This window comes from Enoplosus armatus, chromosome 11, assembly GCF_043641665.1.
Source record: "Enoplosus armatus isolate fEnoArm2 chromosome 11, fEnoArm2.hap1, whole genome shotgun sequence".
NCBI lineage: Eukaryota > Metazoa > Chordata > Actinopteri > Centrarchiformes > Enoplosidae > Enoplosus > Enoplosus armatus.
Window position 1 is genome coordinate 8,653,919 of NC_092190.1, and position 71,867 is coordinate 8,725,785.

A 71,867-nucleotide genomic window follows, 5' to 3' on the forward strand; every position below is an offset into this window, starting at 1 on the left:
AAGAAATGCAGCTCCAAAATTAATTTTCAAAACTGTGACATGGAGCTAAAGTTTTTGGACAGTTCAATCAATTTGTTTGTTTTTTTGTTGTTTTTGCAATGCATTTCATAAAAGGGGGTCTGTACTTCAGAGTTCCTAAAGATGGAAAGCAAAGGATGTCCAATGAGCATAAAGATGTTAGGTGCAGTAAACCATCTGCCCTCGCTATGTGCGTAGATGCTGTGCAGCTAGCGAAACATACCTCCAATAAAGATTAACACAAATTAGCTTTTCTTTCAAGTTTTTACTGAAAATGTGAAACAACAACAAAACATAACAAATTAAATGATCACAAATCAGAAAAAGATAAGATACCACAAACAAGAGTTAGACCTACAAGTAACAATTAGATTCATCTGGTAAACATTTCGACCAAAGAGTAAAATACAAAACATCAACAGTTTGCCCAACCGTTACCTAACATGTTGCATTAGCACTGCACTAGCCTCATACAGCTAGTATAGCTAGCTTGGTTAGCACTAAATGGATCACAGAAAAACTAATTCACTCTCTCAAATTACAAACAACAATCACAAAATAGCTATCACAAATGGAGATCCTACAGATAGTGGTCCAACGGGGGCATTTGGGGAGTAGATAAACGATGCCTGTCAATATTTGTTCGGTCACAGATCTGACAAAATGGTGGATGTAACAATGTCAGTTAAACTGTAACTGCTATAGAACTGTGACAGTAGTGGTTGCTACTAGCAACAGAATGTTTATGTCTCCTTGCCAAACACATCAGGCACTATCAGTGAAGTGCTAGTCAAGTCAGACAGGAGAAGAAATCAGTTTACGCCTTATTTAAATCTTCGTCAGGCGTTGGATATTATAACAAAAGAACACACTGAACATAAGAGGTTTTGGGAAAACCAGACCAAACCCAACTGTGCCGACGTCTATGCCAAAAACCCTTTCTAGTTCTCAGGTTCTGTAAACAGTTGTAACTGTCCTCTTCTCAGTTAGAGTGCAATCTCACCACCAAAACCAAACTATCTCTACGGTCTGACTCTGCTTTTCATGGGGAAGTATCAACAGATGAACCACTACGTTCATACAGAGGTAGTATACAGTTATTACCACAGAAAAGGATCATAGATTAACCTGCACAACATTAGGCCTGATTTATTTTCTATAGACTTTTTAGCTTGAAGAAACAGTCCCCAAAGAAAACTGAAACTGCCAAGCAAGATACAACTAAGAGTAAGTAGTTTTTATCTGTATTGGATTATGTTAGCAATTGCTATTGGAGATGATTTTATTTTATTTGTGACAACACACCAAAAAACACACAAATACTGTCGTTTAACCATATTTCCTTGTTTTAAGCATCTCGTTTAAGCTGTAATAAAATTATTTATTTAAAAATTAAAAGAGAAGATTTAAAATTCCCAGATAAAAAGAAATCAATCAAGAAATAAAGTGAAATTCAATACACGTTGTTATATGTATTTCCTTTAAATTTTGTCATCTCTGTAAATCACTTATGTATTCTTGGACTGCTTGTTGCTACTTGGGAGACCTTACAATAAAACCTACATTGTAAACAATGTGTAGTGGAGCTTCTGTGAAACACATATGCAAACATTAGACCACACACACTCACACATACACATGCAAACATGTTCCATATACAGTACAAGGGAGTGTGGCCAGACGGACCTCCTACAAGTTGACCTTTGAGCCTCAGAAAGGTATAGATATTGCAGTTTATTTACTCTGTCTTGGAAGATGAAACGCCCATAAAATATACCTCTCTACCCCCATTAAAAACTGGTACCACAAGAAATAATAACACAATTTTTCCCATAACTGTTCGTCTTCTGAAGCTGGTTGAATAGGCAGAGTTAAAGGATAGACCAGAATATCTTAAAAAGAACGAAGTCTTGGGCTGGTTGCCAGGGAGATGAAACCTTTTATTGTGTGTTTGAATAATGAATGAATTTGGTCTGGAAAAGTTTATATGGGGTGCTCATGCAGAATGAAAAAGAAAATACACAGCACCTGGACAAGGAATGTGTCCAGAAAGCCAAGATTGGATCCTGGGCAGTCAGACAGAGCTAGTCCAGCTCAGGTCCAAGTATCTCAGCCACGTTAAAAGCTCTAGGCCTTGAACCAAGACTAGATACTGCAGAACACTTGGTAGAATGGTAGAAAAACCGCAGTTTAAAAAAATCCAGTTTTAGAAGTTTCAAATTCAACTCCTGTCCCGGATCCAAACCAGAACCACAGCTTGTAAAACTTATTACGCATTAAAATACCTCCATCACATCTATGCATTACTGTAGACCAAGGAAATACAAACACGTTAGCAATGGCTGTCAGAATTTCCCATCTTCAAACTGCTCACTTTGTTCAATGAACAGTCTAAAAACTATGGCCCATAGATCCAAGTCCAAAAAATATAATACATAATTACCGATGATATAAAACAGAGAAAAGCAGCAAATCATCACATTTGAGAAGCCGGAACAAGAAAATGTTTGGGTTTTTGCTTGATAACTGACTGAAACAATTAATCGATTATCAAAACTGCTTCAAATTACTTACCACTGACTAATTGTTTCAGCTCAAAGCTGCGTATGTATTTATAACAAATGTGAGCATGTATGGGTGTGTGTGTGTGTGTGTGTGTGAGTGTGTGACATGTAAAGAAAAAGAAACATGCACAACAGAAACACATTCCTCTTCAATCGGAGTCAACACCGAGCCAGAGAAGAGGTCAGAGGTCATGTAGGACCTACAACATCCCTAGCACGATGTACAATTTTACTTTCTACAAACTTCTCCTTTAGAAACCTCTAAAAAATAGGGACCAGTGTCACATAGTAGAAAACAGATTGTTAAACATAAGAATTTGGTTTTGGAGGTTGGTTTCATTAAAAGATAGACGAGTGTGTATAACCCTGATGAACAAACACAATTTGTCCGAGCTGACAATAAATGCTGGAGGACAATCAGGGGTCAGAAAAGCAATTAAAGAAGGAGAGGAAGAGGAGGAACAAAGATGGATTGAAGAGAAAAGGGATTCTCTATGGAGTTAGAAATAAAATTCTTCATACTGAATGATTATGTTGATGTGGAGGACTGTTGTTCATGTGTAAACCTACAGTGTGATGAGAGTATCGAGCTTCTAATCTAACTCTCAGCAAGAAAATTATAATTTATTGTTATTTTACATTTCACAAAATGTCAAACTATTCCTTCAATGCAAACAGTGGAGCATATTTTAGTTTTTAACATATTTTATACCAGTTTTTACTCACAACACAATGATGTAATAGATAGATATTACATCATTTATCATGCTATAATGACATACTGTTGAATGAGCTCCTTGTTCAGTTGTTTATTAGTGTGTATTCCCAGTCAAGATGGGATCCCCAGTTGAGGCAAAATGACCCATCATTTACAGTCACCCCTGGTTTGGAGGGTCTGCTGCTGATTATTTAGTCTTCAGATAAAAAAAGCTTGTTCCCAAAGTTCCCATTGAAAACTACAGCAAATTCTCCAAGTTAAAAGACAACCATCTGTGCGCCGGGTCTGATTACTGCTGTTGGAATATCTTCCATAAACGGTCTATTTGTCTGAGGAGGTATGTAGGAAGCTGAGTGTGTGATGTATGTACTTATGTTGACTGTCCCACTGGAGGGTGCTGTGGTGTGAACAGACGCTGTGGTTAATGGTTATACAGCGGTGGACCACCAGCCATGATCTCCCATGAGGCCATGGGACTGACTTGTCAAGTCACACTTGTTTATTTAATGGAACAAAAAATATGGAACAAACCGGTAGCTCGAAAACCACGTTTCCTTCCACATCGCTAAAACCACAGACAACCGCAGACCCATAGATACTTAAACTGTACTGTTCCTCTGCCTAACGTGTGTGATGATGGATGGAGGATGACACATAACTCACATGCACTCGTGTATATACTCAGACACATGCACATAAACAAAGGAAAACACTTGCTGATTCAAACACACACACACACACACACACACACACACACAGAGCTTCTTTTGTCTGAAAGGCCAAAGCTATATTGATTATGTTGAACATAAATCTGAGGAGGAAATCATGTGGATCACACACATTAATCAGAGTTAAAATGCATGTGTGCAATGCTGCTATACAATACAACCGGTCAAGCAGAGGTCTACTTTCACTGCACATGTTGTGATAACTCCTGATTAGATTAACAAGGATCTGGAAGAGCTCACAGAGAATAATGTCTAACTTCAACAAAAAAAAGTCAACCTGCTGAACAAAACCAGGCTGCAACAAGAAACAAATAAGATTCATACGGAGATCTTGAATCTCCCTTTGCAGTATGTTGTGTATGTTCATTTTATAGTTAGCTCTGTTCAGTTAATTTTCACATCCCTACAAGGACACAAACAAGTGTTTGTGTATAAACAGTATGTTGTTGTTAAGGTGGAACATATTTAAACTATTTTATACATTTTTAGTTTAATTCACACATTTGGGGACACATTTCTGGTGAGAAAGCTGTGTGCTATGGTAATTTAATTTGTGGTAATTTTGGTGACTGATTTGCACGTATCTGTGCCCTATACTGACTCCCAGTGGAAATGTTATTTAGTGCACAAATTGTACCACCAGGAACTGAACAGATGATCTGTAAAAAGACAATAATTGATATAGCAACACATTAAATAAAATGCATTCTTAGTCACTGATTTGATTGAATACTGTATGTCCAGATCATGCGATCTAGAGGATAGTAATTTGGATTCATCACGAAGGTCCGGTGCAAACCAGTTAAAGTCACCCGTGGGTTGGCGTCACCATGGAAACTCTTGACCCAGTGGTCACTGTCAGGACCTTGGCTGAATTCTTTTAAGTCCAGTCCCCCTTTTACAACTGAGTGTGTTAGAATATCAATCAGGTTTTTCCCCTGCACGTGTTGACCTTCTCAAGCTGACTGGTCAAGAACAGCTACATGCCGAGACTTCAAACGTTAGCAGGAAATTCCATTAATTTCCCTCAACAACAGTTCAATATCTTTTATAACCTCGTGCCATCTGGTCTATGGTTCATGTCCTTGATGTGTCCATATTTCTATGTACAAGAAGGGACTGAAGACCAGAGGTGTCATTCATTTGCTGCTTTTTTTAATTGAATTTAATTTTGTGAGTAAATGGTCTGGACACAATCAAAGAGAAACATTTATTTACTTCCACAGAGACGTCATCAAAAAGTCAAAAAGTTCACACACAGGTTCTATAGTGCTGATGACAGATGATCTCTCTCTAACATGAGAGAGGAAAGAGGTGAAAGTGTGAACAGTGGGCGAATCAACATCTAAAGTATCGATACTAAGACTTGTTCTGAGTATCGATACCAGTGCAAATTTGATGAATCCAAAAATCCCACATCCGTTAGATCATATTCTGGGCACATGAATACTCATCTTAATGCATGCATGATTTGCTTCTCTGCTGCTGTTGTGACGTCCAAGTAGCACCTTCTTGGTTCAGAGAATTTATACAATAAACATTTTTTCTTGTGTTTTAAGATGCTGCATAGGATTTAGTTGTGCAACACAGAGGCCGTCCACAGGAAAGAAAAGAGAGCAGACTCTATTTCTTGATCCTTAGATCCTTTAATGTGTGCAGCAAGACGTTGCAAAGCTTTTAAGGTCTGTTGTGGCAAGTGCAATATCCTTCTGCTGCCAGTGACACAAACAAACTTGACAAACTGGTCGGGGAGGCCGTCTCTGTGACTTCTCTGAGGAGACGAGGACGCTACACAAACTGTTCAACATCACGGATAATGTCTCTAATCCCCTCCACAACTTACTAGTCAAACAGCGGAGCACTTTCAGAACGACACAGGAAATCATCCCTGCCAGCTGCCGTCACCCTGTTCAGCGAGTCTCCTCTGGCAGTGAAGCCTCAGCTCACTTCACCTCACATAACAAGGACAGGCTTGCTCACCTGGACTGATTTACATTCATCACATCTCTTACTGATTCATCAGCTGTTAATCTATCTGACTGTTTTTCTTTTGCACTTCAGACGCTCAAGATAACCATCTGTATATCATATATTAGTATATGTTATGTCATTTATTAGATGAACAGTTCATTTTGTTGAATATTCAAGGACAATTCAGCACCCTACTGTACAGCTTTTAGCAATACTTGACTTGCACTAATGTACATTATATTACAGTATATTACTGTCATTGTACAGTGTATATTCAGTACCAGTAGCTCAGTAGACTTAACGTTGTCCTATCTTTAGTCCCCATTCTCAGTTTATTTTATATTGTATATTTTAAGTTTGAATTTAGTCCATTTTATTTATTGTATATAACTTGGCCTTTTAACTTGTTTCTCACCAGCCAAATTTGTTTCTTTGTGATTCATGTGAAGTAGCTGCTGTCACACTGCAATTTCCTTTTGGCATTAATCAAGTACTCATGGCTCTCCCTTAAACGTGAAATAATAAAATCTATTATTACCAATATTGATGATTCTGGCCGTGATAGCAGCCAGATTTTGCGGTGTCGCCTACCCTTCAGTGCAAGTCAGCGGTGGTACATTTACTCAAGTTTTGTACTTAATTACAATTCTGAGGTAAATGTACTTTATTTGAGCATTTCCATTTTCTGCTACTTTATACTCCACTACAATTCAGAGGCAAATATTATACTTTTTACTCCACTACATTTATTTGATCACTTTAGCTACTAGTTACTTTGCACATTGAGATGAATAATACAAAATATAATCAACAAATAAATGTATTATTATATGTAAAAGTTAGATCAGATAAGACTTTATTGATCCCTGGACGGAAATTCACAAGCTACCCAGCAGTATATAAAGTCATTAAAATTAGCTCCACCTTCACCAGCTGCAACAACAACATGATATACATATCAATGCATCAATAGTTATAATCCTAGTACTTTTACTTGTGGTACTTTAAGTAAATAAACATTAAACATAGTATTTCTACACTGTGTTATTGCTATACGTCCATAAGTGCTGCAGGGAAGCTTGATTGCGCATATTGTTTCCTGTATTGTTGTCCAGACCTGGATCAGCAGGTACAGACACGATCCAGGCATGTGATGACTAAGCTCTCACTAACTGTCTTTTTTCCCCCAAAAGGCCGCGCCAAGCCCTTATCAAATCATCTGACATGGGAAATGAAAGAAAAGACCTGTTGATACTCAACTAACCGTCATTTAATTGTGCAAGTGTCAAGTGACGCTTTGGCTTGCTTTAAAACAGGTACAATATGGCCTGTATTTGCTGAAGGTGACATGAATTAAAGGTATGTAAAGAAGGTAGTGTGAGACAATGAGGGAATTATAGTTTAATATCTGAATAAAAACATAAAAACGGACAGCTGTTGCCAACTTGTTTTAACACTTTGTGACCACAGAGTGGCACAATCTAGTTGCAGCAGTACTTCAGCAGTAGACTGGACTACCTTTCTCACAACATGTGCAGCTCTCCAGCAGAGGTCCTCACTGTGACAGTCTATCACAGTCTTTATAATGAAAACCAGTTAAAATGTAATGTTTACATGTTCTTTAGCATGTATCGTAAAATCAACTAGTTCACAAATCCCTTGTGTAGCTCTAGAACACAAGAAAACATGCATCAATAATAATGTGTATCTGGATGTTGTTAGTTAAGATATAGATCTTTGACATGGGACTTCCAGAGAAATAAATCACCAAGCAATCTCAAGGCAACATCTGATCAATACAAAGACCAGTCTTTGTTCAGCATTATACATTTAACAACATTAAATACAATGGATTTCATTCGGGGGCCTGGTGTCTGTAGTCTTTTAGGATCTCTGAGTTTGTGAACAGTTTGTTCACAAGAGGTTTAACAAGGATTCTCTGGGGTCTGACCCCAAACATAAGTCATGTATCTATGTAGTATTACATACTGTGCATGTCTTTGTCTGTGAATGACTTCTTGGCAAACAAAAGGAATACATACACTCAGTGGCCGCTTTATTGGGCACACCTACAATCTACGATCGAATGCAATCCAATACTTTTATGATTCCTATAATGTTCAGTTTTTTTTGACACAGAGGCGTTTATTCAGTTATATGTTTTAGCACTGAGGTCATAGTTAGAGGTGGTATTTTACTGTACTGCTTTATATTCAGATATATACATACATATGTTGATGTATGTAAAGAAGAAGTATTTTGAAGAAACACCTCTCAAAATACTGTGCATTTAACAATGCATATAACATATAAAATGTGAAATATTACCCTATTTGGTGTAATAACAATGCTTTATGGTTTACTTCTGTATTTTGTCACCAGTTTGTGGCAAAGGGAGGGGTCACCACTTCTATATACTGGGTTTTAATAAGGTAAGAGGCAAAGAACATTTAAAGGAAAATAAATGGTTGCTTTTGTCGTTTACACATACAACATGTGGGTCTATGTGACCCCCAAACAATGAGGACATAAAGCCAACGTCAGCAAGTATACTATTTGCTGCAGGGCACTGGATTGCATTAGATTCAACATACATTTATATTATTATTTCCAAACCTGAATAATAGCATGTAATCTATATTGAACTTTTAAGGGAATTTCTAAGAATGTCCCTCAGGGGTGGGCATCTTTAAAAGCCTGCCACTGTGATTATATTGGAGTTCCCCTTGCAAATGTGTCATAGAAACACAGATAGGGAAAGTCAGAAAGAAACTCTGAGGCGGAGGGTGGAGAGAATGTAGAAATGGACAATTTCAGCATGAGTGATTATCTGGCTGCGTCTCTGAACATTACACTTTCTTACACCCTCATGGACATCTGCGCACAGAGATGTAGAAACACACACACACACACACACACACACACACACACACACACACACACACACACTGGCCCATCCATCCAGAATAAAAAGCTCTGAATCATCCGACATATTACTCACAGGCTACAGGCTAAAAACTGTGTTTGTTGCTACATGTTACTATTGGTTACTGTGACAATTGCATCACATCTAAAGGCTTTGCCAAGTGAGGGTGTATTGTAGAAGAATAATAAGTGAAGATATTTCTTCCCATTAATGCACTGCTTCACTATTCTGAAATGTCCAGCTACAGCCTGGGCGTGTGATGTGTGCCACCCAGTCATTAATCAGCCATACTTCAACTTCTCTCTGTACAGTCTCGCTTAAATAACTCTATATGGCCTGTACTGTGCCAGATTTGGGGTGTTCAGACAGAGGCTCACAGCTGAAAGGACAACATATATAGTTGTCCAATAATACAAAAGAGGGTGCAACGTATTAATGGTTTCTATTTTTCAATTTACAAGCAATTAAAAAATATGCATATGTGCATTTGTATCGAATACTTTACACTTTTGGTATCCATAAACCTCGCACCACTTAGACCACTTACAACATTAAAATACTACTTAATAATCCAACACTCTGAAATTGAATCAGGACAATAGCTGCTTTTTCACAGCAGCCATGTCATAGTAGGAAAATCACAGGTGTTACTGGTAACATTAACTATGGCTCATTACAATTTAAGTGTCCCAGTAAGTCATAACAGTGAGCAAAACCAGGACCCTGAAACTGAAGCAGCTAAATGGAATTCAGCCACCGTTAAGAACAAAGTCTGAAATTTTGAGCATAACGTCAAAAATTGGCACTGTGGATGAGCTGAAGTTATATTGACTTTATTTGATGTTTTTTTTCCTTTAATATTACAACTGTATTTTATAAAAATGTTGAGATTGTTGAAATTTTAGATTTATCTCCCCAACACACTATACTCTGTTCTACTTATCTACAGGAGAGGCAGTCAGTGGTGGAAAGTAACTAAGTACATTTACTCAAGTACTTAAGTAAAATTTTGAGGTATTTCATCTTCCACCACATTTATAGTTACAGATTTTACTTAGAAAACACAGTGACTTGTTGGACCAGTTTATAAGATATGATGCATTAGTGCAGATTAAACTACAAAACAGTATATGAAGCAGAGAAACTTAGCTCCGCCTATTTACACATCATTCATAATGACCCAATAATATAATATTCTGCCTAATGAGTACTTTTACTTTTGATACTTTAAGTATACTTAGTTGCTAATACTTTGATACTTTTAATTTCTGAATTCTGAATTTTTGTGGAGTATTTTAATAGTGTGGTATTGCTACTGAAGTAAACAAAAATATCCTCAGATGAGGACAAACCCTTCATTATGGAGTCTTCTGGCTGTTGTCTAAACTTTTTATATGTGTGCAGTTGTTGACATTTTTGTACTTGATTGCAACAAGTGGACTTTGAAGGGGGTGTTGGTAAATCTGGGATCATTCAGACCACTTGGGGGACTCGGGTATCCCAGATCCTGATCAGGAGGAGGAGCCTCAGTGGAGGAAGTAGCTCCACAGCTTGATTGTGTGTGTGTGTGTGTGGAGCAGTTACCTCCATAGTGAGAGTGTCGCTAACCACTGGATTGTTTAACGACAAGCAAAAAAAAAGACACTCTCGGTAGGGAACCACGCTCGGACTCGCCCTCGAGGAGTTGAAGATTTTGTTTTTGTGAGCCCTCCTCGGTACAGGTTGAAGCGGTGCAGCCGGTCCAGAAGCGAGCATTATGCATTCAGACTGCAGGCTGCTATGGGCAGAGCGGTAATGGTGGGCAGGGGACCGACAGGGGCCGGGGTTCTCCTGTCGATTCTCATCATTCTCACCACGGAAGGCTGTCGAGCGCAGAAAGGTTGGTGCCACACAGCTGCGGTGACAACTGGGGGAGCCGAGCGGAACCGCGGCGACATGCGGCCATGCTGGTTTAAAGTGTGAACACAGACGTTTAGAGTTGAGCTTAAAAGCACTGTACACTGTTATTGTCCGACTAACTTAAACCTACCTTACATGGCCGTGTGTACGTGGAGTTCCGCTTGGTTTACACCGCTTGCCGCCGCCCGTCATGGTGTGTTTGGTGAAAGACGGGTGTAGTAAAACCAGGCAAACCGGTTCTAAAAAAAAAAGTAAGATTGTAAAAAGTAACTGCTGCTTGGTGGATCAGTTGCTTGCCGAATTAACATTTGGCTTTGAAATTTTGAAGTCACAGTCTTAGGATTTAGTTGCGTTTCACGGTATGCTAGCTTTCTTTAAATTGCCAGATTTTTTAATGGAGCCTGGGTTTAAGTCAACAACACATTTGGGAGCTTGTGGCCTTGTTTCTCGTTCCAGGTAGCCCGATTTCGAAATTATCGTGAACTCATTACTTCAGTCACGGCAAGCACAATATGTTTAGATTGATGTCGGTTTACTTTACACCATATTGTACCTATTACGAATATTTTGTAGGTTTTTAGAGCCCATAGCCAACATCAGGTGGTCAGAGATTGGGGGTTGGGGTAGCAGTGGGGGTATGACTGTAAACACGTGGACACAGTTTGTCACAATTCTGCATTATAATTTAGTTTTTGTTCTTAGTAGGTCTGATTATAAAGCAGTAGGATGGATTTCTGATTGAGTTAAGTTGTATTCTGGTTTGTTTTTGAGCACAACTTCAGGAAGGTGATCTGGACCATGCAGTATTTGTGAGTCAGAGTGAGGGAAGCAGCTTTGTTTTTGTCCTGTTCATCTGGATAGTGTCCACGGAGAGGCTCTTACATAACTCCAGAACATCCACTTAGCACCATGAAGCGTGACTGTTGAGTGTTATCTCAGAGTCCACAGCATCAACAGACTCAATGTCTTTGCGCTCTGACAGCTCAGAAGACAGAAAGGCAAACATATCCTTTTAAAAAAAGTCTCAGGTCATAATATTGGTGAAATTGATTTCAAGATTTGTTAAATTGCCATACAATTTTAAGTATGTAGTTTTGAACTGCCAAAAACCCAATGAAATCAGATCTTAAATTTAATGTTTTGGTCAGAATTAGTTTATTTTCTCTGCAGCACAGCCAAAAGTTTGGTGTGGCTATAAAACCCAAAGCCAACTTCTCTGCTGAACCTAATTACAAAACATTCATTTGGCAGACGCTTTTATTCAAAGTAGGGCTGCGGCTAACAATTATTTTATTATCGATTCATTGTTTGGTCTGTAAAACGTCCTGATGTCTTGTTTTGTTTGACCAACACTCCGATTACCTATAAAGATGTTCAGTTTACTATCACGAGACAAAGTAAAGCTGATGTTCCTTACATTTGAGAAGCTGGGACTAGAGAACATTTGTTTCATAAATGACTTAAATAATTAATTAGTTATCAAAGTAGTTGCCAATTAATTTTCAGTTGACCAACTAATTGAATCCAAAGCAACAGTGACACTCAATTTTTGGGTTCAGTGTCTTCCTCAACACTGCAAAAGTGGACAGGAGTTGAATCATCAATCCTCGTTATTTATTTATTTATGGCTGAATCGTTCTTCTCAGCTCAGTTACTGTGGCTCCAGATATCATTTACATGCTACATTTAACAGATGCAAAGGTGTATTTTAGTTTTACAACTACATTTATACTGTTCTTGCGTGTTGTACTAACCTGCAGAAAGAAAAGTAAACAAATTCCCAAACATGGAAAGCTGGATGAGATAAAAAAGTAATGTTTAGATTTATTACACCGTCTAATGCCTTGCTGCGTGTGCTAAAGGAACATAGCGCCACTTATTTAACATTCATAGATACTACAACAGATGGTAGTCTCGACAGAGCCCCCCGATTTTAGAAATACAAGAAACATTTAAAATACATGTGTGGTGTTATTCTAGTCTATTCAAGTCCCATGAAAACAGTATAACGAGCATTGCATCTGTCTCTTAATTTCTGACTTCCTTATCCTGTAGAATACATACATCTTTTAAAATGTGTTACAAATGTATAGTTTCTCTTTTAAGAAAAGGCTAAGTAACTTCTTAAAACAGCTGGGCACTGTAGTTTTTAGCAAAAGTGGCAAACCGAAGGAAATAGTGCATTTGTTGGGGGCTACTTTCAGCTGCGGATTAATACACATTTCACGTACTAGTGAGTATTTATGGCAGCAGGGCGGAGTATGTGGGATTAATGAAGAAACATGTCACCCAATGCAGCAGTGTGGCTCTACGGCACAGAGGAATCCGATATATCAGACTTTGGCCTGTACTTGTCTGTAGGATCAAGTCATTGTTTTTGGTCTTTTGGGATTTGTTGGCATTAAGAAAAATAAAGAATAGCACTAGCCTTATACTTGAACCCTCTGATATCTGTTGACACGCTGCATTTGAATGAAATGCTAATAAACAGTGTATTTACATAGTTTTGGTGAGGATGTATCTCATAAATCTTGAGTTAAACTTAAACTCCAGCTTTGGGCTTCTCTTTCCTGCTTCCACCCCGTCTGTGCTTTATTACTGGCATCCTTTTTTTGTTGTTGTTGTTGCCTAAACTGTGTTTGTGTTGTCCTGCAGGTGATGGCTGTGGGCCCAGTGTGCTTGGCCCCAGCAGTGGGACACTGTCCTCCCTGGGTTACCCGGGGACGTACCCGAACAACACGGTGTGTGAGTGGGAGATCAGTGTGCCCCGCGGGAACAGGATCCACTTTCGCTTTGCAGAGCTGGACATAGAAGACAGCGACTGCCAGGTCAACTACCTCCGCCTCTACAACGGCATCGGACCCGAGAGGAGTGAGATTGGTGAGAGTGACAACCAGATACTATATTGGAGAGAAATTAAGTTCTTACCAAAGTGAAAAGGTTGTCGTAGCGCAACACAACGAATGCCTTCCAGGAGAGTCAAAATGTGCAACGCTATTCAGATACTTAAACAATATCACGTCTAACCCCTCTCTCTGATGAATGGGTTTTCACTCTGTCTTCGAGTATGGCCGCTCAGAACAACTATAAACACATTTGCACGTGTTGTATGAAGTAGCATAACGTGGCCCATAGACCTCTCCCAGTCGGCATGTCACTTCCTCACCGTCTGTGTTTGCATGCACAGAAGAAATCAGGTTATGTCATATCAACATGCTCTGCAACAACCTCTTCACTGTGAAACCTGCATTGCATACAGCTGGTCAGTATGCAGACTTCTCAACGATTATGTTTTTGAACCAAGGTTGGAATATTTTAAACTCTATTAAAGATACATGACTGTGCAGCCTGAAGAGATACTTACCAGATCTTTAAAAACAGCTGGCTGTTAAGCCGTGGAAGCGGACTTATTTAGAGTTATTATTTCATTTTCAGTATTAGTCGGTGCATTTTTGAGTTTACCTAATTGATTTTGAGGTTCACAAGCCCATCGCTTGTGGACTTTTCTCATGGCATGGAGGAGGATGTGTTAAAATATTTTGGATACAAGGGCAAAAAGAATCTTTGCTTTTGCTTTCTCTTTCTCTGCCTTCACTGCGATACTTTCTCTGTCTGAAGTATTTGTTTACATGATGTTCAAGAAATCAACTTGCTGCAGAAAGCCGACAATACAGAGTTACTCAAGTGCTTGTAAACACAGTGACTGACAATGCATTGGCCACATTATAAGCATACAGTCACTGCTGGTCTCATGCCAGAGTGCTGCTGGACACACTAAATATTAGACCTGTAGACACACAGTTTAATACAAAACAAGCTGTGGATGAGGAATTAAATTGGTAATTTCTTGAAAAACACGTATCACTTCTTGGGGGGGGGGCTTCTTTTTTTATGGCGCTATAAATAGTTTAGGCCATATCGTTCCTACTGGTTTTCTAGTATACTCTATCATACTTTGGCCGGTATGATCATGAAACGGGTATTAAATAGCTTTTTATGTTTTATTAAAAAAAGTCTTGAATTGAACCTGGTGAACACTGCAGAAACAACTGAGAAATGTTGGAATGTTGTTAAATTCATTGCCACAATTATATTATTTATCAAGGAGTGTAGTCATTCATATGTCAGGTGTGTCATCCTGTACCAGAGTATATGAGAGGTGTAAATCCCAGTCACTTCCACCAACCACTAAACAAGGATTCTGTCTGCACTAATATCTCATACAACACGTGTTTTATGGTAGATTTGTTGTTGTACATGTTAAACTAACCAGAACCTGTCTGTCCTGTCTCCTGTGTTGTCTCCTGTTGCTGCCCGTCCTGTTTAACAGTGAAGTACTGCGGTTTGGGTCTGAAGATCAAAGAGCTGATCGAGTCCACTGGTAACCAGGTCACTGTCCAGTTCATGAGTGGGACCCACCACACTGGACGTGGATTCTACTTGTCCTACTGCGCCACTGAACACACAGGTAACGTGCTCTCAGCTCTCTCGCCTGTCTGTGTGTCATCTGTTGATCATCCGTAGGCCCCAGTCTGCAGGGGGAGGGGGGGCGGTCATGTGATGAAGGTGTAGCAGACTGGAATGATGTTTCGTTGATGTCATCGCAATGTCGAGCTTGGTTACATTTCTGTTTTGGCCCTTGGCGTTAGAGTTGCTTTGGAGACTGTGTGTTTGTGTCTCATTACAGTTGTTTCATTGTGCACCACCTTTATAGATTCAACTGTTCTAATTACTAATTAGATTGTCCTGGAAAGACATGTACACAAGTCAGGCAGTGTGTTGTCTTATCACTGTGGTGTGAAAACTTTATATCTCCATATGTCATCTTTGTGTTCAGTCAAAAACAGTCTTGTCTGTAGCTCAACCACTGAGCAGTTTGAGGATACGCTTAGGATTTATAGAAATTCCTGAAGCCATGTTTCATTCTGTGGTAGGATGTTTTATTTCTTGTTAAAACATGAAGTTGAAACATGTAATTATGAAAATTTGAGATTGCAAATGTTGTCTCAGTGACACTTGTCACTTGTACTGTAGGTACAAAGAGGTGCAAAGCAGAAGAAAACCCCAGCAACATTTCATAAAACGAATCAGGTAGAGCAGCATTTCACAAAACACAACAATACCGGGTACTTATAGGCATTAGTCGTCTTCACGGGTCCACTTGGGATCTAGTAACTGAGACCTGACCGCTCCAATCAGATGCTGTTGTAATTGCTTTGTGTCAAAATGTCTAATACACAAGTGAATCCTAGTGGACTCTGATCCTAATGTCAGCATGCTCACAGTGACAAAGCTAACATGCGGATGTTTAGCAGGTATAATGTTTACCGTCTTAATTTACCTTGTTAACATTTTCTAATTAGCACAAAGTACAGCTGGGGCTGATGGGAAAGTTATTAGTTTTGCAGGTATTTGGTCATAAAGTCAAGTCTTGTCAAAGTCAAATTTGGATCCTGCTGGTGGCACTAGAGGAAAAGTTAAACCTCATCAAAGTCAGTAGGATTAATCATCTGGTCAAAAGTGGTGCACTGACCGACTGACTGTCCAACATTGACATCCCTAGAGCCACGTTGCTGCTAGCTGTGGCCAACAACTCTCTCTGTTCGGGTTGACTGCATTATGGATTGGGTCTAATTATTCTTGAGTAAATTTGGATCAGGTCTGGCTTGTTCTTTGGCTGTTGGATTTGGTATCTTTTTGAAAATGACTTGTCTGTTTTGGCTGGAGTCCATGAATTTGGACCCCTGAGGATCTCCAAGTCACATTTCAGGAAACACGACATGATGCGTTTTATAAAATGCTAAAGTTAGAATGAGTGAAGAGCAGATGATGTACATTTCTTATTGTCCTGCAAACAAACAGTGTCCGCAGTTCATAAAAAGAGTAGCAGTTAAAGATGACTGACCCATGTCAGCATTTTTTCAGTAACAATGCTTGAGGCCAAATGAGAGGAGCATTTCTGATGTGGCGTTTGCTCACAGTTGAGTGTGTTTTTAAGGAGCTGCTCTGCTGTGACTGGTATATTCTGATCAGCCACATATCTGGAATTCCAGCTGCAGAGTCGTCAAGGTTGTGGGCTTCGTCTCAAATAATAGTTTTTTCCCCTTTTAATGTGAGAACATAACAGACGGATGGCACCAGCAGATGTGTGTGTTTGTGTGTGTGTATAGCTGTAGAAAAAGATTTCACCACCGCTAATCAACAGTCAATGTGTCTGAGTCTGTCACATTACAGCCGTCCATATCTGAGTGCTAAAGGATTGAGATTTAATTGTGACTGTATTTGTGTTTTTTAGTTTCTTCTTTTTTCAATGGAGTCTGGCCTGTAAAAGATAGCAGAGGAGCATGAAGCAATTTGAGAAGAACAGGAACAAGAGGAAGTGAGAGTAATAGAGAGAAATGGAAAGTAATATTTATTGATTTTATTGACAGGGAAGAAGCTGCTGACCTTTCTCTAATGTAATATCATATCAGTGAAGAAGTGTGTTAATAAGCTCTTTTCAGACATTAACCTTTAAATTAATCCGATGGAACATGTTTGTCTCATGGATGAATCGGCGCCCAGTCACTTTTACTTTTATGTAGTGACGTCGCCAATCTCACTGGGTCGGCTCGAGTAACATTTTTGTACACGGCAGCACACATCTGAATGAAGTCTAATCAGTCTATTAAAAACAAACCATTATTACAACCACAGTAATAATCTGATCAGCACTCCCTCTCTATATTATTTTCACTTTTAAATTAATATCCAGCAGAACTCTTTACATAGCATGAGAGTTAACAGGAATTAGATGATAACATTCTTACTTACAGTCAACATTGTGTTTATAAAACCAGTTTTTCTAACACAAACAATATTGGACAAGTAAACAGCATTTTCCTACTTACAGTCAGTCAGTTGATTGTGTTCTGAACCGTTGATGCGATGATGCGTCCCAACTACATCTTCCAAACCAGCAGTGGGGCGTTTACTTCCACCCGTCAACAAGGAAACGGAGCACATGATGTTATTATGACTGTTTTCGGTGTGATTAAATGTTTAGGGATGGATTCGTTTTTTATAAAATCATTGACAAAATAAAAGAAAGCGGAGTGATATATAGTTTAGTAAATAACATATAAAGAGTTTGAACATTCTGTGTTGCTCAACAGACTATAAAGGTAAATAAATGCTTCTTTGCTGTGTTTACAAACATTACTGATGGAGAGAGAGAGAGAGAACAGGCCTGAAACAAAACATGATGATGATGATGAAGCAGCATGTTTATTCACAAACTGCGTCGTGTCTTAGCTCATCTTTAAGTGTGTCCGCTGCTCCAGGATCAAGAACACTGATGAAACATCTTGCTTGCAGCAATTGATGTCAATGAATCTGTTGATCATTTTGTAGAATCATCGATTTATTGTTTAGTTAAAATAATATTTAAAAGTCCAAGGTGACGTCTTCAAATTCCTTGTTCTGTGTGACCGGACTTATAGTCCAGAGAAGAGCATCATTTGCATACTTACAGATCCCTCCGCAGCCGCAGTACGCTGAATAAAAGTCAATAAAAAAGTGTCTATATGTCATCTGAAGTTTGGTACAGATGACAAAAACAAAATAACTTCTGTGATGCATCAGTGTTCTTGTCTTTACATAAAAGACCTCAGAGGACCTTTGCATGAATAAAACACAGTGGAGAAAAATGGTTTCTGTCAAAAGTCAAAAAGACTCTTCTGACTCTTACCACCAAACCTTTATAAATGACAGCTCAATAATTGAAGGTATTGACATAATCAGCTGATACAGGAATACTGTAGCGATTGTAAATCATAGTCCACAAGACGCTGAATTATATTCTGATGTCTAAAATTGGTGCATTTTCTCTGTAATAAGAGTGTTGTTGGTGAGTGCTGTGTGAAGGCTGTGCTTTGTCATGTGGAACATTTTCAGATAAACAGATAATTGAAGCCACAAGAAGAGGAAGGCGTGTGTGTGTGTGTGTGTGTGTGTGTGTGTGTGTGTGTGTGTGTGTGTGTGTGTGTGTGTGTGTGTGTGTGTGTGTGTGTGTGTGTGTGTGTGTGTGTGTGTGTGTGTGTGTGTGTGTGTGTGTGTGTGTGTGTGTGTGTGTGTGTCACAGCGGAAGGCAAACAAGGTGGTCAATGAACAAAACTAGCCCCCCCCCCCCAAGAAGTGATACGTGTTTTTCTTGTCATGTAACCGATCGTGCAGATGAGCGTGGGAGGGCAGTTTGCATGGCTAAGTAAATCGGTCACCATGGCGACTTGTGTTAGATGGGGGTATTTGTCAGTTTGACTCACTGCTTGGTTTACCAGATAAATGGGTTTTTTGACAATGTGGTCAAGACTCAGCGAGACTGACCTCCACCGCAGGGTTTACGTAGGATTTCCAGCAGCATCCTGTTGGACAGAGGTGGCGTGTTCATCACCGAAACACTCATGTCTTTAGGAACCCCCCCGACACACATTTTTGTGCTGTACGACTTTGATGTGTTCGGAGTTGAGCTGAAACATTGACAACATTAATCAGCAACAATTTTGACGGGATCCACTGGATCCGGCTTTCGAAGTTTGCTGCCTTTTGATACTAAGTTTGAATACAGTTTGAAAATGTCAACTTGGGCTCTTTGAGATTGTGATGTGAACAAAACAATGAATCGTATTAATCAGTAATAAAAATGATAGGGCTGCAAGTAACAATTATTTTTATTATCGGTTAATCTGTGGATGATCTTCTTGATTAATTTAATAATAGTTTAGTCTGTCACATGTCAAAAATGGTGAAAAATCCACCACAAGTTCTAAAAGCTCCTCTTCAAATGTCTTGTTTTGTCCAACTAAGAGTCCAAAACTTAAAGACATTCAATTTAAAATGAATAAAACGACAAACGCAGGAAATCCTCACATCTGAGAACAAATCTTTGTCATTTTGATTAAATGATTGAAACATTAAGGGATTATTAAAATTGTAGCCAATAAAGTTTTGTTTATGCTGAGTATTTCTTTACTACTTTTTCAATGGAGCCAATTGTAAAATCCTTCTGTGGGACAATCTGGCCAATTTTGATGACTACTCTTTGTTGCTTTGAATACTTAAAATACCAAATTATGAAATGTACCTAGAGAAGGCTGGTGGTTGTTGTCTGGCCAGAGAGAGAGAGAGACAGAGAGAGAGAGGGGAAGAGAAAGGGGTGACGAGAAAGGGGTGACAGTTAACAGGAGTGTGCAGAGAAACCAGTTCTGACACTGTTGGTTTGCCTTTTGCAGATCTAATCACCTGCCTGGACAAAGGAACTGACTTCCCCGAGGCAGAGTTCAGGTAAATAACGTTGGCTTTGTGTGGATATTTGTGCAGTGATCAAGCTGTCTGATGTTTACTGTGTGTGTGTGTGTGTCTTTCTCTTCTTAGTAAATACTGTCCAGCAGGCTGCCTGACATGTACCGAGGAGATTTCTGGAACTGTACCTAATGGATACAGAGAGGTGAGTACATACAGTTTACATGTGAATTCATGCGTTTACTCTCTGTGGTGGTCGCTGTCCTCAGCCTCACATTTCCAGGTGAGTCATGGTGCCCAGTGGTCTGCCTGTTGTTGGGTCACTGCCCCCACTGTTACCCCATATTATTCTCCAGACCGTCAGCATTTTACTCATGTCTTGGTGGCCTGTCTCCATTATTTTTGTCTTTTGGCCACCCGTTAGTCTGCACATCTCTCTGTTTGATTTAGTAAGATCCTCTTTCTCTTCCTTGTGTAATCGTTCCATTGGTATGCGAGTCCTGGACTGATGACCTCACAGCACCCCCGCTGCGCGTGAGGTCATGGGCGCCGAGTCTCTGGCTGATGACCTCATGCTCGGAGCTCGGGGTTTGTTGAAGGAGAGGAGGGGAGGGGAGGGAGGGAGGGAGGGAGGGGTGTTGCTGGCTGACGGGAGGACAGGGAGGAGCGTCGGGCTGTGCTTCAGGGAGTGAGGTGCCCCACAGGAACAGAGGAGGGGCAGGGTCAGCGGGTGAAGGGGAGGTGAGATAATAGTTTGGCCGAAAATAATAAGCCTCTAATTCAGTCCAGCTGCAAGAGGGTGCTGAGCAGAGCTGTGTGTCTTCTGGAGAGACAAAAAGCTGGAGAGTGAAGTCAGTGTGAGTGAGAAGTTGGAGAAAGCCTGTGTGTGTGTTTGTGTGCATGCCTGGGTTTTTTGTTGTTGTATATGTGCAAGTGATTCATTCATGCTTGTGTGTGTGTGTGTGTGTGTGTGTGTGTGTGTGTGTGTGTGTGTGTGTGTGTGTGTGTGTGTGTGTGTGTGTGTCAATAGGCTGTAATATGGTGATTTTGGAGGCATACTTCAGTATCTCACAGGGATCAGCTGTCACACCCAGACCAGACCCTGCAGCTCAATTTCTATTTTTCAGATCTGAGTTTATTACCGTTACCCATGAACTGGTTTATATATTTCTACATCCTACCCGTCATATGTCTCTCTCTCTGTGTGTGTGTGTGTGTGTGTGTGTGTGTGTGTGTGTGTGTGTGTGTGTGTGTGTGTGTGTGTGTGTGTGTGTGTGTGTGTGTGTGTGTGTGTGTGTGGTTTCCTCTGTTGGTCGGTGTATGTGTGGCGGTTTGGAGCAATGCTCTGTGTTTGTGTTAGCGGTTTGGTATGGCGCTCTTAAGGATGTGGTGTGTGTTTTTGGGAAGTTTAAGAGTCACAGGGAAAGTGTTGATTGCCAGTGGCAGCATTGGACTGCTATATGTGTGTGTGTGAATACATGTGCTTGTCACTCTGTGGGTCACCAGAGCTTTCCCACAACCTTGTCAGCTGTGAATTCCAGTGTGGGTCTTTTCCAGTAATAAAATCCCACCTCGCTCGACCAGCTGTTCATAGGAAGCCGCTTGTGACCAGAGTGTAATCGGGTTTTGTCCGTTTCTCAGTGATGTGGCAGCAGGTTTGGACAGGAATGCCACCAGCGGTGAATCATTACCGTCAGTGCCCCTCAGTATCCTCTCCACAGAGGAGTGACATCATGCTGACTCATCAGCCTTTATCTGCCTCAGTCTGAAGGTTAAGAGCTTGAAAGAAAACACAAAACAGCAAGAGGAGCACTGACAGAGTCAGAGGTCGTCACAACCATGAAGCAGTCCTGATCATTGATTTACAGCATTGCCCACAGTGGTCTAACAGCCACTCTTGTGCCTTCAGACTGCTACAACATGTGTTCAGCATTCACTCTAAACTCTACTAAAAGCAAGCACTTGTATCAATATTAGGCCTTTGGATGGGGATTTCTTATTATGTTGTTGATTTTGAAGCAAAGTTATGCGGCCAACTTCCGAAATTGTCTGAAAAAAGAGTGAGATAAGAGAAAGTGGGTGGACTAACACAAAAGAAACTTCAGTAAACTTGATCTGCTAATTGTTTCAAAGCGGTTACAGTACATACTGAAGTAAACAAATAACCTGAAAACACACACACACACACAATCTTTTATATGCCTAATCTTCCCAGTCCATCAGATGTTTCTTTCTTCTCATCCTGCAGTCCTCACCTCTGTGTGTGGCAGCCGTCCACGCAGGTGTGCTGTCCAACGCTGTGGGAGGGAGGGTCACCGTGGTGAGCAGCAAAGGCATCCCTCACTATGAGGCCACACTGGCTAACAATGTCACTTCCACTGGGTAAGTGGAAGTATGCACTACTAACAAACCTACTGGTGTATGGCTGTCACTCCTTCTCAGTCATAATGATATAGTCCTCAGATGTACTGATCTTACTTGATCCTCTAATCCTTCACTTCTCTCCTCAGAGGAACTTTGTCGAACAGCCTCTTCACCTTCAGGACCAACGGTGAGTTGTGTTTTTATTTCCCAAAGCACCATTAGGAGCTGTAAGAGGTTTTCAGGGGGAAATCCTGTAAATGTAATTATTAACGTCGGCATCTTTAATTTTAATAGAGTGGAAATCTTGCTGTGTCCGTAATTTTTATTAGTCTGCAGCACAAAATCTGGAGTGAATTACCTGCAGTTTTTACTTGCAGTTCAAACTTGATTGCTGTTATCATCTGACTTAAAATCTCTGATGCAGTTAAAGGAATTATTGAATATATATATTAAGGCCTCCTAAATCTCATCTAAGTCTCCCAAACATTTTATATAGTTTAATTAATGATAATATAATGATAAAATAATAATGGCTCTGTGCTTACAGGCTGCTATGGAACGCTGGGTTTAGAGTCTGGCAGTGTTGCGGACACTCAGCTGTCTGCTTCCTCTGTGTGGGAGTGGAACAACATCATTGGTCAACACAGCGTTTGGGCGCCATCAGGGGCACGGCTTAAAAAGGCAGGGCTGCCCTGGGCACCTTCACAGAGTGACCAACAGCAGTGGCTGCAGGTCGATCTCAAGAGGGAGAAGAGGATCACAGGTACACAACTACATACATCCATGTACAAACACACAGTTACTATAGACTAAAACCAGTATCTTTAATTTAGCTGCTTGCCTGGAATAAGGCTCTCCAGCAAAATGTTCCATCAGGGTTTTACCTGGGATCATGTTTAGCCACGCTAGCAGCACATAAGGCTATAAGGTGATTAGGTCGGTCCACCACTTTGGTCTGGACTGAAATATCTCAACAACAGTCAGATGGATTGCCAAGACATTTTGTACAGATATTCCTTGAGCCCAGAGGAAGAATCTCTATGACTTTGGTGATCCCCTGACTTTTCATCACCACCATCAGGTCAAAATTTAAATTAGTCAAATACTTTAATTTATGACCAAAAACCTGCAAAACTATGACCATCAGCTGTGCTATGTGTTTAATGCTATGTATGAAATGTTAGCATGCTAACATGCTAAACTATGATGGTGAACATGGTAAACACCTGCATCCGCATGTTAGCATTGTCATTATGAGTATGTTTGGCACATTGCTAAATGTTAATGCAAGCTTGCTACAGAGCCGCTAGCATGACTGTAGACTCTTAGTTGTGTTTTAAGCCAACTCTTCTGCTGTCCGTTCATCTAGGTATCACCACCACTGGCTCGACCCTAAGAGAATACCAGTTCTATGTTTCAGCATACCGGGTCCTGCACAGTAATGATGGCCAGCAGTGGAACATCTACAGGGAAGCGAATTCTTCACAAGACAAGGTAATACAAGCACCAAATCAATATGCCCTACAGTTACGTCATTGGCCTTTGTTATTTCTTCTTCTTCAAATTAGTGCAAATGGACAAAAATGTCACTTTAGAAGGCTGCAAAGACACATACTTGGAGTGTTTCCATAGCAACTGGTATTGACTAAGAGATGTTTATGGCAGGAAATGAGTGCAGTCAGTGGTTTGAGTTAAGTGCTGTGGTAGACAAGTCAGGACACTTGGGCATTAATAATGAATGGATATGGATTTAGTTGTTGGTTGTTAGGCTGGAGCTGCTGTCCACAGGCTGCTCTCTGCTGGGATTCCCACAGGCTCGTATTGTGTGGAGGAAAGTAGTTATTAGCTTGCCAAGTTGGAAAATAATCAGCTCATAGTGCATTTGTTCACAGTCTGAAACAAGAATTGCTCTGCTGAACTTTTCTTTTTCTTCTAAACTGCTACTTCTGGGCTGGGTTTGTTCTCTCTTTTGTGGTAGATTTTCCAAGGCAACATTAACTACCTGCATGAGGTGAGGAATAACTTCATTCCTCCAATTGAGGCCCGGTTTGTGAGGATAAATCCAACACTATGGCACCAGAAAATCGCGCTCAAGTTGGAGTTGCTTGGCTGTCAAATTCCTGCAGGTAGGTAGAGGTGGTTGGTTTGTAGATAAACAAATATCCTGTAAAAAGAGAACTATTAGTTCTAACTAAATGCTAAATTTTCCCTCTTTTTTTTCTTTTGACAGCGAGGCGGACGACAGAGCCGAGGCTTGGTCCAAGATCTCGTCATACTCCACCTCCTGCGGGTACAAAACGCCCACCTCACCTTGGCCAAACCACACACACCCCAGACATCAGAAACACCACTATGCCTCCTCACACCGGCAAAGGTACAACAGATACAAAAGCTTGTTTGATCCCTAATAGAGATATTTGTCATTTGGTGTTTATTGTAGTATTTCTGCTCTCAGATGTGGCCCTGGCAGCAGTTCTGGTTCCCGTGTTGGTCATGGTTCTGACTGCTCTCATCTTGATTGTGGTTTGTGCTTGGCACTGGAGGAACAGGTGTGTATTTATATTACCGTGTGAAGGAAATTTTGTTTTTGCTCTCCATGACCTTATTTTTCTCTCGTCATAGGAAAAAGAGCTCTGAAGGAACATATGATCTCCCTCACTGGGATCGCACAGGTATGTAATCTATCTGCAGCACAGGCTGATAGGTCGGGTTTGTGTATCGTGCTGGTGCAACTCACTGTGCATCTCATTGTGCTGCAGACTGGTGGAAAAGCATGAAGCAGCTGTTGCCCTCAAAGATGGTGGAGACGGAAGACTCAGTTCGGTACAGCAGCAGTGAGGTGGGCCGGCTAACAGGGAGAGGTGCTGTACCCAGACTGCATGCTGAACCCGCAGGTAAATACTGTTCAACATGGTGACTGTTGAAGTAACCAAATGTTCTTAGTGCAAGCAACTTGTTTGATGGTTTGTTGTTTTCAGACAAGTTGTGTTTCTTGAGAGATGTTTCCACTGTGTCTGTAGAGGTTTCAGCTGCTATTAAAGGCACCATGTGGACTTTTAATTGTCCCAAAACAGTTAGATTTACATTCAGTGTTTGTCACCGAAATGCAATGTGAGTATTCTTATGACAACAAAAAAGTTTAGTGAATTTCCTACTTTGCAAAAGCTTTATTTTGAATGTTGTGAAATCTGTTGGGTTTTTTTTTTTACACCAGCTTATGGTCCTCTTCTTCTTCTCCTCTATTACTTTTTTATTACACTGCACTTGGAAGCCTTTTCGTATTTACGTTGCTCAGCTTCTGGAGAATTGTCTGGCACGTTGCTGACAGTGTGGACATAGGTAACATATAAACTGTAAGATGTCTTGGTTATTAAAACACTATGATATGCTCTCTGTTCAGAATATGCTCAGCCCCTGGTGAGTGGTGTTACAACATTAGGTGCCCGGTCAACCTTTAAACCAGACGAGGGGCCTGACCCAGGATACTCGGATCCTGACCTGTACGACGCTCCCATCTCACCAGACATATACCACGCCTACGCAGAACCCCTGCCAGCTTCGGGATCTGAATATGCTACACCCATTGTGGTTGATATGGGTTGCCACCCATCAGGGGGCTCCTCTTTGAACCAGCCCTCCACAGTGTGTAGTTTCATGGGTTCCGGGCCAGCCTCCCTGCTCACACGGACAGACAGTAGCCATTCAGAGAGGTCGGCTTATGATACACCCAAGAATGCCACTGGACAGGTCACGCCCACTGAGGATCTGACCTATCAGGTACCTCAGAGTAGCACTCAGAAGCCACCAGGACAAAGCTGAGGAATCTGGATGCACATGGTCTTAATCTGCCCCTCACTGCCAACACAACCAAAATGGACAAAGACAGAGGGTTGTTAAAGGAGGAGGAGGAGGAGGTGGCGGTGGCGGTGGTGGTGGTGATGTGAACCTGTGAGCCCTGGAGCCTGGGCCTGAGTCTTGAATGAACACTACCTTAGCTTTAGATTCATCTGGAGATGTCTGTATTGCCTAAATGTTTCTGCATGGCCACAATCTGCTTGTGTAGTGCCATTACAGTCCTATCACTGAAACCACAAAGATGAATGTGTGTGAGAGGTGGAGATGGATGGACGGACGGACAGAGGAAGGGAGGATGAAAAGGAGAAAGCTGACTACTATTTGCTAAAGACTTTGTCCCTGTTCTGTGATTCTTAGTAGTTCTTGCATTCTGTGAAACTGTGATTTCCATTATTCCATAATTATTCTATTACATACTGAACCAGGTTCAACTGAACTGTACCTGATGATTTACATTCATCAAACCTAAAGAGTTCTCTTACTGAATTAATTGCATGTTGCATTAAGTAGTACCCCACGTCCAAGGTCAAAGAATTCCTCCTTTCTAGAGAAACTCTAGTTTACCAAGGTACGTTTTGTCTTACTTTGTTTAAAAGCATGACTTGAAATTGTGTATAGTTTTAGTAATTCCATTACTGCAAACCTGTTAAAACTCTCAGATGATTTACTGATATTTATTTTTATTTCACATCCTGCTGATAAGGAGAAACTCTTCTTAAAAAAAAGAAAATAGCCCACCACTACCCTCCCTGATTACAGATCAATGAATTGTGGTTGCACTGTTGTGGACACCTTACTGACAATAAGTAGTTTTTGATTTAACCTGGTTGGAGACGTTGTATGTCAACCTGAAGAGGCCGATCGGGAGGATCAATCCAATGAACTTCCCAAAGAGAAAATACTTTCTGTGATATTGAAGACCAAATGTTGCCTGTTTCTGTGTTTATGCAATGTTAATTCACAACAGAACCAACTTTCACAATCGTGCCAACAGCGCAAGTCTAACCAAATAAACATTAAAGCAGTCTTAATGTCGGGAAAAAAGTTTTAAAAGGCCTTGTTTGTTGATGATGTCCTAGCAAAAAGGTACAGAGAAAAGAGGTAGATGGGTAAATCTGTTACAGCTGATAATTTCATAGAGTTTCCTGTGTGTTCCTAGATTTTATTTGTGCATCGTGGTGATTGTCTCGTGTTGAAATGGGTGTTCGATATGTCCTAATGCATTTGAGTGTGACTTCCTTCCTTGTATCTTTGTGCATCAACATCTGTATGTGTGGTAAGCTGTTTCGATATTTCAGTCCTGTGTGTTTTTTTTTTTTTGGACTGGTTTGGATACGGTTTATAGTTGTAGTAGGATGTGTTCAGTCATTGTCTGTAGCACCAGTAGACTGCATTCCTCTCCTGTGGTACTAATCTGACCAAACACTCTGTGGCAGGAGTGCAGGTGGAGAAAAATGGAACAAGCTGCTTTATAACATTACAGAATAACAACCTCACCTGGGGGGGGGGGAGGGTTATGCACACAGCTGTGCCACCAATCATGCTTTGATTATGCTCAATAACCGAGGCAATCTACATGCAGAGCTTTGGTGCTCCCTGGTCACAGAGGGATTGTGTTTGTGGCTCTCACTGATTGTATATAGAGAAATAAAGAGTTTTTAAAAGAAAATGTTTTATTACATTCAGCTGTCACCAAAACAACAACATACACATGATTGATGTCTGTTTCTACACAAACATGTAGCTGACTGACATTTACAGACTTCACAATTACACTTCAAGTACTAAATTATAGTTACATAATTCAACAGTTTAGCCGTGGCTGTAGGGATGGCAATGTCCGTCTGTTGGTCAGTCACACAAACTCACCACTTTGGTCCAGACATTAATGTTCCCAAACAATGACACACACATTCATGTACCCCTCTGGATGAATTGTAATCATTTGGGGGATTCTCTGACTTTTTGTCTAGTGCCATCGTCAACATTTCAATTTGTCCAATACCTTTATGACTACATACCGCCCATCAGCCTCAGCTGTGCTTTGTGTTAAGTGCTAATTAGCAAATGTTAGCATGCTAACACGCTAAACTAAGATGATGAACAAGATAAGCATTATACCCGCTAACCCTCAGTATGTTAGCATTAAGTTCAATGCCCTCGCAGAGCTGCTAGTATGGCTGTACACAGTAGTTATAATGTATAATAGCATCATTTTTTAGCATCTATGGTTCCATATTCCAAGAACACCGACATTGAAACAAAACCATCTGCACTAGCTAACCCTAACTGTGCTGCAATTAAAAACCTTGTCCACAAATTACACCTTTATTCAATCTTATGAATTAGCTTTACAGGGTTTGTCTGACATTTGGTGTTCTGTATTCTACTCTTTGTATTTACTGAGACATGAAATACAGCCTGAACATCATAGTGACTGGATTTTAGTCATATTTAATATAACAATTACAATTATCTTAGTAAATATTAACAGCGCATGAACAAAATGGTGTGTTTTGTAAAAAAATGCAAATGTTCATGAAGTAAAATCAACATGTAAAGAAAGCTTGAAGGCCGCGCTAACACACCCAGCTATCTGAGGGCTGTTCAGAGCAACACCATCACAATAAAAGCCGTAACACATGTGGATCATTTAGTTGATATGGAAAGTATATTTCCAGATGTCAAACTTAATTCTTCATTGGTTTTCCAACACATGCCGCCGTGGTATTTTATCAAATGAGCATCTTTTTGAAGCCTCTTCTTCATTTGCTTGCATCAATGTTGTCATCATTTCAGATTTGTTGTCTCTTTAAAACCTCCTAAGCAGCACAACAATTAGCACTTTCAGCTGCTTGTGAGTTTTTCTCAGCATCTCAGATCTTACCCTTCATTCCTCCATGTTCTTCCCATTCTTCCCAAACTTCCACCAGGCCACCGTGAGGATGACGGCTATCAGTAGGATCAGGCTGCTGGTTACTAGGTAAGCAACGGGCAGGAAATGGTTCTGACCTCCAAACCAGGTCAGCGTGGTCAGCACCACTTCCTTTCTGCCTCTGAAGTACTGCACAGGGAAGTCTGGAAAGGCAGAGGTCAAGGCTGAAAATAGGTGATCACAAAGAGACGCTCGATGGAAAATAGTCGGCCTGTCCATATGCTTGTGTTTAACAGTTTAACAGCAGATAAGACAGAGGAAACAACTGCACACAATGGGACACATGTAACCTACTTTAACCCACGCCAAAGTTCCCAAGGAAAACTAATCTCTGACAGAAGTGAAAGGATACTGTAGGATATCTCGATGCTGTAATTTCCTGCTGGCAGACCCTTAGTAAAGGGCTTGTTGGCTCGGTATAAAACCCCATACAGCTTCTTGAAGTTGGGGAAGGCTGCCTCTCTCATCCATACAATCAGGTCATCATTGATGAAGCCGTTGTTGGTCGAGTCGAGGAGATCGAGCTCATACACAGGCTTCTGCCAGTACAGAGGCTGTGCTGTGCCTTCGTAGTGAACACAAATCAGACATGATGAATGATATGTGGAAGACCGGAGAACAGACTAAAAACTGAAATACTGATTCTGTGTTAGATTATTTACCTTCAAACACTTGAGCCAGTGTCAGGTTGTCAATCTTTGGGTTGCGGTACTTGACATTTTTGTCCGTATACCAGGTGATGCCCTTCCGTAACAGAGGGACCTCAGTTCCAGGACCACTGGAGCTGTGATAGGTCAGAGTGAAGGAGTCTGGGAGAAAAGATGTGAGTCAAGAAGTGAGAGGAAAATGGAAGATAGAGGTGATGATTGATGATGTGTGCTGTGAGTGGTGCTTACCATTGAAGATACTGTTGGCCACAGCACCACAGGGGGCAATGGGGAGTCCATTTTGGTCTCTTGCAAACGGCTTGCAGTATGAACTGGGGTTCTAGTCAGGAAACAAGGTTAAGATTATTTCACCATGTAAAATAAGCATCAAAGCAGTGGTGTAATAAGAACATTTAATCAAGCATTGCACTTAAGTACAATTTTATGGTACTTTACTGGTGTATTTTTAAGTAGTTGTTAAAATGAATTTCACCTCCACCAACTACAACATGAAAATGCTGCTTACACTGTCATTAATCAGTAATAATCCAACAATATTATAATATGCAATAATCTAACAATGAGGGGCCTTTCTGCTGCATAAATACTACATATAACTTTAGATACTTTAAGTACACTTTGCTGTTAATACTTAGTACTTTCACTAAGTAAAGTAAGTAGTACTGCATTAAAAGACAAACAAAGCTATCTGTGGACAAAAAGGGGCATTTGTTGCAGTATTTTATGTCACCATCAAGTACTGACAATAAATAAAGTGGCCTAGCAATGTTGCTGTGATAAATTAGTACATTATATTGTGCAGCTACCTTTAAGTTATTCGCCCTGCCAACCATCTGGCCATCATCTCGGGAGTCCATGTATCTGCGGAGGTTCTGATGGAAGTTTTGGAGGCCGTAGTAGAAAAAGACATCTCCCTGGAGCAGCAGCAGGATACATATCATCAGCATAAGTGTGCAAACAGAAATGCTGAGACTCGCTGGACTTAAATCTCGCCTTTACTGACTTTTAGCTTTACAGCATGGACAAGACATGAAAGCACTGGAAATGGGGCATGTTGGATATGCGTGAAAGTTGGGTTTCCAGAAAGTTTCCACAAGTGGACCTGAAGTTGAGATTGTTTTGTCACAATATGTTGTCAAACTTAAGAGATTGTTACCTTGAATGCTTTCTCAATGGAAAACACCACCGTGCAGCTGCAGGCTTGTGCTGCGTTGCTCACATTTTTACGCCTTTCAAAACATTTATTACATGTCCCGGCCTCTGTGTAGTCCAGCTGAGAAGACAGGAGAGGGTTAATTAAAGAGTAGAATAAATTGCAACTAAACTGTTCCTGTTTACCTAACTCAAAGCATAACCTTGGATCTTTCCTCTCTTTGTCACTCCCTTTTTTTATTGCACACAAGGGCATTTGGTCTCTTCCTCTCTCTCTCTCTCTCTCTCACACACACACACACACACACACACACACACACACACACACACAACACACAACACACACACACTTTTGATATATTTACACACATCAAAAAACTAAACAAACAAGTGCAATTTTCGGACATGCACACACTCACCTTTATTTCCTGTGTACTCTGCACCGTAAGAAGCAGCCATACTCCCAGCAGCATACATATCAAAGCCATAAAGTAGAAGAAAGGCAGCACAGTGTTAGCTGTTAGCATGGGAGACCAGGCAGGCAGCCTCTGCTGTTTGAAAGCAGAGTTGTCTGGCCTCCGAGCCAAGGGCCCAGACTTGCCCTTCACTTTGCCCATGAGAGGGACCTTCGGTTAGGGACAGACGAGGAAGATCCAAAAAGTCTGTCAAAGAAGGCGCTGCTCTATCTTCTCTTCCTGGAGCGATATCTCCCTGCACGCACACACACACAACTCTGCTTGCCAAGAAATTCTCCCAGCAGGCCTTGCAGGGTGGGGGAGACCGTTGGCCTGTTACTTATTAACCGCAATCCTTTATTTAACTACCTCTTTCTGTTTTCTGTTACTTCCATTTTTCTTTGCGATTAGGTTTTGTTCTTCTTTGCTGCTTCCTTCCTGTGAGACAAACACAGGTTTCTCTTTATTCACATATTTTATATCTTTATTCTAATTTGATATGGGAGATGATCCATTCTGTCCCCCTTCATGACACTTTAAAATGCTTTATCAAAAGGATGTTATGATAAAAAGGACTTCCTGGTGGGTAAGTAAACTCATGACCTCACATTCTCAGTAGGAGGGTCTTCCCAGGGTCAGACTAAACAAACAGAAGGATGCTGGTTTCATTCTGAGTCCGTTTATTCAATCCATCACACTGGGACATCGTGTTGGACTACAAGAGCGAACAAACAACACCACACATTTGACACAGCCTCTGAAAATAGTAAAAGCACAGCACAGATTTCACACTGACACAAAAAGGGAAAACAAACAGGAAGAGGCCCCGCAGCATGTTGTGAGGAACATCAGTATGTAGCTTTAAGCGTCAAGACGTCGTGTGGTTTATCAGCACACAGTGAAGTTAACAATGTGCAGTTAAAATAGTCCAATTTTGACTTTGTCTTCTTTACAGCCAGTCAGGATACCACCCTCCAGCAGCTTCATAAAGTCCAATTTGACCTGAAATAGACAAACATATGATGTATACCTAAGAAATGTAGAGTCACTAGAAAAAAACAGATCACATTTTATGACATAAAAAAATGTATTCAAAAACATCCTTCTAGTGTCAAGACACATACATCATTATGCACAGTGGAGGTCACACATCCAAGTAAATTAAAAACAAGAAAAACACATTTTTGAGTGGAGGGGGACTCAAAATAATAAATATCCTCAAAATATCAAATACTTAATCAAATCATGAAGTGTGGTGAGTCAAAACAAGGTAATTCTCTTTTCAGCCCAGCAGGGGGCAGTAGATCACCTCAGGAATGTCCACCATCCTTCGGAGCTTCTGGTCCCTCCAGTTCCAGTCCAGAACCACGTATTTCAACGCCCGCAAGTTCAAACCCTCTGGACAAAAATAAGAGTTTCCACATAACAATAAGACCCTTAAGACACTTAGACGTTAAACAGTAGGAGTACTGTGTCGACACCTACCGTTCTCAATCAGAGCACTGAGCCTGCCGGGGGTCCCTACTCCAATGTGGGTGACGCCTTTCTGCAGCAGCTTCACCTGCTCCTCGATCTGCACGGACACAAAGAGGACCATTAATGTTGTCACCGTGCACAAACCTCGTGCATCGCAATGATCAACTGTCATCTCCAGTACCTTGATGTGTTTTGCAAAAAGCTTTATAGCTTTGGCTTCACCCTTGAAGGCTGTCAGCTGCCTGGATAGAACACAAAACAAACACCACTCATGTAAACACAATTAAAAAGTTGTAATGACATTCAACAAACGCGGCTGGTGTGTCACTTACTTGATGAGCTCGATGGTCCGGAGAGCAGAGCTACAGACGATGAGCAGAACCACAGAGCTCTTTTCTGTATGCTGCTTTTTAATCTTCGACCACTTGGGACAAACTAGGAATAACAACAGGAAGAAGAGGAAACATGAGTTGCGTGTTTGAAAGTAAAAAAAGCCTAACAGAAGATTTACGTTCAGCACACCACTCACCTTGTTTCAGGTACGAGGAGACGGTGTGCGTCAAGTCATTACTGGACAGGAAGCAGGAGTCTGGAAGAGGGCAGATGGTGACCTTGGTGAATCAACAGATCAGCAGATATTGACTGAACTTCCAGGTTAAAGGGGACTCGTCCTGACTCACCCAGCAATTTGACCTCCTCCTGCTCGATCACAGAGAGCTTGTCTGAGAAGTACTGCGCAACCAGGTTCTGCAGGTCTGCCGGACAGCCTGGTTTTGGCTCCGAAGAGGATAAAACATCTGTAATGGTCTTCTTCTTCCTCTGGTAAACAAAATATGGTCATGTACAGTAATATTCACAGACAAAGCCCGATGACTGTTGTGCCTCTTTGCAACAGCAGGTGTCACCACACTCACCTTCCTCTTTTTTTTCAGTTTAGTTGACTTTTCATCCTCAGTCTCTTTCTTCTGAGGAATGATGCACTCTTTCTGTGAAAACAATACATGCAGAACACACAATTAAGGCTAAGTACTTACATCTCATAGATATTAACCAGTGTTTTGAATGTATTTTAAATTATGAACTCAAGAAATTAAATCCTGAATAATCCTCATGGGTTAAAAGAGTCCATTATATCTTAAATAAAACGTTCAAATCTGTTTGTGTAATATGTATAGTATTGACCACATCAACAGATCTACAATAAACACACTGCAATTAATGATTATTTCCACTAACAATTAATCTGCTGATTATTTTCTCGATTATTAGCTTGGTCTCTTTCATATTTCCAATTTCCCAAAGCTCAAGGTGACGTCTACAAATTAATTAAGTGTACTGTAAAAATTTATGATTGGCAGCTTTTACACAGGAAGGGCCATAACATTATAATACCTGTTCATTACTTTTCTTCTTCTTGGCCTTAACTGTTTTCTCTGTTACCCTCTTCCTCTTCTCTGGTTTTGTCTTTGTGTTTAATTTCTCTGTTGGCTGCTTCTCTTGTTGTGTCACCCCCTCCTCCTCCGCCTCAGATGCATCTGAAAGAAAAAAAAAAAAAAGGAAGAGGGAGAAATTTCCTCATTACAATTCTGGATCCATGGTCTAACTTGCAACTGGGAGTTGTGCAAGATAAAGAAACTATTAAGATGAGGCAACGCAGAGCTGAGAACACATTTCAGGTCAGCCAAAATCTGATTTTTCTATTAACAGATATACCTAACCACCATGCCATCTTAGAAGTAGACATACTCCCCATGGATACACGCTTATGGAGTTCTTATACCATAGTTTGGCATTTGCACATTATGACAGTTTAGGTTGCTCATCAGGTGTGCGCGCTCTCCAGGCAGCACATTTCAGTCACTACAGAAAAGCAGAAATACACAAAACTTTCCCTGAGATAACAACAATGCAGCAGACCTCAATCCAAGCATCTGGTTATATTTAGCCTCTCTGTTGCTACCACTTCTTTGTGCATACCTCTCATCTCATGCTATGAGGTCATGCTCAGACCCTCTGGCATATATGCACGCTTGTTCAAAATACTTTAGCTTTAAAAACAGATGCCAGAGTCAACTCCGCAATAAATCTGAGGGTTTCATTGCAGTGTCCTTCCTGAATATGCACTTTCAAAATACCGGTACTTTTGCTTTGTAGTTCTCCCTGTAGACCTTCAATATCAAAGAACTGACAGGCCGAAAATCACCTCCATTTCTTAATAAGTGGACATGGATCAAATTCAAAGTATCTTTAAGAGCCAAAGTTTGAGTGTGGTGAAGTCTGACTACTTAATGTCTGAGATTTCGTGGCTATATGGGTTGAAATTTCAAGCTTGTTGTACTGATAGCCAAAAGCCAATCAGTAGCATCCAAACAGGTATTATATCATTAACCACTAATGGAAAACAACTGCGGTGACATCACTCATTGGGGGTTTGGCCAGAGGTACAACAAGATTCAGAACTCAACCCACAGAGAACAATGCAACAACAGTTTTATACCTCAACTGATTTAGTGTCGAATTGTCCTTTTAAGCCTTAACACAAATTCAAGAACCAAGTTGGGAAAAAAATTCAGCCTTGAGTTGTAATTTCGAGTTGGAGATATCAGGAATTCTTGACAGTCACGATATCTATTGAGGAGAAAATGACAGCACACTAAGCTACAATGATAAACATTACACCTTTTGGAGTATGTCCCAAATATGTTCAGATGTCTCAATAACCCAGTTTAAAAGAGGACAATCTAAAAGTAAGGGCTACAAAGAAAAAGACACACGGGCCGGTAAATCCAGCATGATACTGTGATCTAAATGACCACCTCTTCTCGGGAGATAAACTTTTTTAATGCCTATGTAACGTTGAAATGAAACAGGATGATTCTTTCATAAGAAATAGGCAGCTAATTCATATTTCTCCCAAGATGCTCTGCTATACACATTTGGTAAAGCAACAATATCTCCAACTTGATGAAAAGAACCACAGAAGTATCATTGGCAAAATGCTGCCAATTGCTGGCAGTTTATATATATATATATATATATATATATATTACACTAATAGTTATTATTATAACGATTCACTTAATTTAAAAGGAGATATACAGTTTGTTTGTACCTGCTTTTACTTTTTGACAAACTGCTCCAAATACGTGACATAAAGTAGCTAATTTAGGCTGTTCACATGATATGATACAAGGCTAGCAGAGGGGGTAACCATGCATGAACCAAGTAGGAAAATAACACAAGGTTTTCCTTCCCATTCTGCCGACACTGTGTGCATGTAGCATAATTTCCTAGCATGTAAAATACTGAAGCAACAGTTAAAAACAACACTTGAACATGTCTCTGACCACCGATTGACTATAAAACACCCGACACCAGATTTTCTGCCTCGTCCTCTAATTTCCCATCTAACAATCGATTCATCCGATCTTTATTAACACACCCTTCTCCCACTGTTGCTTACCCCCTCTGCAACTCTTCCTTGGGGCCATTATAGTCAAGGACCATATAAAAGAAGAGACAATGCGAAGGATGGATGAGGGATCTTAGTCCACTCTTGCTCTCTCGTGCCATCATTCAATAAACACACCCCCTTTCCACTTCATCCCTCACTCAGACCTTCATCCTTATTTGTTACAGTCATCTGTGCAGGCATACACTCCTTCTGAAAGACCACCCCTCTATTGATGGACCAAAGTAACCATGCCCCACTGTCTCTCTCTCTCTCTGGAGTACTCATCCCTTTCTCACTCTCAGGCTGGACTGTTGGAAAGATACACAGGTGCCAAAAACCAGGAAACTGAGGGGAAGAAGGAAGAGTTATCACAGAGGTGGGGAGGACTTCATGCAAACATATTGGAGATAAATGGATTATAATTAAAGCAAAGTCCAGACCTATATATGACCAGTGAGCGGTCCAGGTCCACCTGTCCTGCAGCAGGTAAGTGTTTTGGTGCTTGTTTTTACCAGTAGGATCTGGCTTTGAGTTACTTGGGTTTACCAAAGGAGGAGGGTGCTTTATAATAGCATGGTACTGATCTATCAGTCCTAAAGACATAAAGAGCATAATGACTGGTGCTTTGGGTGAGTGAGGGATAAATAGATTGTGACCAATTAGCAATATTTTACCACATGTAGCAGCATAGGTTGGCTTCATCAAGTTAAAAGCAGACATAAAATGTCTAGAACAAATCCTGCTGTTAGTTCACCTTTATAATAAGATTTGCACCATCTATGGGCCAATTTATGTGCTTGAGTAGACAACACTAAATGCAATCACCTGACATTGCTGTTTTGGACCCAATGAGCTGTGAAATACTCAATACTACGATAGGCCTGGGGGTTCAGAAGTTAACGAAACCCCCAGACGAGTAGAAGCTGCTGACGGGGCAGCCACACTGATGTTAAGGCTAAAAGACATTTCTAATCTCAGCAATGACACAAAGACGATCCTGACACATACTGGTCAAAGAGCCATTCAGCAACAGTCTATAGGTGATGAGTTGCTGACTCAGCATGTATTTGATTTGGCGTTATGTAGGGAATGGGCTATCTGGATAATTCATCAACTATAGGGTGCTTCTACTAACACACACTGGTACAACACACATAATGCACATATTTTTGTACGGATGGGTCAACAATGTAAGATCACAGAGGTTGTGAGGTGTCCCCTGTGGGCCAGTACTGCGGCCCAGTACTGCAATAACATTTCCTCCTGAAATGATTGTGGAGGGGACTCTAAAATCAGACTAAAACCTGGCCATATTAAATCTGTAAAACTGTTTGCATGTTTTTTTTATTTTTTTTTTATTTGGGTGAACCAACAATTCAAGCAGAATTGCTATGTTAGGCTAGGCAGTATCACTAAGCACAGAGAAATATATATTATATATATTCTGGCCTACCTTTTCCCTCTGAACAGTCCACTTGTGTTACCTGTTACCATATCTGAAAATCCAGGTTGGAGTAACTGTTACATATTTATGTTCTAAACTGCTAAGTTGTTTTATGTTTCCTGTACTATGTGCAAGATAAGAGAACACCACAGATACAACAAGGTCATTCAGAGATTGGGGGTCATAGACGGAAAATTTGTGGTGGTTTCCTCCATCTTTGTAAATGCTGTCAAAACAAACATTTATTAGGGGAGCTCTAAATTACAGGGCCCTGAGGGCCCGATTTATGTAAAGTCCTCCAATCTGTACATGCAATCTGTCTGTAATTAGCACCAGACTGATTAAAGCTGCAAAAAATGCATGGTGAGAGGCGCATATTACGGATTGATCACACAAAAAGTGCACCTTTAATGACAAGCAACCTGAGCTGAGGATGATGCGCTGAACTGATCAATAATGAGAGTTTGAAATGAGACACAAAGTGATAGTAAATATGGCTCTAATGTGGTTCTGTACATCACGGTACAGAGTAAAACAGCTCAACATACCTGACGGGTGAGATGGGTGGCAAAATGGAAGATGGGAAAAACTAAATAAAAATGTCTAATAAGGTAGTCTAAAGTAAAGTGTTGGGCTGCCACAGGCCATCAGAACAGCTTCAGTGCTCCTTTGTATTGATACTCCTCGATTTCATGTAATGATGACAGATGATATTAAGAGTGACATTTCTCTTGTTAACTGCTTAATTGTATAATGCAGTACACATTTAGAAGAGTCTGTATTAATTGTTTCTACACTTATTTAATCAGGTTTTTTCTTTAATTTGTCATTTCTCTTTATATTGAATGATAGCACTGGATTGTGCAGGCATTGTAGCAGTTAAGTGAGAGGGCAAGAAAATCTCTCTTCAGTACTTTGTGCATAATTTTGCATTCACAGACTGATGCATAATGCAATACCTTAGGCAATATAAAAATCAATAGACTCCATTTACGATTGCATATATATATAAATGTATAAATGACGACCAGGAACTCTGGCAATTATTTCACCCAGGAAGTAAAGAAAAGAACCAAAAGATTAATATATCAGCAACGAATAAAACAATGGTGAATGAATGGAGTTTGTGACAAAGATAATAGAGGCTAACTCGATGGAGACCAGATAAATAAAACAGTAGGGAGGAAAACCAAACTAAGTCTAAAGTGCTCCAAGGGGGAAAAAAGGGACTTGAGCACACAGATTGTATTTATGTCTTTGTCCATTTTGACTCCAATAAAAACGCAGTGTCGAAATATCTGTTTGCACTATTAAAGGCTACAAATCGATCAGTGTGCTCCAGTCCCCCTTTTGCTGTCCTCGAGAGTGTGGAGAACCCTGTTTCAATAAGTCAAAAGTGTTGCCTGACGAGAGCAGACGTTGACCTATGAGAAGGTCAATATCTTCAGCGTCCCATAAGCCTTACCCCCAATATCCTCCAGGCCACAGTTGCTCCAGATGGTGGAGTCAATAGGAGGAAAAGAGTATGGTCTCAGACGCATACAGGGCAATGAGCTTATGGCTCAGATAACCACAGATCAATGGCTGTGGAGACCGAGAGGGCTCAGATGCAGGGAAATGGGGCCGCCTGGTCATCTTTAATGGGTGATCAATAGAGGTGACTGGTTTTAATGGATGGTCAATGGCCCTGACTGGATGTAATGAGGATCAATCTAATGGTTCCAGGAAACGGTTGATTGTTTCAGTTCCAGACAAAAAAGCACTCAGATTTGGTTTTCAAGAGAGACGTGCTCTCTCGTGTAAACTGGCACTGTTCCTACACAACAGCTTAAAACTGTCGGCCATGACCTCAGAAAAGCTCTTAATTACCACCACAGTTTACTCTATTAGTCTGATTAAAGATATCACTTTGGCCTGTACGGAGGGATAAGACAATCCAATTATACCTTTTATCCTCCTGCAACCCAAACAGGTCACATTATACAGAGGCATGTCCACCCTCAAAAAGATACTGTGTGGTATTTTAGTTGTGTGCTTCTATAAAAACAATATGATACTTTCCATGAAATCAATTCTGCGCTTGTTTTAAACAATCGATAACTCATCTCGAGACATGTACTATTGCCTGATCTTGGGGATTGGTGTGGGTGGGTGAGTGCGTGTAGCAGTTATTGGTTTTGGAGGCCTGCAGCTTCCTCTCTAAAGCCACAATTTGAGCATGTGTTATTGTTAAATCAATGGGGACTTTAGGCTGCATGCACAAAATTAACAAGCAAGCTACATTGGAATGACTCAGTAGCAGAGAGGGAGAATAGAATAGCAGTCTGGTTACAAATTCATTGGCTTGCAAAACATTGCTTTTCAACCCATTCTGCCCGCAGTCCTAACATTTAGAATTTGTATTCAATTACTTGATGCCCTGTTGGTTGTTGTGACACTAAACAAGGGACTTGTAAATCTTTTACACTGGCTAACTGAAGTTGAAATAGAGAAGATTAAAAAATAAAAAGTCCATGGAGGGTTCACTCTGCCTGATTTACAAGCTCACCATATGAGGGGTAGGGGTAGCTGTTATTTGGCAATCCTTGCTATTGTTAGGACATTTAACATTTTTGTCTCGTAGCTTAGACATGCTGAAGTGCAAGGGTCGAGTATCACCAGCAGGAGGACAGCACGGCCAACAGTGATGACCTATCTAAGATTCTTACACCCACATTTTGGATATACAAAGCAGAACATCCTGTAAATCTCCGTGGTGTAACACACACACACACACACACAAATCAAATGCTTTTCTTGCTCTAAAACAAAACACACCCAAAGCTATCTACTTCATGTAGTATTTTTTAACACGGCCAAGAACAGTTACACACAATCTAATATTTATTACCTTCACAAGAAACAAGTGCTGAATAGTATGTAGGTTTCGATTTGAGCCATGATTATGGATCTGTGTGGGTATGTGTGATGATTGTCATGTCTCAGCTGGCTCTCTTCTCTGTTACAGCTAAACCAAAGGTTTGTTTTATTATATGATCTATGATCTGACCTCTGGTATCTGCCTCTCAGGAATTTAGTCTCAGAAGAGTGGTAAATCACAGAAAAAGTTCAACTAAATGTACTTCTGTCGACGAGAGCCTTCATTTTCCAGTCTGCTCTATTCGTCATTCATTGTATTATGTGGTATAGTCCCCCAACATATACTGGGACACTCTGACATTCATGTGTTTGAGTCAAGCCAATCACGTCTGGCAGAGTGTGATAGGAGCTCCTGGTGATGTCGCACAGGAGATGCTAATCAGAGACATGAGGTTATGTAAATAACCCAAAGCTTTTAAGCTTTCACAAGAACCAAACGAGGAAACCTTTTTCTCACCTTGCCTTTACAGCATATTGCAGCTTATGTAGTGTGGATACTGTTGACGGCCAAAACTAATTTAGGCTGCCAAACTTTAGCTTAAATAACTAGGCTATTTGACCCCACTATTCCTATTAACATTAAAGCTGCCTCCCTCCCTCTTTGCTTTTTACTTACAGACCTAATTCTTATCTTTGCATCTTTCTTTTCTAAATCCCCCAACAGCAGCAATCATATGTATGATATTTATTAATACTGCTCTTGTCTTTCATTCTCCATCAACCACCAACAGAAGACTCTGATGCAATACATGTGGAATCTAGCATCTGATATCGGACGAGAAGAGGGGTTAAATGTGTTTGTGTGAAAAGTGCATGTCTGTCCAAAAAGAGTGCACACAAAATCAGCGGTAAGTGGTAGAATTTCACATCTTCATTATTCAATGAGCGATCTTCTGTCAAGGACGTCTTGCTGAACAAAAATAACTTCTAGAGGACACACCTTACATCATGACAAAACAATGTAGACCATATTTCATTACATCACTGACCGCCAAATGGTTGTTGTTTTGCTTTCCACGACTATGGTTACCGTTTGATTAATAGACCTTCGTTACTATAATGTAGGAAAGACCACCTACAAGAATTAAGCCATACAGAACAAATAACCAAATACAATTGGAAAAGGTGGCTGGGAACGCCTTTTATTCCCTTAAAAAACAGATCACATTAAGACGATCTAATTTCAGCAGTCTAGTTTTTATTAATAAAACTCATATTTCTTAATATTCATAGAGTTGCCAAGTTTTTCATATGTGTCAGCTAAATCCCAGCACAGTACTGCATTACCTCACACTGTTAAAACTGTTTGGCTCCCCCTCACTATTTTATTTAAGTTCATCAACCAACACCTCCATAATCTAGACTCCAAAGATCACTCGAACACTGACAGCTATATGGCAGCATACTGTTAACCGATGACCCTGAAGTGTGCTCTTCCTTCACAGATCTTGTGAGCAGGAAAATATCTGATTTTAAGTGGAGCCAGAGGTTCAGATCACAGATGAAGCTTTCAAAAGGAAAATATATCACAAGAAGACATTTGTACTCTTTCATCAACCCCAAACCCAACATTCAGTCGTCTTGAAAGCCTTGAGCACTTTAAGCAGCACAGACGGCAGGAACACTGCCGCATCTGGCCCTTAAAACTTATCAATGGCAATAAAAGGGGAATGGGAGCCATACTCAAATATTTAACACCTTCTGTCTGGCACGTTAAAAAAAACACACTCAAAATAATGAAAGGGAATGATGTTTAAAGGCAGAAAATGACTGTTTATAAATCTTCCTTGCTATATGTAGGACTTGCACAGTTAAAAACAAAACCTCCAAGAGCTTTCTGTAGTTTCTCTGGTAACATAAACTAATGACAGGTGGATATAAAGTGGATACGAATGAATAGCTAGAGCGGGGGTCTCACACTTAAATTACCTGGGGGCCACGGGCCAGGTTGTTTGCTTATGGGGGGTGCTCTTCCTGAGGTTTTTTTGGGGTGAGATTTTCCTCATCCGAATTGAGGGTCTAAGCCCACTTTGACTGATCCAATCACATCTAAAAGGACTGTATTTAAATCCCTCTTGCAACTAGTCTGTCACATTACAGAGATTTAAGACGCTGTAACTTCAGTTTCACTGTGATTTTAAGATGAATTATTGTAAAACATCAGCTTTCTCCTTACAGATGAGGTTGGAAGCAGCAACATCAATGTCAAACCTGTCTGCCTCCAGGTCAGCCTTTTCTTTTAGGTTTAGAAAGACATATTAGTGTCAGTTGTGCCAAGGTAAATGTGAAACAAAAAGCCAATTTTTATGCTCTGATTTTGGAGCCTTAAGGGACATTTAAATGATTACTCTAAAATAAAAAGCCTGGGGGAAAAAATCAAAAATGCAGATTGGAGTCATGATGAAAATGTAGTGAAAAGATCTTGTGGGCCAGTGGTTTAAGACACCTGAGCTACCGACAACAAAAAGAAAAACATACAGGCAGGCCCACTCAGTGCTTTACTGATAGTTCCATATACAGGTGATGAACCTCAACTTGGGTTTACCAGTTTTAAAATATCAAGGAACTGGTGTGATGATTCAATAGTCCCAGCCCATGATCATACTTTACCTCACTTTACTGTTAAGGTACCACCTGTGTAGACCAGTTTTTGGTTGGGAGGGAGTCCAGTGAGTGAGATTATTTTTTGGAAGTGTTAATGGTTTATTCCAAGGGCAGCCTGTGCCCTTTTAAGTTGACAGGGGCAGGCAGGAGGGATGCAGGCATGCTGCCCTGGGCGTTGTTCAGATAAATAAACAGATGTGACCAGCCACATGTGTGACTGCCAACCTGCCTGCCAGAGGACAGTCCTCAGTGGGGGTAACCCTGGAAACCATTATTAAGGCTGACACTGGCTCTTAGCCAGAACTTAAGTTTAAGTTATTTTCACATGCCTGGCATCGTGTGGGAGTGTGCTTAGACATCAGTATGTATGTGTGCTTGTCTAGACACTGTGGCCACAAAAAAAGAAAAGAAAAAAAGAACACACTCTTGACTAATGTCGTCTGTGTGTGTGCGAGAGAGATTTGTGTGGTGTTCAGACCTCATCACCATTAGTCAACTGAAGGCCAAGGGCACAGACGCACATCTTGGCTTGACTGCTCACCTTAACAGCACCATGAGCTGGGCAGAGAAAAGAAATATGTATATACACACTCATGTCCAAAGAAAACAGGCCCCAGGCCACCACAGAAAATAAGTGCCAAAGATCACCAACTCACATCAGCTCCACTGCATGCAGTCATCTTGATCTGTACCAAACGCTGGGCTAAACCTATTCAAGCTGACTGATGAAGGCTCTCTTTAGTCCAGAACTTCTGCCATTTTCTTCAAAGAATACCAAAATAATAGAAGATATGATCATTTTGAGTTCCTGTAGTAAATTCTGTTGTATTGTATTGTATGCAGGGAGAGGCCCTGTATGTTGTGGGGACTCAGTTTTGTGAATATGATTCCCGAGTACAGCAAGTCTAGATAGTTTAAAAGTGACTTAATGAAAACTCCACAGCAAGAGCTTCCATCATCCCTTCCTGTCACTGAAAACAAGTGGAGTAAAGGAACGCAGGGACAGCTTCATCCGTCTTCCTGATAGATACAGAGAGGGTATCAAGAGGAAGGGAGGGAGGTTGAGATCGTCACTCTTTTTTTCCACACAGAGGCCAAAAGAAAATACTTCTATGCAAACACCATTGATTAAGTAAGCCAACACTCTCACAAGGATTCAATGTCTGAAGGATATTATTGGCTACAGTCTGAACCAGCTAAAGGGCTTGATTTCTGTTGGGTGTGTTTTTCTTGCACAATGTTTGTCCCTTATGTACCAGTGTTCATCTTGTTAAGGGAGACTCAAGGTTGCTCTCAGGCCTGACAACAAGCAGATGCCGCCTGTCTGTATGTATCCTTGTGTAAGACAAAGAATGACAGAGAGGGGAGAGAGAAAGAGTCTCACTGCTTTCCTGTTCAGTAACAGAATTTCTAACAACACCAGTAAAAGGTCTGAGGAGGTCTTAATCACAGTCTTAAAACAACTGCAGTGATACAGACCTCTAGATGTTTTTAAGTATTTCACTAAATTGTTTTTCCCAATTTCCACAAAATGGGAAACACAAGGGCCCTTTAGTTACTTATCTAAAGAAACTTGACCAACAACTAGGGAATAAAAGGCGTTCCCAGCCACTGTGAGAACTTAGACTAGAGAAGCAGAGCTGAAGAGCAGAGGGATTACATCATCTTTCACTAATATGAACCTGCTTGCTTTCTGTCTCTAAATATGGGATCAGAACACCAAGTCAGAGAAAGCTGGCTAGCTAACACTCACACTCACACACACACACACACACACACACACACACACACACACACACACACACACACACACACAGCGAGCTCCCTCTCATGTGGTCAGTAATCAAGGTCCTACTTTCCGGCAACCTTTAATCCTTTTGTCTGCCACGCTGACCGTGATTGCTGTAAATGTGCTAAGAGTAAGACTATGAGATGACATAAGCCTCACACAAAGTAATGCCAGGCGCAGTCCTATCTGTTTCAGTAACACAAACTGTTATGACAAGAGGCCTTCTGATTTTGGATTAGCCTATAAAGGCTTACATATAATCTGCATCAGCCGGTCGCTTATTAAAGCCACAAAATAACCACTTGGTCTGTCAAATGTATGACCTTGTTCAACCTCTTTGATCGGAAGCACGCATTTCTCTTTGTCACCATGTTCAGCTGCCACCTCCAATCATTTCTCATTGTCCAGTTCCTCCTAGGTGGACTTTAAGCCATGCACCCACTTGGTAAAAGTGGCAAAATGGTTTCTTGGAATAAAGATGACCTAAAGAAACACAACCCAGAGCCCCCAAAAGTCACAATTCAGAGGGCCAACATGCGAGACAAGAGAGAGAGGTGGGAGGGCAGACACACAAGAGATGACCTATCCCGTGATGACTTGTTGTTTCTGCTCAGTATTCTGGAGGGAGAACTACAGGTAGGATGATTTGTTCACATCCCGCATACAAATTCATTCTGCAGTTGAATCAAGCTCATGTGAATACTGAAGTTAAAGCCAGCATTCTGCTGCAATGTTTGTCACACTAGGCCAGAGATGAGGTAATCGCTGTGTTGAAATCAGAGAAGACAGATTCGGCTCTGCTGGGGGCCCAATATGGTTTCACCGAAATGGAGAAGGTTCTCTGTGCCCTGCAGAGAGACTCCATCCGGGACCAGCAGTACCACCTGCAGGATGTGTACAAAAAACCGATTGCCGAGGTAACAACAGCCTATTGTAAGAAACTAGACACCATATGGAGCGGACAATCAAATTTAATGAGGTGAATGCATTACTGTCTGACAAAAGAGCATCTATTACTGCTGCATCATTGCACAAATTTGTTATTTTTGCACTACAGGTGTTGCATGTGCTGGATCCATTCTTCTGCAATGATAAATCTGTAAATTGAAGGGTTGTTTTTTCCCCGATTTGTACTGTTTTATTTCTTCACAAGAAAAAGTTTGCGATGAAAACTTTTAGCAGCAAGGTCTGTGGATTATTCTAAGTAACCAGTACATTGTTTCAATAAAATCCCATTACTGCGGAGCAAAAACCTAAATCTTAGAAGCTCATAAAAAAACAATATATCCCAAACTATCTGGATGGCTACATACTCATAAGTAGGAAAATGCATCTAATTATAATTTGGCTGAAATTATCCTTTAAAATTGATGTCCAGCAGCAAAAAAGACTGCACAGATGTGTACAACAACAAGAGCTTCACTTCCCAAATTTACATAATATGTCAGCACTGCTTCCTCACACTGGTCAAACCTTCCACAAGTCATGGTGCACCGACATCTTCTTCACAGCCCCCTGTATTGTTTTTCCTCCCCCCCCCCCATCAGCTAAACCACTTGGTGGAGGCCCAGAAGCGCTCATCCAAGCGGATGCTGGAGCAGCTCGTGGAGGTGTCCAGCTCTCACAGCAGCGCCCTACACAGGCTAGAGGAGCAAGAGAGGAACCACAGGGCTTTTATCCATAAGAGCAACTTCCTTACCACTCTACTGGAGCAGGACAGAGAGAGGTTGGTGCACCAAACCCCAGAGGTTCAGATGAATGCCTAAGCAAAGACAACATGGATATTTTACAGTTCCCACTAAATTGGTAGCCTGCGTTGAAGCTAGACTTACAGAAATACCCATGACTTTCGGTATCCCTCCTGATGTAGAAGAGATGAGGATTTACAGCTAGCGTAGAAGAGACTAAGGGATTAAAGTATTTCAGCACACTGGACAAAGCCAGATCTGAGCTCTGTGATGTACACTTGTGCAGGCTTAGATTCTGTTAGTCTATGTTGGTCTGTAATGCTCTTCACGGCTGAGTGAGACAGCAAAAGGAGCTGTTGGCTGCTGCATTTCTACCACCCTAGTGTATGTGACCTCAAGACTGTACTTAGAGTTACTCCACTCAGACACAGTCCATTACATCCTGGACTTGGTTAGACCTTGCGGTCAGCCTGGCTCTGTTCACTCTCTCTTGTAAACACATAAACATGCACTCACATGCAATTACATGTACAGTCTAAATTGGCACCCTCCTGCCCAATTCAACAATACCGCACAGCACAGGATGAAGCCTTCTTCTAAACTAAGTAAATGGGCTGAGGGTTTGTGGGTAGGTAGAAAGATTCCCTTCCCAAATAGAGAGCACATTCAGATGTGGCCTATGGGTATAGCTGGGTCTAACATGAAGGTGGTCACTGGTTCTCCTATGCAATTTGAGGCCCGAAACGGGGCTGTTGTGTTGAAGTCCCCGGTTGTCTCGGCTCATGTACCATGAGTCCACTCTGTAATCTAGCTGTGTAGAGACTGGACCCGCACTGGGCTTGCAGCCTTGGGAGGAGACTAGTTGTCTGCATCTGTGTGCCAAAGTGAAAACGCTTTACTGGTCCACCACAGGCACACACGCAATTAAAGACCAAAAATAGTCATGCCAGTAGAGTGATTAAGTTTACTAGGATTTCGTCTATTGAAATACAATGTAGAAACCCTAAACATGCACACATAAAGGCTTTGTGGTTCATCTTGGCCTAATGATGATTAATACATGAGTAGGCAGCATGTCTGTGGTGTAGTGTGAACCCTGTGTGGCTCATACATTCCTGACTGCTTGAACATGGAGGGTTTTCATCTCCCTGCCTGCCATCCTTCATGAATTCCCTTTATGAACATGCATCTAAAACATCAAACTTATCACATATACCCAAGTATGGGCTGACAACATGATGAAATTGTGACATTGCAATGTTAGGTTGGACTGTCAGGGATATCAACAGGTTTTGTTTGTCTCAGCCCAAAGTAACTTTATATTACTAAACCTATACCCTATTCCCTTTGGTGGTGCCTTATGCTGAAACGGTTAGCCAATTCATCGATTAGTTGATCGTCAGAACATTAAATCTGAAACGATTTTGGAAAATAAATCTTTTACGACATTACATACTCTTGGATCCTCAATTTGGAAGCTTTGTTGCTTTTCATTGTCTTATGTGGTAGTAATTTTCTGACATTTTATAGACAGATCAGTTAATTGGGAAAATATTTGTCAGATTAATCCATAATGACAATAATTGTTAGTTTCAACTTTCTCTAATCCCTCAAAACCCAATAAATGACTCCTCATTGTACATTCACAATCAATCCACGCAGCAATGCTCTTTAGTGTGTGTATATTTCTTTTTGTTCTAAGGCACACTTGAAAAGGCGTTTATATTCCCTTTCTTTGTGTTCCCAACAGCTTCTTTGAGCTTGGCACAGATAGGTGTATCGCCATGTGCCTTCTGTTGTTTACCCTGTGGATAAATGCAAGCATTGACTCAGCTCAAACCTGTCTCTTTCATCTCCCTCTCCATCCTGTCCTTCTTACATCTTGCTCTGCAGTAGCCTAAATATTTAACTGAAAGAATTTCCACTCCTACTCCAAATCCTCTTCAACTATCTTTCAATCTATGTCCCCGTTTCTTTTCAAAGCGTATGCTCTGAGCCAAGAGAGCCACTCAGCCTGGCTTAAAATCAGCACCCGTCTCTCTTTTCCATTTCCCTGAAAAAGTAGCTCCACAAGGTGCCATGTGCAGAACAGATGACCTGTTTTAGCTGTGAACTATATTGTAAATTCCAGTCACGGCATATAATCACTTTATGCCATAGTATGATCCCAGTTGCGTGTCAAAGGATGATTACATCTGCACATCACAATGCACCAATGTGGTTGTTCCAACCTCAGCTATCAGAACATACTCTAGGTCTGTGTGTGTTTCCTATGGTCTGCCACTGAACTGACAGCATATCAGCATTAACCACACACACATGTTCAACACACAAAAGACATTTATGCTCTCATCTGTTCACTTGAGTTCTGAATCACAAGTTTTCACAAGCTCTTCCCTACACCCGCAAACCACTTTTAAACTTCATCATGTTTTCACTCTCCAACTGATATGGCCTTCTCATCGATACATCATCAAAAAGTGCAACAGATGTAGGAGAGGAATGCAGACAATCTAGAAAACATTATTTAAAAAGACTAAGAGTCTACAGCGATATCAATCTAGCATGGCTAACAAGCTGGCTTCATTAAACATGGGGGAGGACACAGTTTGTAGACTTTGCTCGATGAGAAAGGACCAAGTAAACTTGGCTGTGCTGTAGCGGAAACCCACAGCTGTTCTGTCCATCCCTCACACTCAAACACATCCACCATCTGCCGGCTCAGCCAATAAAATGTCACAAGAAGATGTGCATAAATTACCATAGGAGTCTGGCAGTGCATCATTTCAGAGCAGAACTGTTCTGATCGCAAGCTGTTGGGCCCATTTATTAGCCATACCAAGCATACAAGGTGTCAGTTTAGTCATTCCTTCAATTTTATTAAAGTTGCTGATGAATGGAAAGAAGAAAGCCAGGACAGACTGCCTGTACAGCTGCTTTTCTTTTTGCATCTTCAATATGCCTTTTCTATGACCCTAAACAGCAGTGCTTAGTACAAATGAACGATCTATCAAAGCCAGCAGCTAAAAAAACCCCTCAATATCTCTAAATTACACCCCTGGATGAAAATAGGAGCTATAACAACAGAAGAGAGAGTGCTCCTCTCATATAAGAGGCATATTACATATCGGCAATGTTTGAGGGTTTTCTTGGAAATGCCTTTGAGGGATCGGATCATGCTTGTAATTGAGGACAAGCGGTGCAGTTCCAGCTCCAAGAGGAGGCTCTAAGGGAAACAGGACCTCATGAACTCTGGTTTGGGAGTTGGTCTGTGGATAGGAAATGCAAGGATTCCTCTCTCACATTCCACAACCAGAGAAATATCTCATCTTACTGAGACCTTTTCTTACAAAAGAGTCTTTAAGGTCAAGGCAGAATAATCAGGCGGATTGATTTATTAAAATATCTACCCTCATATGATCTGCCGCTAACTACCGGGGCCCACAGCTGATAATCAATTTGCAAGTGCTTAGGGTGAAGAGTGGCAAGACCAATTTCCTAATATGTAAGGTGTAGCATGGCTAACATGGTCTCTCTCCATTTAACACTGTTACTTACTGTTACTTATATATTCCAATTACCTGTATCACAGATTTTCTTGGATTCTTTCCTATAATAGTTGTGGCAGGGAGATTTGGACAGGTTTTAAATAGCCTCACTTCATTTCCAGCACAAACAAAACAGCCCACTAAAGTTAAAGAGCTTTTTACAACCAACAGCAGAATTGTAGAAATGTGGTTCACCTTCAACATTTAGCTGAAATAAACACAGAAAAGCAATGCAACTCTTACATTTTCACCATCTACTCACTGTGTGTGTTTCTAGTATTTTGAGCCTAAATGGGTTGTTTTTGACAGCTGGCGCACCTTGAGTAACCCAATGGGTTATATATAGCCAATAATGGTCCATCAGAAAATGTGAAAAACCGAATCAGCTTGGGACATTACCAGTGTTGACTAAAAGCTGTGTTATACCAACATGTACATTAGCTAAAACTAATACAGCCTAATACAACAGATCCTACATTAACATCAGTGAGGGTAGACTAACTATCATCTGAGTATCGCATTAAAATTCAACAGGACCACAAACTACAGCCTGAACACCTCTCTAAAACAGTTTCAACAAAACATCATTACCAAAGACAGGCTTACCATAAATAACAGCTAAGTGCATTCAACATCAAATAATCGCCATTACAAACCAAAAACAAGTCAAGATGAAATGTTATCAACCACAGTGATCTTCGACTTTGAGACAGGCACCCACTGTTGTAATCAACCAATTAAGGGATTAAACAGAATGACAACAAGGCGCAGACGACAGGCTTTACATCATTAACTTACGTAACTGGAGTAAGTCTGTAACTCTATATATCAAGGCCGCATGGTCTCTGGAATCCACATGTTAGACTACAACACAGTTAATTTGGGGTAGGCTACATGCTTTAGACCTACTTTCTACTACTTTTGACAACATAGTTGGCGTCACAAACTGATACAAAAAAACAAAGTGGTACCTGATCAAGCGATGTGGTAAGAGATGGCAGAGTATATATATATATATATATATATATATATATATATATATATATATATATGTTTAAAATGCTTAGAAACTATTCTCCTATAAAATGTTAGAACATAGCTGCTGAATCCAGAGCTGACAGAAACTTTCAATAACCATGGCGATGTTGTTTGCACATGTGTGCTTATTCCTCATGTCTGACATATATCTGGATGGTTAAATCACTTTAGCCCTTCTTACAGCATACAGCAATTAATGTGGTCTGTGCTTTCTGTGGCAAAAATCTTCAGTGTGAAAATGCTTGAGAACATAAATGTCTAAAAAGTGAAGTTTAAGTGTGTCTTTTAGGCTGTTTTGTGAATTCTTGTGTGATGACAACATGACACAGGGGAAATAGTTCTCCTTTAATTGGTGACTAGATGGGTTTACTTGACAGAAAGAAATACCACCAGAGGTATATTTCCCCAGTGAAAGCTGGACCTAGGAGCCATAATGCTAGTAAGTGCTCCCGGAGGGGAACATGCGTCATACACATACCTATATGTTTGTTTTCTCCTGCAGCATTGGTAATACTATCATCTAGCAAGCTAAAATATCATTTATTTTTCCATTAGGATTTTTGTCATTCTTATTGTGACAGACGAGACGAGCAGTGAGAATAATGAGAGTATAATCTGTCATCCCTCCCTGCTCCACTGAGCACATAGATTTGACTTGAGTAATACCATAGGAGAATACAGGAATACAGAAGAAATTAATGATGGCAAGAGAAGGGTAAAAAATTGCAATTCGTACCTAAAAGAAAGAAGGTGAGGAACAAAATGACAGAGACAGAGAGAGAGAGAGAGAGAGAGAGAGAGAGAGAGAGACATATGGATGTAATTGAGGGCTGATGAACTGATGATGTCATCTCACAGTCAGGTTATCAGGCCCCAGGCAAAGCAGTTACAACTCACAAAACATGTCTCTTTTCATGAAACATATGGGAACACCACACACACACACAAACTGTATGCATCTAGATGAGCTACAGTTCCTAGCACATGCCAAGTTAGGCCTAGCAGGTATGTAGCATGGTTAATGTGTTTGCTCAGGCTAATCCTGCAAACAGAGAGTGTTAGCCTTTCTAGTTTGAATTGTGATTGAAGCTTTAGTTGTCTTCACACACACACACACACACACACACACTCTGTCCTTCCCATTAGCCTCTTTGGCATGGCTACACAATGACCTCATCTGGAATGGGCTGAACTCCAGTAAAAAAACACACACACACTCACACACACACACACACACACACACACACACAGCATTAGAGCCTGTACAGTCCCATATAAGGACTTGCTGATGATGTAATGGGCGCCACTGACTGTGAGTGAGACTCAGTGTGCAGAGCACTTCTCATAATGTTTGGTTTTCCGGATGGAATGTCCACATCACTGGGATCTCCGGGAAAGGGAGAGATGAAAGAGTAGAGACTATTTATTCTCTGAGGATTTTAAAAAGGACAGAGGCCAACAGCACAGCACAGGTAGGAACAGTCAAAAGATTTGTGAACAGCGGAAAGATATATGCATTTAGAAATGTGTGTCATTTAAAAACTTGCTTTTTAAACAGCAAGATGAGTTACGGGCAAAGTAAAACCATAGATAGATGATAGATGGAGCGTCTTACAATGCCAAGCTGATATCAAATTGCACTTTAAAAAGGCATCTAAGTTGCGTATTTAAAGACAGCAAATTAAGTCTCACTATGAAACTTTTACACTGAAAACCTGAAAAAATTAAATGCCTTAAAAAAAAGTTATCATTCTTTGTTTTTTAAACATTGCAGACAAAACAGTACTCACAATAAAAGTGAGACCATATAAGGTAGGTAGTGTTACCTATTAATTCACACACAGCTCAACAGAAAAAGTACAGATGCTCTAAGTGTTACATTTCTAGATCTAGGGGGAAAAAAAGGCCTTGTGAACATTTTCAACATGGACACATATCTATGTATTCTGAAATGACAAACATGGCATGTAGACTTTGAACATAAATGCGAATAGACCTACATGTCGGCACTCTAGATAATTCCAGTATGCAACACTAGTAGCAAACAGTCCACACACTTATATGAGGAGATTGATCCTAAATAGTCACTGGTGAGAGATCACTTTGAAGTGCGTCTCACTTGCAATAACACATGTCAAAAAATGTACAGTGTGTATTAAACGCATCTGCATTGCTGGTCTGCATCTGGGGAAATGTGAGGAATGACGGCATTTGGTAAATGTAGTCAGTCTGTAATTACATTAGGAACAGGGGGAATTTCCTGCTTCTCCTAGCTGGAAATGGGGTAGCGTTCGAGGTGCACAGAAGGAGGGTGATTGGTACAGCGTTGAGGGTACTCAAGGGTAGAGGAACTTCTTAATTAACAAACACTCCCTGCCAAGGGACCATCTGCCGTAATAGTCAAAACATCCTACACAACGCACGCTGCATGGAGAGAAGTGCAAAACGTGGACAAATCTTAGGGTTTATAGGTAGGCACACACAAATGAGACACACACAGATAGAGAAAAAGTATTACTAGCATCTGTAGAAGGTTGAGTAGGGAGTAAATTGTGATTCAAATTCTCTTGAAAATTAAAATAAATGTTTATGCTGGAAATACACAGCTTTGGAAACTATTTGTGTTTAAAGGTCATGGCCAAGAGGTTAAGTAAACACTTCAAATTGTCGTTGGAGGCTGAAATACGAGTCAATTACACAATAAAACCAGGCCACAACATTCTGTTTGACATCAGCATCATTTGTTTTCTTCTACAGACTCAAGCTCCTGATTGAAAAGGAGAGAGAGTACCAGGAGATAAAGGAGAAGAAAAGTGAAAGAGAAGTATCCTCTCTAAAGGACGAGCTGACCGAGCTGAAGGCTTTTGCACTGCTGGTTGTGAAGGAGCAACAGTGTCTGAGCAAGCTGCTGGAGGAACAGAGGCGTCGTGTCAAAGAACTGACCGCCATCACTGACCACATCAAGCAGGAGGTCAGTGCTGCTTACCCCAGTGCAAAGAGGGCAGAGCTCAAATCCCTGCATCTGGAGGTGGAGCACCATAACCAAGTTTCCATCTTCAACCAAAGCCAGAACACCATGACAGCCCCAAACCTGCTGTCAGAGGTCGAGGTACTGAGGAGAAGGGTCGTGGAAATGGAGGGAAAGGATGAGGAGCTGATACGAATGTGGGACCAGTGCCGTGAACTGGACCGGAGACTCGCGAGGGAATCCAGCCACTGCCGTAGCTTGAAAATTGAGGTAGATAAACTCAATGGCAGAATAAGTGAATTGGACAGGATAGAGGAGGCTTTAGGTAAGAGCAAACAGGACTGCAATAGTCTGAAAGGCAGCTTGGAACAAGAGAGGGAGGTTAGCAGGATGCTGTCTGGTGAGCTCCACACTCTGAAAGTTAGGGTGAGAGAGCTAGAGGCCGTTGAAGGCCAACTGGGAAAGAGTGAAGCTGTGATTAAACAGGACCTGGCCAAGCTCAGGTCACTGACTGTAGCTTTGGTGGAGGACAGAAAGACAACGGCAGAGAGGCTCCGACAGGCTGAGGAAAAACTCAACAGGAAGGAGGGCAAAAGAAATGAGCAAAGCAATTTGGCAACAATGACAGAAAGACTGAGAGAGGAGAGGCAGCAGGCACTGAGGTCTAAGGCAGATTTAGAGGAAAGGATTAAAAGCGTAGCAAAGGAAAAAGATGAGCTCCGAGACAGACTAAAAACAGAGGAGGAAAGGAACGGAGAGCTACAGAGTAAAATAATCATAATGAAGAATAGGTTACAGGTTTTGGAAAACAGGAAAGAAAAAGAGGAGAAGTACTCATACAGTTCTATTCCAAAAAACACGAACCATCACTGCCAAACAGAGGACAACAAGGTCAAAGAACTGACCCAGGAGCTGGATAGGCTGCAAAAGAGACTACAGGACAAGGAGGTGTTGGAGGAAGAACTGATGAAGGTGGAAGAGGACTTTGAGTCCCTGCAAAAGAGGTTCAAGGATGAACAGAGGAGGTCCCAGGCTCTAACAGAGGAGCTAGAGGTGGCAAAGACAGAGCTTTCCAGGTATGAGCAGGCAGAGAAGCAGGAGGTCAACCAGGAACACCTTCTCCTTTGCCGTCTCCAAAAGGAGCAGGTTAAGTCAAGGCTATTAGGCAGAGAGGTAGATACCTTGAAAGAGAAACTCCAGAAGCTGATGGCAACCGAGGAGTCCATCTGCAGAGTTCAGACAGACCACTCCACGCTGCAGAGAAAACTGACCCAGCAGGAAGCCACGAACAGAGAGCTGGCCAGAGAGATGAAGGAGCTGAGTAGTGAGCTAGACAGGTATAGACGAATGAAGAATCATACAGCTGCTACAAATAGACAACTCTTTTCAGACATTAATCAGACCACCAAAGAAGTTCAAACTGAGCCAGCAGATAGCCTGCCTCCCGACTACAGCAAGCACAGCGAGACTCTAGATGAAGAAAATGAGGACGAGGACCCAAACCACAATGCAGAAGTCATAAACAGGAGAAGCTCTCTCATCAACAACCTTAACAGCTTGAACAGTGCAAATAATAACATGAGCCAATACAACAGCCATTCAGCCAATGGCATAGATATGCACCCAACGGTTAATGGAGAGGTGATGATGTTAACGCACACACCAGGGCAGCCTTTGCACATCAAAGTAACACCACATCATATACTCAACACAGCCACACTCGAGATTAGCAGCCCAACGGGAGACACAGCCACATCCTACACCAGCACAGCCGTCATCCCAACCAGCGGAGCCTCACCTAAGCAGAGAATTACCATCATCCAGAATTCAGCTATGTCTGCAGTTAACATCAAAACCCCCCCTTCAAGCCCTGACCGCACCGTCTCCCCACTTAACGGAACAGCCATCTCTCGGGTTTTAAGTCCAAATTCATCACGCTCTGTGACCCCCGACCACAACAACTCCCCCATTCAGATCCTAACAGTTAGGACCTGTTCTCCAGAGGCCACGGAGGTTTCAAATCAGTCCGTCTTCTGCAAGACTCCAGAGCGGCAGAACAGCTGGCAAGAACAGAAGTCCAACAGCACTGACTCAAGTCCCAGTATCATCACCACAGAGGATAGCAAGATCCATATCCACCTGGGGAGTCCATATATTCAGCCTCTGAATGGTATGACCCACAGCATCCCACAGCCTGTTGGGCCATACTATCTCCGACATGAGCAAAGGACTCAAGTGCTGGCCAATGGCTGTCATGTCAAAGGTGTTGGCAAGATTACAAGTAGCATCACTATATCCCCTGCTACCTCTTCAGCTTCACATTCCTCAAATATTACAGTAAGTGGCCTTTGTGATTAGGTGAAATTGTATATATTCTGAACACTATTATGTTCTCAGTCACTTTTCCAGGGTAGGCAATTAAAACAATACACTTCCTCTAAAGAGAACAGAGTTTGTTGTATTTTTTTTATAATCAAATAAATGTTTTGTGGTATTTGTCCAACAAGAGTCTTTGTAAAGCCTACTTGATATATTTAGTGTGTCCCTAAACGTACTGACTTTAATAAACCTTTACTGACTGTATGACGTGTGTCTAGTGACGTGCATTTTATAATTTTCTGTTTGATTAATGTTTTTTTCTGTTCATTAAACATTTTGTGTTGTTTTTATTTATTCCTTTATACCTTGAATACTCTTGAGAGGGGGTTTGGCATGAACACAGTTAACAGGTTCCTAACCAGTTTAAATGCAAAACAGTTGGAATCAGAAAAGAAAGAAAAATGGTAGAACCCTGGTTTGATGTTTTTTTTCCCCTCCAGGGTCAACTCCACACTGCGCAGCACAACACATCAAGCACTTCCAAAAAATATACTGGTGGACTCTTATCTGTTAATTAGCCACATTTCTAAAATGAAGTGAGAAAACTAAGAATTACAGTGATAGAAAAGGTTTATGTCTTTGCTGAGTTTGATTCAAAAATTGTGTCACCCACTATCTCAACCACAGCAAAATTCCTCACAACTCTGTCTGCGTGTGAAACCTCCTTCAAATATGCACTGGAAAACTCAGCTCATGTTTTTCTGACACAATAAAACTTGGAACACCAAGAGGTGGTGGGGCCGTTCAGGTTTTATGATAGGCAGACTACTAAATGCCTTTGCTATTTTGAGTACAAATTATAAACTTAAAATTGTTATTATCCCAACACAACTGACATATAATTAAATCCATTTTCAACTTTTGCATAAATCCATTAACACATTTCCTTAGCTTTTCCACATTTATTTATTCATTTGTTTTGTTAGCCACTTATGCTGCCAGAGCAGGCAAAGCATTCAGCACGTCATCTCCTTGCCAGCTAAACCTCCAAATGCTTAGACAAATGACACAGTTTCTTGTGCTGATTTGCCTACTTTATGAATATGTCCTGTTTCTTTTCCTCTTTGTAAAATGCATATGAAACATAAAAGTCCCAGGGTCATGGTGTCCACCACTGATCAGTGGTGTCACTTAAATGATAATCCAATACAAACATAGATTTAGACATTTTACAACTCCACAATATATATGGTTCCATATTGTGGCAGTTGCAATCAGCTGTGATGAGTGGTGCTATCTAAATAAGAAACTAGCTGACAGTATTGGGGGACATCACACGGCTTCCTGTGGTAAGAGGCTGGATGAGAGCTGACATAGCAGGTATGTGATGACAAACATGGAGACACATTAAAAAACAGTGACATCACCAGTCAGCAAGGTGGAAACCAGATGAGGCATTTGATGACAGTTTGGGGCAGACTGTAGCGTGACAGAGGCCTCATGAGAATCTTTGTCATTAGTGTGAGCGTTTAGCCACAGGACACATCACCACAAAAGTCATACTGCTTCTCACGAATTTCCTCTTTAGTCATACGACTTCAAAGTCAGTCCCATGCTCCATCTATCAGACTTCAACTCTCCTTTTCCGTCTTGTCAATTTTCAGTCAGCCTCACAGCCTTTTCTGTCAAGCATCTCTGTGATACAAATGCAAGTAAGGATGGGATGTCAGTCAGGGTAAAGGGGCCAACCTAGAAAAACAAAGAGTTGCTCACACTTTCTTTCAGATTTCTTCTGTATGCCGAAACGTGTGCAGCACACCTAGGTGGAGCTTGGTATGGATGGATACAAAAGGGCCAAACTTAACAAATAAGTTGAGTTTGGAAAAACATTCATAGAGTAGAAATGCATGTGATCACGGCTCACTACACCATGGTGCGGCTAAAGCTTCTATACCAGGCCAGTGGTAAAAGCCATATGCTCCACGACATCTTTACACAAACAACAAATGTCTCACAAAAAAGTAAATAAATCTGCAGGAGTGAATATCCAGTGAACAACTCCTAGCAGTAGTTATGCCTCTTTTCTCTAATCAGATTCCTCTGGGGTCGCTGAAGAAGCCTGATCCAACAAGGACTCCCAAGACCACAGGATTAACTAACAGAAGAAGAAACAGAGCTCTCAATACAGGACAGAAAAATGGAAAACCTCCCTCAGTGCATACAGGGGAAACATTGACCTGAGAATGCCCAAAAGGCCTGCGACTACAACATCAACAGCGCTGCAGCTTAGCGTTACAAAATAATAACTTTAAGATTAAAAATATGCAAAGTATATTGAAGAATTTTGATTGTAATGCAGATGTCAAGGCAGTATCAGGAGGATATTGCAACGAAAACATGAACAAGCACTAATAAATGATTAGCTGAATTAAATATAAATCTATCATAAGAATTTGTCACACAGAGTCAAACAACTGGCTCAGTACATACCAAAAACTAAACAACTGTAATAAAAATACACAATTCCACGACACTAAAGGACATGTGTTACGAATGAGTTGTTCTTTTGTACGAAAACAAAGTGATGCCACACACAAATCACAAATTAATGCTGATGCTCAACTGTTAAGATAAACAGCTGGTAGACAATTTATTTTCAACAGGTAATGTGGGTACTTTTGTCACCTACAGTACAAATAGTACCTAATCTTACTACTATTAAAACTGAGACACTAATGTATATGGTGAAGTTTGGTTGAAGAACATTGGCTGAAATGGCTGTAATGTCATGATATATGGCTTAGTGTAGTTGAGGCCAATTAGGGTACATTCCAATGATTGCTAAACATACTTTATTATTCATGTTCTATTTCCCAGAATGTGTGAATCTCTATCACTGTCCTGCTCTGCATAAACGTGTACAAGTACTGAGCTTGGTGGGTTTGTGTGTGCATAAGTGAGACAGAGGAGAGAGAGAGAGAGAGAGAACATGTCTGTATGTCTAAATAAGCTAAAAATAAACGTTTCATTTTAATACCTCCTGAAAATACACTCCTACTCGGCAACGCAACAAACACTTCGCTGTCCAACGCAATCAGGTCAATAATCCTTATAGTACATGACTGCCCTCTATTGGTATGCAGAGTGCATGAAGCTATGCACGGAGTAGCCGCGGGGGACTTCCTCTGTTGATGTATGGAGGTGAGGATGGGCATAGCAGAATTAATGCATTAAGTTATGTGTAGAAGAGAGCCAAATGTGAGGTTCAAGGGAAAGTACAGGGCACGTACTAACGTTACGCTAATTTTCTGTGATGACCCACACACAGTGATAGTTACTCACACACACACACACACACACACACGTGTTTACACTCCATGTGATGATAACAACTCGTGCTAACAGCTCTAACTTTCTCTGCCCTAACAAATCAGAGGTACGCTGTACACAAACTCACGGGTACTTTGTGTTTAACACTTGTCACTGACGTTAACGGTTCGCAGAATGTAGCTAAAGTTAACAGCAACTCGCTGGCCGTTGCTGGCGAGCTAACGTTAGCTTACAGTTAACTATGACCAGCCAGCATTTCTCGCGACAGCTACATGCTAACGTTAAGCGTTCCCTTATCAGGATACACCACAACCTCCTGGACCACAAATCTAACAAACACTCAAAATGAAAGATACTAGGTTAAGCAAGGTACCTGAATTACCCTCGTGCTGCCACCACTCGTCACCCAAGTCGTCTCCCATTTTCCTCAACTAGTAGGCTGTCCAATCCAAATCTACCGCTGAGAGCGCATGCTAGGGGTGTGTTCAAGAGCAGCACGTTTCAACCAGTGTAGGGCTTTAAACGACACAATGCAGACTAAGCCAGGAGACTTTGCTCTCCCCTCATCACTATTTAAACACTAGTTATGGGAGGTATATGTGGGGTTGGCCATAGACAACTTCATAAGAACATAAGCTACCTTAACATTGTAATAAGTAATCTTTCCGAAGTCAGTTCTCTGACGGTAACGTGTAAACGTATTTCTTTGGCCTGAGGAGCTCCAATTGAAATGTCCATTGGTGGAAGAAGTCTTCAGAAGCATTGCCACAGTGCAAAAATGCGCATTGTCATGGATTTAAAATTCTACTTAAGTACAAAAAGTATTAGCATCATAACATACCTAAATTACCAAAAGTAAAAATAATATTTAATATAGCAGCTGATAAATTCTAATTTGTGTATATATATTTTACTTATATAATGCTGGGTAGCTTGTGTATTTCCCCCTGGGGATCAATAAAGTATCTTCAGTCCTTTATATATTAATTATAGTTTATATTATTCATCTGGAAAGTAACTAGTAACTTAAGTCATCAAATAAATGTAGTAAAAAGTACAATATTCACTTCTGAATTGTGGTTGATTAGAATAATAAAGTAGCAGAAAATGGAAATACTCAAGTAAAGTACCTTAAAATTGTAATATAGTACAGTACTTGAGTAAATGCCTTCCACCACTGGAAATGTTACACTATTTCTATTTGTGATCAGTTCAAACGAGTCTGCCTCATGGATGCAAATTTCCTCCCCTTTTTAACTCTCTATTATATTGTCTATTTTTCATCTTTCTTAATAATAATTTTTATATTTGAGACTTTAGCCCTGATGACATTAAAGTCATCAAGCTAATATTTAAAAGCAAAATAACTCCAAATTGAGACAAAACATGTCCATTTTGCAAAAAATAGAACACCTTCACTGTCGACTGGGTACCTTGTTAATAAAGACAATCTGTCTATCATCTGCTGCCACATGACTGCAAAAAGTCAGAAGATTTACAGAAGCTTAGGCGCTCAAATCAACAATAGCTCACACAAAGCAAAAGATAAACATATAGTGACAGTAAAGTAACCAACAGATAGGCAGACAATGCCTAAGCTCAGTGCTCCCTCTCAGGCACTGCGAGCACTAAGCTGTAAATGCCATGCCTGCCTCTATATAATATCTTCTGCTCTATGTGTGCTTTTGTTTTTGTACAGAAAAGAAGTTTAAGATTTCCACTTTTTGCAAGCACGGAGCTCTCCATCTTCTTTGTTGTTCTACTGTGTGCATCAGTTGTAAGCCCCACTGTGTTTCCCCATTGTATTTGACATTGAAAGTAATGAGGACATGTTTTGGAAGAGAGCAATTTCTGTTAGAGACCATTTTGATGCAGTATCAACAAATAGGACATGTTCCATGATTTTCCTCTTTGCCAGCATAGTTGAAATGACTTGTTCCATGGTGTGTTATAGTTATTGTAGGTGGTAACATTTACATATTGAATCAGTAGTCATAGACATGACTGTTAGGTTGAGGTAATAATTTTAGTTTTGCATGTATATAACCCCCCTCCCTCCCTCATATTTAAATATGAATTTGTTGCTGTTACTTACTTTCTTTCATGTTTCATACAACATTTTCTGGAAATGACAAGGGGATAATGGCACATCCTTTTGCTTCAGTTACTTTTGTTCTTTCTGACACTTAATTAGATGCCATATAAAGCATCCCTATAAGTTATATTTAGGTTGTGAACCTCAAATGTTAACCCATTTACAAATGGCATATGCAATTATAAGATAAACCCTCATTGTTTATCATACGGTGATGTTTCCATAGAGGAAGATAGCAGTAACCTACTGTTCTACTGAGTGTTTGTACGTAGTGTCGGCTACGTTACAAAACACATCTTTACCTCCTCTGTCATTATGGTAACACACAGAAGAAAGGAAAGGGAAGAGAAAGGAGGAGGACGTGTTTGGAATAGTGCCCTCTTTTCTGCAGCTGTAGCGCAGAGGAGGGACAGGTCCTCTGGGAGTAATTGCATGCTTTTTTGTGTTTCTGTCGGAATAACACATTTCTGGCTGGTAGAGGCTATGAGATGTTTGATTAAAGCTTTGCCACAAAAAAGAACAGACTGATTACTGGGGAAATTATAAAGGGTTCAGAGTGGTTATGCTGTGTAACCCTCAAAATGGGGGAAGAAAAACAAATCAAGAAAGAGAAAGGAAGGATGCATTCAACACATTGTGCCGAGGTCTGCCAACATTCAGGCAGGACAATAGACTCTAAATGGCAGCTTTGTATGTAATTAAGCATCATTCGTGTAAAACACAGGCCTCTTCCTCATTTGTCATTCTCTCTGTTCATTGTTTGGCTGCATTTTCATTAGGAACAATATGCTGCACAAAAGCACAATCCTTTTCTCTAGACCCCAGGGGAACTTGTGAAACTTTAAAATCTGCTTTTCCCGTGTTCATCAGCCATCCTGGATGTAAAAAAGAAAGTGCGCTTTAAAAAGGGTAAACTGTAAAGGAGGGTTCACTCTCTTAAAATCCATGAAGAAGACGTCATAAAGATACAGTGGAAATTACCCTCATGGGATCTTTGAGGGAGAGGTTGTAGTAGAAGATTGCAATGGTGTGTATTTGCTGATGGGAAATGAAATATGGAAAACATATAGCTTATTTAGAATGTCTTTAAGTTTGTTTTCAAATAAATGTATTTACTTTCTTGCTGAAAGTTGGCTGAGAAGATCGATACCACTCTTTAGCTTTGAGAGAATCTTCTCATCTAACTCTTGGCAAGAGAGAGGGTAAATGTATCTCCCACAATGTCAAACTATTCCTTTAATCTCCAACAACATTATTTCTGGACAAATGAAACTAAACAAACTGACCTACGCTGTGCCGACTGCTTCTGTATGTGAAAATCCTTCCTATAAGGATGAAAGTATTACATTTGTGTTCAAGTAATACTGTTGCAAAATATGCACTTTGTTCTCTAAATAAAGACAAAGAAGTCTACAAAGTTGTGAGAATGCTGAATAAGAGTGAAAGAGAAGATGAACGTCATTTTTAATTAAAAGCGGACAGCTGTCTCTCCGGGCTTCTGTGATTGCGCACTGTGGAGCATTGGGGTTAATGTGTTTATTTAGTTGTAAGCAGCTGTTCCTTCACTTTCTCATTTTAATGATCACAAGGAGATGTTATTTTTGGTTGCCACCCTTTTTACATTGTGTTTTTTGTTGTTGTCCTACTGAACATCGAGGAAGAGGCAGGATAAAACAAGTGAGAACAGACACAGGCTAACTATGGGTTTGAAGAAGCTATTTCCTACCTTTTCTCCTGCTATACATCGCCACTGTGATAAAAGTACACTTTCTCGTCTTTACTTATTTTAACTGTACAGTGGCTCTTGACTTCCTCCCCTTTGTTTTACCCATTGAATTCAGTTTTTGAAGCACTGAGATTGTCTGCCTTTTTCTTTCCAAACCAGCTAACATATTGCAGTTGTTGAGGGACTGAGGAAGCAACACAAGCTTGTTTTTAGTTTGTAAGGATTAAATGATTAGTTAGATGACAGTAAATGACTGATTTTATCAGCCTAATTTGCGTGATAACCTTGTCCAATTAGTGGACAGCAATCCAGGGAGAACAAAGTATTTAAGTTAACTACAATAGCTCTCTCAATTTTAATGAGGGTTGAAAAATGATGATTCAAATGAATATAAAATGAAATACAGTAACTGTCATGTTGAGATGCCACAGCTAGAACAGGGGGTCAGCAAGGTAGTCGGTGGCTTGACAGTGAGTATGTGACCAAGTGCGAATAAACAGGAAGTGACCTTGAGCTTTCCAAAACTTCCCCACACATAAGTTTCCGTGCAGGTCTCCAAGTTACAACTGTATTCATGAGCATCTGGCTGAGCCTGACCTGCATGGAGATGTGCTGCATTCTAAACACCAGGCAAATATGAATTTGTTTCTGTTACTTACTTTCTTTCATGTTTTTTGGTTTTCAAGGCTTCACATGTGTATGTGTTGAGTAAAATATATTAAGAACACATATGACAAAAATCTGATATGTTTAATATACTGGAACAAACATTACATACATACATTGCAATTTCTTTCAAATGCTACAGTGTCAGAATGATTTCTAGGTGATAGATTTTCATCTGTAAGCATCAGTTTGTGGTCACGTGCACACTGTACAGCTCAGGCAAAATGTCACTGTGGCCGCAGCTGAGATTAACAAGTGAATGCCCTTCTGTAGATGTGTCAGGGGTTCAGAGGCAAGACAGAAGGTATCTCAGAGCAGGCATCATTATGGCGAAGGTCCCAGTTAGTGTCAACCTCACCAACTGTCTAACCACATGGGTCAGGCTGCACCTGATGGAAGTTTTAAGGCCACGCACTGTAAAGTGTGCTGGAGGAGAAACGACAGCTGAGAGGTTACATCACGACATGTTGTCCAGTTGAATCTTCAAAATGTGTGTCGGCTTTTCAAAACACCATAGGGTCAGTTTTGCTACCTTAGACAGAGTTCTGCTCCTTTCCAAACGTGTGAGGCCTCAGTGGCAGCTATGGCCCTGAGTGCAAACATGTCCTACATTGATCCAACTTCCACAGCAACACTTGTGAACACTGTGTGAGTTGATATGAGTGATAGCAAAGGGACATATTGTAATCACAAATTTTGGGTATGACTGCATCCAGCGCAAAGCTTTTCTAGACAATGAAAAGCAGTAGATAAATAACGGAGCTGTCAGAACTTTCAACAGTCTAGCACAATTGCTGTTGTCAAAATTGACCCTTGATCCCAAGAAATCACACATTTTAATGCCACATCTCTCTTCTTATTCTTACCTTTTGTTTCCACCAGATGGTACAGAATACAAGTTCCCATGTGTGAGACCTCTGAATGTGTTGACACAGCTTGTGGATGCTGCAGACAGCAGAGACTCTACAGTGTGGGCAGAGTGACATGACATCTTGCCCCCTCACTAATTATGGTAAGTGACGAGAGTGATTGTTGTTAGCTGCAGATGTGACAGCGTTAAAGGACTCAGGGCCACCCACACAGCCGGGAGCTCAGCGACACGTACATATTTCACAGAGGGGGCACAGAGGCACAAAACAAGGTGAGAGGCAATTTTTGGGTAATGCACCTGTCAAATTGGAACTTGCTACCTATGTGACCCTGCAGGGGAAGGTCACGGCCGTTGGAAAATGACCAAACACCTGTATTGTTTTCTAAATGAGACACAGCATACAGACTGCTTATGAATTGGCTTCTGCAGAAAAGGTTCATGTAATGTTATTTGGATCTAGAATGTATACTCTGATGCTCTAATCTGAAAACACACACACCTGTTTTCTGGTGACTTTTGAGATTCCTGCTGCTGTGCAATAAGATCCCAAAAGACGAATGAAAATTATGGCTATGATACCATATTTCAACCAGACCCCCTGCTCCATTAGCCTCTTACACAATAACAAGTCAAGGAATAAACTTGTAACCTTCATTATTAATCATAATATCTGGAGGAATTCATCAAATGTCACTCTGCAAACATGCCATGGCCTTTGTTCAGCCTTGGAGTTATTTAGATTTTGAGTGTTTGCTCAATAACTAATAACCATAACAGAGCTTTCAAATTAATTGGGTTTCAATCTCAATTCATTATTATTTTGAGATTGATTGATTGATTTGTTTATTAGAGTGTCCTGCATCATATGGTGCCCAGCCTGACCAATCATGATATACATTTTTACAAAAAGAAAACATTTCAAAACATTCAACATCCATAATGGAAATGTCTTATTATGTTGGATACAGTGTTCTCTGTCTTAGTTGACAAGCAGTTTATAAAAATCTCCTCATTGAGAAATAGGAGGCCTTTTCTGTTTTGAAAACCAACTAGAAGTGGACAAAATATGCTGTATTGAGGGAACCTGATACACACACTTACAATATATTCACCCCCACATTCAAATCACATACAAATCAAATTGTATCAAAAAATTCCAGTCCAAAAAGTAAAGTGTTACTTGATGCACTTCAGAAGTAACAAATCTACAGAACAGTCTGTGCAAGCTCATTGTCAGGCTATCAGTAGCCATCAATAGCAATTGCTCAGGAACTCAGTGTGAATAGTATTGAATTAGACTTTGCCCTTGAAAAGACCAAATGCCTCAAATGTCTGCCTTTATCGATCGCTAGTCAACAATAGAGAGTTGACATTTACACAAATCTGATTCACGCAGACCTCTGAATTCATGTTCTCTGTTGTGAAACTATTCAGTCACCCATGAATTGTAGCAGGATAGATGGGGCATACTGTATCTGTAAAGGGTAGGCTGATGCTATTTCAACACAATAAATAAATGGAAGACCTGAATGAATATGCTTTCAACATTTCATCTCTTAAATATGAGGAGTGTATTTGTCCATACAGAGGACCTTCTGAGGGGTGTTAAATGGTAAATGGACTTCACTTATAGCACCTTTCAACCTTAACGGTTCCCAAAGCACTTCACAGATTTGTGTCATTCACCCATTCGCACACAGATGGCGAACGAGCTGCCATGCAAGCTGCTGGCCTCCATTGGGAGCAACTTAGGGTTCAGTGCCTTGCTAAAGGACACTTCGGCATGTGGATGGGGGGAGCCGCGGATTGAACCCCCAACCCACTCTACACTGCTCTGCTTCGTATTCTTCATACAGCTAAATATGTGTACAGATTCTATTGGGCACTGAGCCATTAACAGAAACTATGCTTACCTTAGTTAACTGAGCGTCACGTTATTATGTCCTCTTGTCTATTTGTATTTGATGGATTTCTGACATTTAAAATGAGAACAGATGGTGAAAACGTTTCTTACTATGAGGCAACAGCTATGGGTCAAAGTTGATTATTAGCTTTGTTTTAATTACATATGTTGACTGGAATACTGTGAAAATACTTGAAAATACTGAAAAATATATGAGCTCAGATTTTTAATACACAACAAGTGTTGTTTGACATGTTCTGGAAATGGACTCATGTTCACAGAGCGGTAATAATGAGGAACGTTCTCGGAGGAACTTTAGAGAAATGCTGTGTTTCAGTCTGGCAGATTGATTGTGAGCCTAAAAACTAACCTGACTGAAACCATGGTAGATACGTTTCCATGGTAACGTAGGTCAGGCTACTTGAACCTCCTTTATGAAACAAAGAATTTCCCAAAACTGATCCTGATTTACTGAAATGAGCCTAGTTTAACTGGCACTCCTCAGGTGACATTGTTTTTTCAAATGCTGTTTCCAAAGTCAAGAGTGAACTTTATCTTTTAGGCAACATGGATGAGAAGTCTTTAAAGCGCTCAGAAATATGGAAATGTGGACATCTACAAACCCATGAGAACTGAGCAAACTCGTTCTGCTCATTAAGATCATGTGATTTGATCGAACAGCTACTAAATAGACTTTGTGGTGACATTGTTTTCCAAACATGCATCAATTCTCATTCATAAAACGTAATAATGTAAAATGTTCAATCATGTTGTTGATGTTCATTCATTGAAAAAAAGCAGATGACCATAAGCAATAAACAAAATAGTTCATGTCCATTACATTAAAAGACTCAGTTAAACCTTTCTGCAAGTACATTTGAAGAAATGTATCTAAATGTCTGTATACTCTTCTGTGATATTGACCACATGGTGGGTTACTAGACTGCAAGACCGTGAGGTAAACGCAATAGCTTACAATATTCACCCTGCTGTCACTGTGCAAAAGGATGCAGATATGAAACACTGAATGTTTTCACTTGATAACTTTTTCTAGTCAAAAGGAACACAGCCAGAAGACATCCTGCATGTTGTGCAGTGGTAAAACTGTTGTGGTTCACGATGATTTATTTCCCCAGAAGCTGGATTTGCACTGTGGTTAAAAGCCTTCTTATACCTCAAAGTCTGGACTGAAAACAGCATGATTACATTAAACTTTCAGTAGCACATTATTATGACAGGTAAACACAATCAAACATTTCTCTTCTACCTGAAATAAACCCAGACAGCTATTTCACCCTAACAAACCTGAAATATATGAATAAAAAACAGAATAGAGCCTGTGTAGCACACTACAAACAGCAAAATGATTACAAACTAGAGAATTGGTGAAAATGCTGAAATTGTGAATTCATTTTGTATAATCAGTTTTTAAATAAAGTCGACGAACATATTTTAAACCTACATATTACCATCTTCTGACTAATTTAGCTTGCACAGAATTCATTAAAAAGTTTTATGTTTAATCAGTAACTTTAAGATATAGTCAGATATAGTAAGCACAACTCATTTTAAATCATTCTCCTTATATAATGTAATGGCAGCAACCCATTTACCAGTCATAAAATAAAAATATAATTAATTTCTCAACATTACTTCCATCAATGCATAATTACTGGTAATCATAATTATGAAAAAGCATACATGCTAATGCTCTTAGGGCTGCCTCTTTACCCCACCCCCAACACTGCACTATATACTTTATGTAAATAAGTAATCACTCATGAATGCATGAGCTTAGTGAGATATCACACATGGGGATGATAAGACGGGAAATGAAAGAATGAGGAGAATGCAAGAGAGGAGCAGAGCGAGAGAGCGAGAGAGAGGAGGGAGATGGAGTTTGACTCGGAGCAAAGCAGTAAGAGGGTAAGTCAGGATGTCCCGCAGGTCATGAATAAAAGACGAAAAGAATAATTTGGGCGTTTCTCAGCCTGGTACAGAACGTCACAGTGTGGATATCAAAGAGATTAGTAACATTGAATCACATCTCTCTCCCTTTCTCCTTCGCTTTTTTGTGTTCTTTACACACACACACTGTAGTCTCTTTCCGTCCTTGAGAACAACATATATGTAAATCTGTGAATCTGTCCATGAGACCACAGATGCACGCTGAACATTAATATGGTTGTCTTGTAGGTGCAGTCACCACAGGGGAATTTGCATGGCGCAAATTAGGTTGGATCTCATCCTTAGAGAAGCTATTAGCCCCTCACTACTCTCTCTACACCCTCTGTAACTGTGTGTGTGTGTGTGTGTGATGCCAGAGTGTGAGGTTATCAAGGAAATCTCTGCTCCACCAGTACATCATGTTCTCTTCATCAGAAAAAGGGAAAAGACTGACTCTCCTATGCACACAAATTAACTGACTTCCTTGACAAAAACAAAATGCTGGCATGAACAACATAATTAGTGCTTGTTGTGTTGTTGCTCTGCATCATGGAGAATAAAGAAGACCAGCGTATTGCTTTACACTTTGCCCAGCAGCAATTCATTTTCTGATTTAGGTGGAGATAGCGATTGTGAGGGACCACGTTGTGGTTTCTAAAAAGATGTTCCTAAGCGGAGGATTTGTCTTGTCACTGTTCTCTGCAGGTCCTCGCAGCTCATTACCATTTTACAATCAGCTCTTGAGCAGCTGCTTCCATTGATAACAAAGTGATGTATTTGTCTGTAATTGTAGGATGATGGGAGAACCTTAACACATGCAGACATATATAGACTCATAACTGCTATATGCTGATTCAGAGACAGTTATCTAGTCCCCACTTTACCTGTGTAAATATTCTGTGAATGTTATCTGAAACCCCTGCATTGAAACGTTGAGTGTCACGCTATATTTTTCCACGTCAACTCAAAACTTAATCTCAGGAAATGGCCCACAAGCTCGTGCTGTTGGGAGGAGCATTTTACAAGTAGCTACACAATAGATTTTATTATTCTGCTGTTCTGCTGTCGGCGGTGATAAGAATAGGAAAAGCACACTGCCAGCAGAATCTTACTGGAAATAGTGTTACATCTACATAGTGTTGTCAAAATAACTGAGAAACCAGCTTCAAGCCTCCCTCAGTGACTGTAGCTCTGTAACATTGTTTTGTCTGATGTGCATTTGCAACGCGAATCTCCTACAAGTCAGTAATGGTTTTATATGACCTCAGAAGATCTCTTTTAAGAGCTTGTGGGATCAAGCTAATTGAAAATGTTAGCAAACATTTAGAAATTACCCTAAATGTAGAGAGGCCCAAGTTAATCCCACAGAAAACAGTGATTTTTATTTATTTATTTTTGTTATTGATTTGTTTATTCATATTAAATGGGCACTATGCCAATTTTACACATCAAATTCAGTATAATTGCCACAGAGAGTATTGCTTTGGCTCTGAAAACAATTCTTTAATATCTTCTGCGGTTCTGATCCTGTTGTCAGGGTTATCTTAAAGACTACAGCCTGGGTTGCAAATTGGGGTTGTAGAGTACAAAAGACATAGAGAGCCAAACAACTGGGCAAGCCTGTGTTCCACTAGCTTCTCTAACTCAGTGCAATCTCACATTGGTCCATCTGAAAATATTAAGTATGTTCCTGCAGTTTACTTTTCATATTCTAAGACAAATTGTTATCCACTACAGCACTTACTATTACAAGTTGAAATCTTCGCGATTTTAACAGCGTGGGTAGGTTTCAGCATTGTAGCTCCTCCATATTGATACGATTCACCAATGTCATTTCCCAACTTTTGTAGCTGTAATCTCTGCTGTCTAATAACTTCTTCCGTTCGCTCCTCTCTGCCCTGCTGCTATTATGGACATGTCTGAATGAGCCACAGCCACTCAAGTTACCCACGGACTGGACTCATCTGTTGAGCTGTGACCTGTTTAACCCACGGTGGTCTAAGGCTTATGGGAAATGGTGTTCATTAAAAAAAAGCAGAAATATTGAATAAACAATGATAGTAGATTGTTTTTTTATAACTACCCTCCTTATCGGGACATACAGTATGAACCACACGACATACTGTTGAGAAACGCTCTGTTTCAAGCCTGGATTTTTAGTTATTACAAATGTCAGTGGGATTTTGAATGCAGTTTTCAGATTTTTGGAACATAACTTGGAAGTTCCCGTTTCACTTTGGCTCTCTATATACAGAGCAGCTCTAATGAACGATATTAACAAGTTGCATGATGTTTTTTAGGCTTAACTTATACTTGATACCATACCACCAATCCCAAGACACTGGAATGCCCCTTTAAGCATATTTCAGCAAACTCTCTGGAAGAACTGAACTACTGTATATACATTGATGCTGGAAAAAAAAGTGATGCTCAGCATTCAATACCTTTTGAAATATAGGAACTTTGTTAACCCAGTACTTAAAGCAGCTATATTTTTACAAAGTCAAATGACAATGTGAAAACAATTAAACAATATGAAAGGAGGTGATG

General features: G+C 40.5%; 5 protein-coding genes across 5 annotated transcripts in view; 3 read left to right on the plus strand and 2 right to left on the minus strand.

The window, feature by feature from the left end:
• Positions 1-10,509: 10,509 nt before the first annotated feature.
• Positions 10,510-26,348, plus strand: dcbld2 (discoidin, CUB and LCCL domain containing 2). Its single transcript, XM_070914329.1, has 15 exons — positions 10,510-10,804; positions 13,480-13,704; positions 15,155-15,292; positions 20,094-20,145; positions 20,236-20,308; positions 22,352-22,485; positions 22,614-22,654; positions 23,015-23,230; positions 23,837-23,961; positions 24,446-24,593; positions 24,698-24,841; positions 24,923-25,016; positions 25,090-25,139; positions 25,227-25,361; positions 25,868-26,348. Exons 1-15 carry the CDS (start codon positions 10,705-10,707, stop codon positions 26,284-26,286), a joined length of 2,094 nt encoding a protein of 697 aa, XP_070770430.1. The 5' UTR covers positions 10,510-10,704; the 3' UTR covers positions 26,287-26,348.
• A 1,635-nt stretch (positions 26,349-27,983) lies between these two features.
• tmem30c (transmembrane protein 30C) lies at positions 27,984-31,694 on the minus strand. Its single transcript, XM_070914330.1, has 7 exons — positions 31,497-31,694; positions 31,082-31,198; positions 30,732-30,839; positions 30,154-30,244; positions 29,920-30,066; positions 29,610-29,822; positions 27,984-29,400 (listed from the first exon to the last, which is right to left on the minus strand). Exons 1-7 carry the CDS (start codon positions 31,692-31,694, stop codon positions 29,213-29,215), a joined length of 1,062 nt encoding a protein of 353 aa, XP_070770431.1. The 3' UTR covers positions 27,984-29,212.
• A 536-nt stretch (positions 31,695-32,230) lies between these two features.
• cmss1 (cms1 ribosomal small subunit homolog) lies at positions 32,231-60,531 on the minus strand. The gene is made up of 10 exons (XM_070915115.1): positions 60,483-60,531; positions 34,401-34,543; positions 33,923-33,994; positions 33,689-33,827; positions 33,538-33,597; positions 33,341-33,443; positions 33,190-33,250; positions 33,018-33,105; positions 32,842-32,930; positions 32,231-32,534 (listed from the first exon to the last, which is right to left on the minus strand). The coding sequence occupies exons 1-10, from the start codon at positions 60,529-60,531 to the stop codon at positions 32,451-32,453; spliced, it is 888 nt and encodes a 295-aa protein (XP_070771216.1). The 3' UTR covers positions 32,231-32,450.
• On the plus strand, positions 45,651-57,033 carry LOC139292553 (filamin A-interacting protein 1-like). Its single transcript, XM_070914912.1, has 4 exons — positions 45,651-45,854; positions 45,965-46,135; positions 46,766-46,944; positions 54,250-57,033. The coding sequence occupies exons 1-4, from the start codon at positions 45,651-45,653 to the stop codon at positions 56,816-56,818; spliced, it is 3,123 nt and encodes a 1,040-aa protein (XP_070771013.1). The 3' UTR covers positions 56,819-57,033.
• Positions 60,532-65,517: 4,986 nt separating the features above from the next.
• Positions 65,518-71,867, plus strand: part of il1rapl1a (interleukin 1 receptor accessory protein-like 1a) — a 247,238-nt gene continuing 240,888 nt past the window's right edge. Inside the window, 1 exon segment of the mRNA XM_070914546.1 lies at positions 65,518-65,608. Within this exon segment, the coding sequence (XP_070770647.1) occupies positions 65,518-65,608 (91 nt within the window).

Coding starts and splice junctions, on each gene's coding strand:
- dcbld2 (XM_070914329.1), top strand. CDS start 10,705: ATGGGCAGAGCGGTAATGGTGGGCAGGGGACCGACAGGGGCCGGGGTT. Junction 20,146..20,235: donor TTCCCCGAGGCAGAGTTCAG/GTAAATAACGTT, acceptor TTCTCTTCTTAG/TAAATACTGTCCAGCAGGCT. Junction 25,362..25,867: donor ACTGCATGCTGAACCCGCAG/GTAAATACTGTT, acceptor CTCTCTGTTCAG/AATATGCTCAGCCCCTGGTG.
- tmem30c (XM_070914330.1), bottom strand. CDS start 31,694: ATGGGCAAAGTGAAGGGCAAGTCTGGGCCCTTGGCTCGGAGGCCAGAC. Junction 30,840..31,081: donor CCATTGAGAAAGCATTCAAG/GTAACAATCTCT, acceptor CTGCTGCTCCAG/GGAGATGTCTTTTTCTACTA. Junction 30,067..30,153: donor GGCCAACAGTATCTTCAATG/GTAAGCACCACT, acceptor CTTTTCTCCCAG/ACTCCTTCACTCTGACCTAT.
- LOC139292553 (XM_070914912.1), top strand. CDS start 45,651: ATGCACCCACTTGGTAAAAGTGGCAAAATGGTTTCTTGGAATAAAGAT. Junction 46,136..46,765: donor ACAAAAAACCGATTGCCGAG/GTAACAACAGCC, acceptor CCCCCCCATCAG/CTAAACCACTTGGTGGAGGC. Junction 46,945..54,249: donor CTGGAGCAGGACAGAGAGAG/GTTGGTGCACCA, acceptor TTTCTTCTACAG/ACTCAAGCTCCTGATTGAAA.
- cmss1 (XM_070915115.1), bottom strand. CDS start 60,531: ATGGGAGACGACTTGGGTGACGAGTGGTGGCAGCACGAGGGTAATTCA. Junction 33,444..33,537: donor CTCCTCGTACCTGAAACAAG/GTGAGTGGTGTG, acceptor TGTTATTCCTAG/TTTGTCCCAAGTGGTCGAAG. Junction 33,251..33,340: donor CGGACCATCGAGCTCATCAA/GTAAGTGACACA, acceptor TGTTCTATCCAG/GCAGCTGACAGCCTTCAAGG.